The sequence below is a fragment of the Phoca vitulina genome, unplaced genomic scaffold (assembly GCF_004348235.1).
Source record: "Phoca vitulina isolate PV1807 unplaced genomic scaffold, GSC_HSeal_1.0 scaffold3, whole genome shotgun sequence".
NCBI classification, from domain to species: domain Eukaryota; kingdom Metazoa; phylum Chordata; class Mammalia; order Carnivora; family Phocidae; genus Phoca; species Phoca vitulina.
The window spans coordinates 29,172,622-29,244,710 of record NW_022589706.1 but is presented as its reverse complement, the minus strand read 5'-3'; the positions used below and the strand labels follow the sequence as shown (position 1 = coordinate 29,244,710).

The window sequence follows — 72,089 nt, the reverse complement described above, 5'->3', positions numbered from 1 at the left end:
AGGGTTACTCCACCCAACCTCCCAACCTCAAGGTAAATGTCACTCCCTCAGGTGGACAATACACACACAGATACACACATACACACACACACTGCCAAGTAAGGTTCCTCATATACTCTCTTATAGAATTCCGTATATGTCCATCCTAGCAATCACAATGATCATCAATACACATTTTTGTAATTATTTCTGTGTTAATGCTCTCCTCCAATACATCGTAAGCTCTGTGACAACAATGATCATACTTGTATTGTTTGCCACTATTCCAGCCCCAATTTATCAATTCAGTCAACATGGGCAAATCTCATTTTATTGCACTTAACAGATACTGCATTTTTTTCATAAACTGAAAGTTTCTGGCAACCCTCCCTCAAGTCTACCAGCACCATTTTTCCAATATTTGCTCACTTTCTGTCTCTGTGTCACGTTTTGGTAACTCTTGCAATATTTCCATTTTTTTCATTATTATTATTATATTCGTTATGGTGATCTTTGATCAGTGATTACAACTCACTGGAAGCTCAAATGATGGTTAGCATTATTGAGTAATAACATATTTTTTAATTAAGGTATGTACATTGGTTTTTTAGAGATAATACTACTACACACTTAGTAGACTATAGTATAAATATAACTTTTATATGCGCTAGGAAACCAAAAATTTATTTGACTCACTTATTGTGGCATTTGCTTTATTGCAACGGTCTGGAACCAAACCCACAATATCTCTGAGGTATGCCTGCATTATCAGATGTCTACCATGTGTCAGCCACCGCGTTAAGTACTTGGGATGCACGGTGAACAAAAATAAGATTCCTGCCCTGAGCAAGAATTCAAAAAATAAATGATCAACCTAATAAAGTATATGGCATGTTAAAAGTTGAAAAATGCCATGGAAAAAGCAGAAAAGGTAGAGCCAGTTTAGAAAGGGAAGCTGATTTCAGTGTTATATAGGGTGGTCAGGTTCAGCTTCAATGAGAAGGTAGGATTTGAACAAAGACTTGGAGGAGATAAGGAGATTAGCCAAACAGATACTTGGGGAAGAGTGTTCTGGGCTAAGGGAGCAGCTAGAGCAGATTTTGAGTCAGGAGAGTGCGTGGTTTGTTCGAGGAACATCAGCTGGATCAGTGTGGCTGGAGTAGGGTAGGCAAGAGAGCAGAAGATAGGTCAGAAACGCTCAATCAGTATTTGTCAAAAAAATGAATGCAAAAACAAATAGTTGTTTTTAAAATTCACTTCATTTTTTTAAAAGATCTTATTTATTTGTCAGAAAGCGCATAAGCAGAGGAAGCGGCAGGCAGAGGGAGAAGCAGGCTCCCCGCAGAGCAGGGAGCCCGATGCGGGACTTGATCCCAGCATGGCCTGAGCCAAAGGCAAACACTTAACCGACTGAGCCACCCAGGTGCCCCTAAAATTCACTTTAAAGGATTTTCACACGACTCATATATTTTCCCACAGGTGAGAAAAGAGTCTGCAGCTTCATCCAGTCCACAAACTGTAATCTCACGTGCTTTAAGTGGACACTCTAGAAGGCGTCGCATCCTTTTGTTGCCAAAAAGGAAACATCTCCCATCTGTGTCAAGAGATGGCCATGTGTTCTCGTAAAGGTAGGTCCCTGGCCCCCTCCTGGCATGGGTTCACACAGAGTCTGCATCTGAGAAGAGAAAGTTGATTCTGCGGCTCTGCTCATGAGCCGGCGGTGCTGACAGGCCACTCCACCGCCAGGCTGACGTGATGGGAACCAAAGAGCAGCAGGGGACCCAAAGGGCGTTCAAAGAGGCCAGGAAGCATTACCTCACTCAGCACATTGGGCAGATGGAGGTGGAAAGGAAAATGGGCTCTTTGTGAACAAATGGTTTGCCCTCATTGAAACTCCCCCTCCAGAAAGGTTCTGAAATCCACATACATTAGTGGTAAATATCAGTGCTTTCCAAATACCACTGCAGGATCAGCTGTGAGATGTTTGGCCAACTCTCTCAGAGCCCGTTAGGAGGTTTCTCAAAGTACGGATTCTGGGAGCCCACCTCAGAAGTGTTTGAACCAGTGGATGTAGGTGGACTTGGGAATTGGCATTTTTCATGGCTCCCCAAAAGATGCCAATGAGCAGCCGAGTGGGAGAACCACTGCTGTAGTGTTCTGATTAATGTGCTTGCATGTGACCAGGAAAAAAAAAAAAAAAGGTTTTGCTAATGGTATGGGTTTCAACTGGTGGTATTTCAGGCATCAGAGATCACAGGAAAAAGTTAGGTGGAGGTAATAGGACAGGGAAGCCTGCTAGAATTTCTGTAATCACAGGCCTGAACATCCATCTTCATAGAACAGAGGTCCTGTGAGACAGCAAGGGGAGAATTTGTCCCTCTTCCCAAGTTTCTCCTCCTTCCTACCAGCAAGTTCTTCCAACAGAGTCACCAGTTTACAAGAAGCTGGAAATTTTTGTGCATGTTGATGAAATTGTACCAAAATAAAAAGATGGGGGGAAGTCTGGGAATCTTAGAATTTCTACAAATATTCTAGTAAGGGGTGGTGAGGAAGATGGGTATGGGAGCCAGCCAACAAGATGGCTCCCAATGCCGACCTCCTGGTGTTCATGCCCTTGGGTAGTCTCCTTTCACTACGAGGATGGGTCTGTATGGTGAACAGCATACAGGAGCAGTGATGCCATGTCATTTCCATAATTAGGTTGTAAAGAAACACTGTGGTCTTCATCTTAGAATCTCTTCTCCCTCAGCTCTCCCACTCCAGGGGAAGCTAGCTGTCATTTGATAGGACACTCAGGCAGCCTATGGAAAGGGCCGTAGAATGAGAAACTGAGGACCCAGCAGCAGCTAGCAAGGAACTGAGGCCTGCCAACAAGGTGAGTGGGCTGGGAAGTGGATCCTTCAGCCCGTCAAGCTTTCAGACGACTGCAACCTCATGAGAAACTCTGAGCCTAAACTACCCAGCTAATCCCCTCCCAGATTCCTGGCCCTCAGAAACTGTGGGAGATAATATTTGTTGTGTCAAGCTACTAACTGTTGGAATAATTGGTATATAGCTGTAAATAATATAATAACAAGTTCACCAGCTCATCAAAAAATTATTCATGTAAATCCTAACCTAGACTTTCCTAAGCCACATAGCATTCAAATAAACTTTTATTGAAATATAACACATATAGAAAAGTGCACAAACCCTAAAAGAATACATTCCTCTATAGAGCACCCAGACCAGGAAATAAATATTGTCAGGATTCCTTATGCCCCTTACCAATTACATAACCACCTTCTTCCTAAAGGCAACCAGCACGGTCATGGAAGAGTTTGTCTGCTTTTGAACTTGATATAAAAGGACTTGTATAGTCATCCTTTTGTGTGTGGCTTTTTGAACTCACCATGTTGGTGAGATTCATCCATATTGCTTTGTGTATTGAAAGTATTTGTCAAATTCTCTTATTGATTTGTAGGAGTTAGTTACATATTCTGGATACCAGTCCTTTGTCAGATACTTAAACTATGAATATCTTCTCTCCTATTATGGTTTTTTAAATTTCTTAATGAGATCTTTTAATGGAGAAAGTTCTTAGTTTTAAGTAGTCCAATTTATTATTTTCTTTGTTGTTTATGTTTTTTTGTCTTGAGAAATAATTGCCTACGCCAAGGTCATGAAAATATTCTCCTTGTTTTCTTTTAGAAGCTTTGTTTTCCTATAATACACAAGAAATTGATTTTTGTGTATTGTGTGAGACAGAGGTCAGAATTCATTTTTTCCTCTGTGGATATCCAATTGATTCAGTGCTATTTATTAAAATCCATTCCTTTCCTAGCACTTTCTTGTTCCTTTGTCATAAATCTAGTTACTATATATGGTCTGTTTCTGGACTGCCTATTCTGTTCCAGTTTCTCTGCAGCATCATTGTCTTCATTATGGTAATTCTTGCTATCTAGTATGTTCTTCTTCAAGATTGCCTTGGCTAACTTGGTCCTTTGCACTTCCATATAAATTAAAATCAAAAATTTCCATACACACACAAAACTTACTGTGATTTTAGGGGGGATTACGCCAAATCTATAGATCATTTTGGGAAAACCTGACAGTATGAAGTCCATCAGTTCATGAGCATGGCATATTTCTGCATTTATTTTGGTCTTGTTTAATTTGTTTTAGTAATATTTTATAGCTTTCGGTATTTTTGTTATTTTTTTTACTTCTTATTTGAAAATAATTTTTTATTTTCAAAAGGGTTATAAAGATAGTACAGAGCTCCCACATATCTATCACTCACTCTTGCCTAATGTTAACATCATGGTACATTTATCAAAATTGAGAAAATTAACATTGGTAAATATTTGTAACTTAAACTATGGACTATATTCAGACTCCTAGCACGTACCCCACTGATGTTCTTTCTCTATTCCAGGATCCAATTCAGGCTACCACATAGCTTTAGGTGGCTAGCAATTTTTAGGAGGCAAGTTCCTGTCAGCATCTGCTTGTTGGGAGTGGCTCCACTTCTGGTCACTCCCTACACCAGTGGAGTTTCTGCTCTCCTGCAGGGCTTTCCCACATCCAGGGAGCTTGTCTAGTGGAGGGATAATAGGACAGAGAAGCAGTGACAGCGGATGATATTCTATGATGGTGAAAAAGTGTCTGCACAAAACACTCCTCTTCCAGAAAACTGCATACCTCACTTTGTCACTCCATTTGGGTGTCTGTTCAAATGTCCTTCCTCAAAGATGTCTTCCTCGACCACTCCATCGCAAAAAAGCACCTCATCACTCTCTAACACCCTTATCCTGCTTCGTTATTTCTTCCTGGGACTTAGTACCACCTGACAGGATATATATCATCTGTTCGCATGCTTATTATCTGTCCTTTCCACTGGGATGTTAAGTGCTCTCTGAGGACCAGGAAAGTTTTCTCTCTTGCTCACTATTGTATTCTCAGCATTTGGAATGTGCTTGGCAACTGATAGGCACTCAGTAATTTTCTCCTAAATTACTGAGGGAATGAATCTGCAGCTTTAATCTCACAGAGAGCCTTCAAAGGGGCTTCAGGGTCAGGGAAGGGGTGCCCAAGACTATCTGTCTTCCCTGGTACAGCTGTAGAAAGCCTTGGATTCTCCTGCAGGGGAGTGGAAAGATCATGGCACATGGAGTTAGAACTCTTTCAGTTAGGACTCTCACCTACAAGCTTTTAGGTTGGGTTTGTTTGTTTGTTTTTTTTCCTGGGCAAATTTCTTACTCTGAACTTAAATATTCTCACCTATAAGATGGATACAGGAATACCTACCCTGCAAGGTTCCTCTGAGAATTGAAGGCATAACATATGTAGACTAATGGTCACTTATGTGAGCACTCAGAAACTAGTGGTGAAGCGGTCTGTGTGCATGGCTGTGTTCTGGTAAAGTCTGGGGAGCACTCTGAGGTTAAATAGCTGAAACAAGGCCAGGGACATGCGAGCCGTGGGTTTTATATCTGCAAAGGGCTCTAATCATTTGCAGGGATGCCTCAACTTCGTAGCTCCATCCCCTTAATAGAGATAAAAAGGAAAAGAGGGAAAGAAAAATATCCAAAGACTCAATAGAAATAGGAGAGAAAATGGAGCAGAAGCAGAGAGACACTTTGGAACTGAGTGGCCATGTGACAAAATGGACACTGGACCAGGAGCCCTATAGGGTGATTTGTGGCAGGATCGGGATGGGAATCCCTGTTTTCCTCCCCTACCAGTCAATCCTCCTTCATTTCAGACAACACTTGTCTCCTTTTTATCTATGGTCTTTCCAATTAAGAAGCTGCAGCCCTGCTTGAATGTCCTTATAAACTCTTCATATCCACTGCCTATGCTTGACAAACAGAGGAGTACATGTCTGCGTGTAATCGACTGAGTGCTTCATTAAAGAAAAAATTCCATGTGTTCTTGTTGGGTCTTTTCTGCTTGCAAGTGTCAGGACCCAAATCAAACCAGCTTAAGTGAAAACAAACCAGAGAAAGTGTGTGGTGGCCCATGTGGCTGCAGAGTCCAAGAATAACAAGCTCAGCTAGATACAGAAGCTCCTACGATTAAATCAGGACCAGCTTGTCTACTTCTAAGTTCTGTTTCCTCTGTGTTAACTCCCTCCGGCTTCGAGTCTCCCCTCACCGACAAACAATGGCTGCCATAGCTCCTGGAGTGAGATACTTCCCCATTCACAGCCACAGGGAAAAAAAGCAGGAAACTCCTTCTCTGAGAACTCAAAGAACAGTCCCAAATCATATCTGATTGCCCCTAACTGGCCTAACTTGAGGTATAGATCTGTGAACTCCTGGGTAATATGTTCTGATTGCTTTAAATCTAGGTTGTACACTCTCCCCCGAATCAGAAACGCAGCCCCACCTGAGGAACGTGGACTCAGGGTTGAGGAGAGGGTTGGTCCCTAGGGGAGGCATCAGGCTCTATGCCAGAGGGTGCAAAAGGCACAAGAACAAAAACACCAGATGTCTACTGTGCCAGGACTTCAAACCCGTAGACCATGTTCTTTGTCCATAGGACCACTCTTACTTCATAAGATGAAGGCCATTATTTTTTTAGTTAACTCTATCTTATTGGCTTCACTTCTGTAAAGGCCATATCTTTTGCAGATAGATCTGTCTATCCAGGCTCACAGAAAGAATCACTTAAGCATTCTTTAAAAAAATCTGCCCAGTGGTGCAGAAAAGTCTGTAACTAAGAAGAGAAACTAAGTTATAGGGAAGAAGACAGAAAGTAGAGAGAGAACTGAGAAGTGAAAATAGATGGGGAAAAAGGGTACAACTCAGAAAGCATAGAGGAGCAAGGCCATCAGAGATTCCAGCACCTATTCAAATGTTCTCTCTCCTCCATGCTTAGGTTGGGGTCCCCGAAGCAGAGCCGAGGAAGGCTCTCAGGGAGCGAAGGAAGCAGCATAGGGCAGTGGGGCCATCCCACCTGAAGACTGATCCACAGGAGGTCCCGCCCAGAGGCACTGGGCCGGCCTTTTGCATGCGGTGGCAGCCAATCATCGGGGTGGGGGCACATCACACACACACACCCCCACCCCGAGACAGACAGCTCCTCTCCAGGCAAGGGGAATTTTCCGGAGAAAGGCAAAGCTGTGAGCTGTTATCAGCCAACACTCACAGCAAGCATCGTGGGGGGCTGGGGGTTGGCAGATAAAGGATGAGGGAGAGAGTTCCAATAGCATCCACGACACCTGCAAGCTGTTATTCACATGCACTTTGACTGTGATGTCACCTGAGCTTTAACACAAGTCCTGTTGTATGGCTAATTCTTGCATTTCCTAAACATCTTCTCCTCTACACTGACACATGGCTGCTAACGTAGCTCAGCGCCCCATTGTCTATCGCCGACCCTCTGAAAATAACCTCCTCGTTGTGTGCCCCCTAATGAACCACGCTCTCTATCTTTGTGTCTTCCCTCCTACACGGTTTTGACCAGTAAACTGCAGCAGAAATGACACTGTGCAAACCTCCAAGGGAGGCCTTCAGAAGATTCCAAGCGCCAGCTTTTGTCTTCTTGGAATGCTCTCACCACGATGTGAGAAAACATGGTCTAGACAGACACTGAGTGATGAGCAACCATGGAGAGAGACCATATGGAAAAAGAGTCCCGGTCAGGCCTCTGCTGACCCAGCACCTGAATGCAGCCACGTGAATGAGCCCAGGCGAGAATAGCAGAAGAGCCACCCAACTAATCCATAAAATCATGAGAAATAATACCTTGTCATTGCTTTAAGTCATGAAGTTTGGGGCCATTTGTACACAGTGATGGATAACTAAAACACACACTTCTTGCTTTTATCCCCCAAAATCCATCCTCCACACTTCTTCCTAGTTCTCTCCAAAGCCTGAAATTGGGCCATAGCCTCCCTGCTTAAGAAATCCCTGATGAGGGGCGCCTGGGTGGCTCAGTCGGTTAAGTGTCTGCCTTCGGCTCAGGTCATGATCCCAGGGTCCTGGGATCAAGCCCCGTGCAGGGCTCCCTGCTCAGCAGGGAGTCTGCCTCTCCCCCTGCTCATGCTCACTCTCTCTGTCTGTCTCTTTCTCTCAAATAAATAAAGTCTTAAAAAAATAAAAGAAAACCCTGACGGACTTCTACTCATAGAATCAGCTCTCAACTCCTTCACCTGGTGTATGCCATCCTTCACAACCTAGTCTTCAACCATGAAACCTGAACTCTAGCCACCATGAGCTTCTCTTTCTCTGGACGCACCATAATGTCACATGCCATCCCCTGGCCACCACTCTTCACATGGCCAACCCAACTCCAAGGGCAGATTCTCCTTCCAGCGTTCCTCAGCCCCATCAGGCAGAGTCAATCACTCCGGTCTCTGTGTACCTTCTCACCTCCATTACGGCCCTTGTGGTGTGTAGCTCGTGCCAGTCTCCTCCGACAGATAACAAGCTCCTACAGTACAGGGGCCATATTGTGTTCATTGTCGAATGCCCAGAACCCAGCTCGATGCCTGGCATGCACCTCGGCCATCAAATGATGGCTGACTGGGGTGTTGCAAACCACATGCTTCTTGAGAGCAAGCCCTGAATCTTATCCATCCTGTGGTGCTTGTGTTGGAGCCTGACACATGATCGGTACTTCCTGAATACTTAATTGAATTGGGTGATGGAAAATAGAAAGTTAAGAAATGAGAATGCAAAAGGACAGAAAAGAACAAATTAGAAATTTCTGTGAGAGAAGACTGCCAGGAGTCAGAGTCTTCAGAAAGACAGTGCTAATTAGAACGCCTCAGGGTGGAAGAATCCCTACGTTCTCCAAACCCTTTGATTTTACTTAGTTCTCCGTGTATCCCTCTATCTCTCTTTTCCCACCAAGTGCTGAGTTTTAATAGAGGAAGAGGGGCTCTGATGTGGTTTGAGGACTAGTATCACTAGCTTTCCTCAGACACCTTCCCACAGAAGCCCTGGCACAGACTCCCTGCTCGTAGATTGGGTTTGAGTGAGGTGGTGCCAAGATGGAGTCCAGGCCCGCAGGCCTAACCCTTCCCCGTCGTTTCCATACGCCGTCTTATCTGCCGAGATAAACTGGAGCCACTTCAGACAGGCCTGGAGCACACACCTTCCTTTCTTGTTGGCCCTGGGGCAAAGAGATGAGAGATTTTCCCAGGATTTTTGCCCTTGGTTCTGTTGTTCAGAAAGCTCCAAATGGCTTCCATTTTCAATCCCATTAAAATGGGGGAGGGGGGGAGCAAGGCACAGGGTGGTGTTAGAGTTCAGGTGAGTCATAAATTGTGCCCTTAGTGAAAAGGAAGATTGGGTAAGCAGGTATATGTAATAAATTCCTAGACCAGTTGTTCTCAAACTTTAGCTACATCAGAATCACCTGGGGGGCTTCTTAAACAAGATGACTGGGCCCACCTCCAGAATTTCTGATTCATTTGCATTTCTAACAAGGTTCCCAGGTGATGCTGTGGCTGCCAGCTGGAAAAACCACTTTAAGCACCATCCCCTAGACCATAAACTTCTTGTAGAGAAGGAACTGGCCTTTCATCTCTGTATGCTCAGTGCCTCCATATAGTGGGGGTTCAATGTATGCTTTTTTAAAATTCAATTGCATTAATGTTAATCATCACTGTTAGAAAAGTTATTCAAAAGGCATTCTATCATATACCCACAATAACATCTTTTTGTATTAAGGAAAAAAGCAAATCTTTATGGAGCTTAGTTCTTTCCATTTCATCTCCTCCAGCAAATTCAAATGAAGAAAGCAACTCAGTTAACACTGTATCTAGCAACAAATAGAGTCTAGAAATACAAATCATTCAAGTAAATTCCCTAAAAAGAACTTAGCCTGGAGGTGACCATTTACTGCTCTTTCTATTGTGTTTGTTTGGGTTCAAGTGACAGAAACACGTCTCGGAGCAGCTAGACGGAAAGCAGAATTTATTGTTTTGCAGACCCCAGCAGGGTTGTTGCTGGGAATGATGGGAACCAGGGTCCTAAACCCAGCCGGTGCTCCCCTTTAGATTGCTCCTCTCAGCCTCTCCCTCCCCTTTGGCACCATTATCTGTCTCTGTACTCTGGCTGTTTCCATATTACAATAAATTCGAGGAAGAGACTCGGCCAGTGAGGATGAGGGAGTGGGGACAAATAAGAAAATGGCATCTCGTACAGTGGCCACATGGGTGAGGAAGGGCACGGATCTCACAGGAGTGGGGGTTAGGGCTGTCAGCCACTGAAGCCTCCACCAACCGAGTGAAAACCTACGTAAGGTGGAGAATGCTACATATACCCTTAGTAAATATCCTTCTACATCTTTTGTACTAAACAATGTAACAACAGTGAAGCCAACGGGTCACTGGAAAGAAGCTGAAGCCTCCAACCCAGAGGAAAGACCAGCGTGGAATTTAGGATGTACTTGAGAAATACTTTACCAATAGGATGCTACAGCTTGGTGCTTCTTTAACCATGACCTCAAATGAGGGGGGTATGAAATGCAAGGCAGAAGTTCTCTATCAGACCCGACTCCCTAGCAAACGGTGTTCTCATGGACATCATCATGGCTTTTCTAGATCTTTGCGAGAGAAGGTTTTTCTGTTCCATCTTCACACTGACCCAAAGTTAGGAACCAAATATGTCCTCTGCCTTTGGCTAACTTAAACCTGAGTTTTTTATGTTGCAAAATCCTAGCATGTGAGGCGGAGTCCCAAATAAATCGACAGTCAGTGCTCTCCATTGTCTTTTTTTTTTTTTTAATTCAATGTAATACTGTATGATTAGTTTCAGAGGCAGAATTTAGTGATTCATCAGTTGCCTGCAAGACCCAGTGCTCATTACTTCAAGTGCCTTCCTTAATGCCCATCACCCAGTGACCCCATCGCCCCCACCCACCTCTGAGGGTTCCCTTGTCTTTTAGACATCTATGAAAATCTGCCCATTCTTTTTACTCTGTTGGTTCTGAATGTTTGGCATTTTAAGTACAATAATGTCAATTTCCGTTTAGACAAAAGCCCAGAGACGTAGGTTCTTCAGAAGGAAAGTTAAGCTGGAGCAAACACTATTGTGCTCCTGTTAAACAAGCCGATGAAACACAAGTTGTCCAAGTTCAAGCTTATTTTGAAAATGAGTGGTTTTTTTTTCCGAAATGCTGACTCAGCTGCTATGCTGGTGGGGGGATGCGGTCACACAATGGTTTGCCTCTGCCAAGCTCGGTCACTGATGCTAATTCTACTGGACTCTAACATTTGCAACTGGGATTGTTGAGGCAGTTTTCCTCTGCATATGGCAAGCATTCAGGTGAAGATTTCTGGGGTTTTCTGTTTTGTGTTTTTAGACTGAAATTTAATGTTTACTTTCGGTGCGCTCCATCTTCATGCTTGATTATTGTTGGAGGTGGAAAATCCAGCAAGGAGAGGAGTTCCAAATGTATTGATTTGATAAGAAATCAGGCCATGAATAAATATAAGTGGACCCCTGAAAATGTGGGGGGTGGAATGGCAACTGACAAAATACAGCATATGACAAAAGCATGAACATTTTCTTCAAATTGCACAGTTGAGAGTAGAACAAAAAATAAAAGGTGCATTAAGCCATGCTAAGCAGTTGTGAGTAACAACAGAAGTCCAAGTAGAAAGTATTTATTTAAGGAATGCTTGACCCCTGGGATGTTACTTGCAGAGCACAGATATGTATGTATCAAAGTGCATGGATTATTACCTTATTATCTATGCAACTGTTTATATTCCTCTTCTAAATTTAGACTTACCGGGGCCCCTGGGTGGCTCAGATGGTTGAGTGTCTGCCTTCAGCTCAGGTCATGATCTCAGGGTCCTGGGATCGAGTCCCGCATTTGGCTCCTTGCTTAGTGGGGAGCCTGCTTCTCCCTCTGCCTGCCACTCCCCCTGCTTGTACTCTCCCTCTCTCTTTCTCTCTGGCAAATAAATTAAAAAAAAAAAAAAAAATCTTAAATAAATAAATAAATAAATTTAGACTTACCATCATTTTGTTATTTCCAAAGAGAGTCTATCTTGTTCATTAACTTTACCAACAATTACAACTCTCCATTCTGTGCCAGCCCCTGAAATAATTGCTGAAGATACACAATAAATAAAGTCAGGCTCCTCTTCTCCCGAAGTTCTCCATCCAGGCAGGAGACAGACATGTAAATAAGTAATTTAGAATGAGAATACATTATAATTTGTCTCCTTCACGTCTGGAACAAGCACTGGATTGTTGAACTCTACCTGACCATGACTGTCAAGATTCTAGGCGCCAGAATAGGCAAAGCTCCATAAGCACCATCCTTACGGGTCACAGCTTTGGCTGGACTTCTCTCTGCATTTGTAACACATCTGATCTAACAAACGACTGTTCGAGGGGCTGTGGGACAAGAGGTGCCCATGTCTATTTCCCCATATACTCTCAACCTAAGAAAAGAGGATTTGGATGCTGGCAGGACAGAGAGAAAAGATTTATGATGACTGTGAAAGACTCTTTAAAACTCCTAACCTGGACAGGCAGATTAAATAGATTTCCTTGGGCGCCTGGGTGGCTCAGATGGTTAAGTGTCTGCCTTCGGCCCAGGTCATGATCCCAGCACCCTGGGATCGAGTCCCACATCAGGCTCCCTGCTCGCTGCAGAGCATGCTTCTCCCTCTCCTTCTACTGCTCCTCCTGCTTGTGCTCTCTCGTTCTCTCTGTCAAATAAATAAATAAAATCTTAAAATAAATAAATAAATAAATAAATAAATAAATAAATAAATAAAAGATTTCCTTGTGTAGATATAAAGATTACTGAAATAGGGGGTGGCTGGCTGGCTCAAGCAGTAAGGCATGTGAGTCTTGATCTCAGGGTCATGAGTTCAAGCCCCACATTGGGCATGGAGCATACTAAAAAAAAAAAAAAAGAAAGAAAAAAAATTACTGAAATAAATGAATTCCGATTCATTCTAATTGACTACCAGAGTCATGTTATTCTTGTCAAGCCTAAAAAGGTACTAGAAAAGAATAATCTTCTTGTGGGTTTTCTGCCCCAAGTAGAACTATATCCTGGTCAGCAGTAATCACTGAACTACCAAACTTCTTAATTAGGAGGGGGGCCAGGTGAGAGGATGGACACAACCTGCAGAACCATTCCCAAGATCCAGCCTTGGACATTCTACCAACCATGCCCCTTGGAGATGTCAAAGCTCACCCGGGCTCTCTACTTCCTCCCACGGAGGGGGATTGTCATGGAGGATTCTATTTCTTTAGTTTGGGTACATCTTAATCCCTCTCCTTCTTCTTCTGTGACTGTCTTCTCAGGGCCTTGAGCAGGTAGGTCCAGGTCCCTCACCTCGTAATTCTCAGCTTCTGGATATAGTGCCGTGTAGAAGTGTGCGTGCTCAATGACTCCACGTGTAACCATGGAGTTGAGGACAATTTGTTTTCATAACGAATGGCTACAATATCCACTAAGGGGTTAATACCCAAAATATTCAAGGCGCTCATACAACCCAATAGCAACAAAACAAATAACCCAATTTTCAAATGGGCAAAAGAGACATCTAAATAGCAGTGAAAAAAAATTTAAAAATGGGCAAAGGACATTTTCCCAAAGAAGACATACATACAAATGACCAACAGGGACATGGAGAGGTGCTCAACATCACTAATCATCAAAAAAACGCAAATCAAAACCACAATGAGATATTACCTTACGCCTGTTAAGATGTCTCTTATTAGAAAGACAAGACCTAACAAATGCTGGGGAGGATGTGGAGAGAAGGAAAATGTGTGCCCCATCACAGGAAAGCAGTATGGAGGTTTCTCAAAAATGAAACATAGAACTACCCTATGATCCAGCAATTCCACTTCGGGTATAGATCCAAAGGAAATAAAATCGGTATCTCAAAGAGTTATCTGTATTCCCATGTTTATAGCAGCATTATTGACTCTAGCCTTGGTATGGAAACCACCTAAGGGTGCCTCCACAAGTGAATGCATAGAGAAAATGTGTTATACATTTATATACAATGTACTATCATTCAGCCTTAAAAAAAGAAAGCAATCCTGTCCTTTGGGACAACATGGATAGACCTGGAGGGTGTTATGCTAAGTGAAATAAGCCAGACAAAGACAAACCACATGGTATCCCTTATGTGTGGAATAAAATAAAAAAGCTGAACTCATAGAAACAGAAGAGAAAAGTGGTTGCCAGGGTCTGTTGTGTGAGGAAAATAGGGAAAGGTTAGAAAAAACAGTACAAATTTTCAGCTGCAAGATGAATGAGGTCTAAGGATCTAATGTATAATATGGTGACTGTATTTGGTTACATTGCTGTATAATTGAAATTTGCTAAGAAAGTAGAACTTAAATTTTTCACACACAATAAAATAAAATGACTATGTGAGGTGATGGATGTGTTTAACCCAATGGGGGACTCCTTTCATAATGTATATGTATATTAAATCACTACACTGGACACTTTAAAATAGCTTATAATTTTATTTGTCAATTACACCTTAACAAAGCCGGTGGGGATAATCAGGGAAGTGAAAGGGAAAAAAAAAAAAAAGCCTACAACAACATGATTCCTCAAACTCAGAGGTGATGCCTTAAAAAACAAAATACAATAACAACATAAAAACCAAAACTGTGGATACCTAAATCTTTCCCCAGAATCAGCATCTCTAGAAGAAGGGAATTTGATTCTTTTTAAGCTCACAGGAATTTTAGTAGAACAGCCGACATTAGGGACTGGACTAGACAGTGTTTCTCAAATTTGCCTCATCCAAAGAATGAGCTAGATAGCTTGTTAAACCCACTGAGTCCCCCCTCTCTTCTGCAGATTCTTATGTAATAGGTCTGGGGTGGGGCCCCAGAATCTGAACGTTTAAGAGAGTCCCCAGTGATTTTTAGGATTGAACAAGCTTGGGAAACACTGAACTAAGCCAGATTTCCCAAACTTCTCTTGTGATAAGTATCACCTCTAGTTGGAAAGCAGATTCCTTTGCCCCCATCCAGTACAACAGAATCAGAATTTCTAGCTCGGAGATCTGGCAGTCTGTCGATTTAATAAAGACCTCCACTTGATTTTATTATCTGGGAGATGGTAATAAAGGCTCATTTATTCTCAACTTTGGCTTCTCATTAGAATCATCTGGGAACTCTCCCTCTCTCCCTCTCTGTGTATGTGTGTGTTACAAGACTCAACCATAAAGTTTACACATAAGTGTCATGTTAGTGCTATTTAGTACCTTCACGGTGTTGTGCAATAATCACTACTATCTAGTTCCAGAATAGTTCCATCATTTATCTGGGGATTTTTAAAACATCCAGATGCCTAGTCTCTACCCCAGCCAAATAAATGAGAATCCCTGGGGTGGGACCCATGCATCAGGACTCTCTAAAGCATTCCAGGTGATTCCCATTTGCAGTTAAGTTCAGAAGACTCGGGATGCTTATGCTCCAGAAAGCCTTTGTTAATGAATCCCACCAGGGTTTCTCATGCTGCTACTCTGCATTCTCTAAGTACACCAGCACTTTGCTCTTTGCCATTCTCTTTTCAAGGTGCTGCTTAATTTGATTCTTATGCCCCATCAAGGACCCTTAAATTCTTATGTCCTTCTCAGAAATGATGAGCAAGTTTCCTATTGCTTTTGTATGCCTTCCATGAGCCTAGTCATAGTTACGCTCCCAAAAGTTCTCATTTAGTTGAATGAGCTTACTTAGAGTAACCTTATAATGATATTTTAGGAAGCACTGTTTTACCTAATCCAATAAACATAGATCGAGCACCAATTATGTGCCAAGCATTGTGTTAGCATGGGCCATACTCTGATGGTGGGAATCAAGAAGGAAGACAGATAAATGACAAGATGGACTATACTGTGACATATTCTATCACACAGGATGAGAGTGGGAATACATAAAGAGAGCCATCCAAACCAGGGTCCACAAACTTTTTGTAAAGGACCAGAGAGTAGGTCTTCTTCGCTTTTGTGGGATATACACAACTGTTACACTTACTCAACTCTGCTATAGCCATTGTAGAACCAGAGCAGCCATTGACAATCCGTATGCAAATGGGCATGGCAATGTTTCAATAAAACTTTATCTACAAAAAAAATGGTGGACTGCATTTGTCTTGAGAGCTAACCTATGCCATCTCCTGATCTAAAACATACTGGAAAGGGAAGAGAGTTTCTCAGGAAAATCCTATCAAAAGAGTCTAAACACTTTTGGAAATTTACTAGCAAAAATGAGGGAGAAAGACACCAAGCAGAGAGAGAATGTCATACCAAATTTTCAGTTCATTGTGGCTAGAGCCTGGGAGTCTTGTGAAGAAGTGGGAAGGGATGAGCCTAGAGAAGGTGGGAGCCAGATCATTAGGGCTATGTGTACATTGTATACTGAAGCAATAAATAAGGTTTTCAACATTTATGAAAGGTCTCCCTGGCCAGTGGATGAGGATGGACTGGGTGGGCCAAGGTAAGGAAAGCCTATTAGTTAAAAGGTTGTGTCATTAGGAAAACTGGATATCCACATGCAAAAGAATAAATTTGGACCCTTACCTAACACCATATACAAAAATTAACTCAAAGTGCATCAAAGACCTAAAAGTAAGAGCTAAAACTCTTAGAAGAAAACATAGGGTAGGGGTGTCCAAGCGGCTCAGTTGGTTAAACGTCTGACTCTTGATTTTGGCTCAGGTCATGATCTCAGCTTCACGGGATCGAGCCCCGCATCCCGCTCTGCATATGGAGTCTGCTTGAGATTCTCTCTCCCCCTTTGCCCCACCCCCTGCTCATGTGCGCTCTCTTTCTCTCTCTCTCTCTCAAATAAATAAATAAAATCTTTAAAAAAAAAAAAGAAGAAGAAAACATAGGGGAAAAGCTTCATGACATTGGACTTGGCAATGATTTCTTGGATATGACACCAAAATGACAGATAACAAAAGAAAAATAAATAAATTGGGCAATATCAAAAAATTTTAATTTTGTATATAAAAAGACACAATCAACTGAATAAAAAAGCAATATATGCAAAGGAAGAAAGTATTTGCAAACCATATGTTTGATGAAGGGTTAATATCCAGACTATATAAAGACCTCCTACAACTCAACAACGAAAACAAACAACTTAATTTTGAAAATAGGCAAAAGACTTGAATAGCCATTTCTCCGAACAAGATATGCAAATGATGAGTAAGTACATAAAAGATGTTCAACATCACTAATCATCAGGGAAATGCAGATCAAAACCACACTGAGATACCACCTCACACCAACCAACAAACAAAACAGAAAATAACAAGGTTGTTGAGAATGGGGAGACATTAGAACACTCGTGCATTGCTGGTGGGAATAGGAAATGGTGCAGCTACATGGAAAACAGTATGGCAGTTACTAAAAAAAAAACTAAAAATAAGATTACAATATGCTACAGAAATTCTACTCCTGGGTATATACCCAAAAGAATTGACAGCAGGGTCTCGAAGAGATATTTGTACCCCCATGTTCATAGCAGCATTATTTCCAATGAAAACATGGAGGCAATTCAAGTATCCATCAATGAATGAGCAGATAAACATACATGCAGTGGAAGAGTATTCAACCTTAAAAAGGAAGGGACTTCTGACAATGTGCTACAATACAGATAAACCTTGAGGACATGATGTTAAGTAAAACAAGTCAGTCACAAAAAGACAAATACTGTGATTCCACTTATCTAAGGTACCTAGCATTCAAATCCATAGAGACAGAAAGTAGAGTGGTTTCAGGGGCTGGGGGAAGAGCAAATGGGAAGATATTATTTAATGGGTACAGAGTCTCAGTTTTGCAAGAGGAAGCGTTCTGAAGAAGGGTGGTGGTGATGATTGTCCAACATTGTACATGTACTTAATGTCACTGAGCTGTACACTTCAAAATGGTTAAGATAGTAAATTTTATGGTATGTGCGTTTTACCACAATTAAATATTTTTTCAAGGTTGTTGGTGTAATCCACGTAAGAAATGCTGAGTTTGAACTGAGGCAGCGGCCGTGGAGATGGAGGGGGAAGAGACAAATTCTGACTACATCTGGGAGGAAAGTAATTAAAGAGCAGGTATAGAGATGAGGGAGGGTCTCCAGGTTTCAGCCTTGGGAGGTAAGTGAGCTAGAAAGGACCCATGGTTTTATCCACAGCTGACAGTAAGGTGACAAAATGGAGGCCCATAAAGACCAACCATAAATCTTCCCACCTGTGGCCAGGAATTCTTTATTCTAAAATTTGCTGATTCCTTAGAAGCTGTGATGTGAGATCCTCCAAGAAAACTGATTAGGATTTTTGGTTTCCGTGAATTCTAAAATGACTAGAAGGTGGTAGAAATTTATGAAAGGAAATTCTGAACTAAACACATGTCTATTGCATCCTACAATCTTTCAAGCACTATCTGAGGCATTGGGGTAAGTGGAGGAAAGACAAGCAAAGTCCCGGGCCTCAAGAAGATTTTAATTGGGGGAAAACAGGCAACTTCCAAGACAGTACCAGTGAGTGAGAGGTATGAGCCAACTCAAAGAGGGCGATGCACCAGTGATGTTGACCCCTCTGCCAAGATGATAACTGAGTTGCTCCCTAAATAATGAGATGGAGCCTGTCTTTCAAAGATATGGAGGAAGAGTATTTGAGATAGAGGCAAACTCACTCGCAAAGGACACGAGGCAAGGGTGGTCTCAGTAGGTTTTAGGAACAGGAAAAAACTAAAAAGGCCAATATGGCTGCGCCCGTTTGGACTTGCTACGTTTGAGATCTTGATTAGCCATCTGTGTTAGAATTCCTTCTCAGAAAATGTCAGCAGGCTGTTGGAGGCACTGTATTAAAAAGTGCATCACAGGGGTGGGAGGATGAGTAGGTGGAGCACAGAGGATCTTTAGGGCAGTGAAACTACTCTGTAAGATACCGTAATGATGGGTACGGGTCATTCTCCATTTGTCCAAACCCATAGAGTGTACCACACTGAGGGAACCCCAGCGTAAACTGGCCCTTCTGGTGGTGACGATGTGACATTGTAGGTTTGTTGATTGCAACCAATGTACCACTCTGGGGGGAGGTGTTGGTGATACATGAGTGGAAGCAGCGGTAAATGGGAAATCTCTGTACTTTCCCCCTTGATTTTACTATGGACCTAGAACTGCTCTAAAAAATAAAGCCTATTTTTTTTTAAAAGCAGTTTTTTAAAAATATATGTAGACGAAAAGGGATTTAAGAGAGAGATCTTGGGAAGAAGAGAAAATTACAGCATCTAGGGATGCACTGTTGAATGATGACAAGCAAGAAAGTGACTATCGTAAGTCAGGATGAAGGTTACTTTTGCAGGGGAGGCAGGGGGTTGTGACAGAGATGGGGTGCACAGAGGACTCGGATGACTAGCAAAGTTCTGTTTCTTCACCTAGGTGGTGCTTCAAGGGTGTTTGCCTTATAATAATTCATTAAGTTGGGTGACTGTTCCATATGGTCTTTCTGTATGTGTCATCTATTATAACCAACACAAGTTAAACAATAAAGTATATTCATTCCAGTTTTTAAAAGTGCATTATAAGTACTCTCCTTCAGTCCTTATGACAGCCCTGCTAGGTAGGTATTCTCTACCTGCCTTACAATGATCAGGAGACATGTAAGCCGCTGGTCCAAGGAGATGTATATAGTTAATAAGAGAACATCGTTTAGAATCCAGGTGTTCTGAACCCAAAGTTCTTACTGACTTATGCTGCCTCTCACTGTACTTTCAGAATAGTAATAGAAGCATATTTTACAAGGAAGTCTTGAAATACGCTCCCTGAGAACCCGTGGGAGCCCTCAGGGAATTCAGCATTAGGGGCTCTCGAGGAATACTTTCTCCATTCCCAAACCTGCCTTCTACTCCCTGAGCCACATCCCAAATCCCTCAGCCCGGTAGCCCGAGTCAGAAAGCTCAATCCCTCTGCTCAGGAAAAGGAGTTTCAGGCTCTTGGTCTCTACCTGCATTTTGCAAACCTGAGCAATGCTTTGACTTCAACCAGATGTTCGTTAGGACTCTCCTCTGCTCAGTCAGCAAATAAATATTTCCCGAGCACCTGCTATAGGCTGAGGATCCTGAGGGTCCTGAGGGTCTTATTCTCAGCGTCAGCTTTGGGCTGGGGTTGGGGCTGGGGGTGCTTCCAGTCCCACAAGATGGGACCCAGATATTCTACCCAGCCTTCCCACCAGAGAGAGGGGAAGATGACTCCTCACAGGCACTTAAGAAGAGGGCACACCTCACCGTGACACAGCCGATGTGAGACGCTCTCGTCTAGGGCAAAGGGTGTTTCTCCCAATAACATGGTTTTGGCCCTTCTACCCTCCTTTAACCTTTAAAAACACACACACACACACATTTCTTGAATGTCTACTAAGCTCCAGGGAATACCAGTACAAATACAGGGCTCTGTACTCCGTGTTTTGTAGCTGGGAGTGTGCAGACAAATGGTAGAAGATTGTTAGCCCTGCCTGTTTTGGAAGAATATAGCCTCTGCTGTTACTGCACGGAGGACATTTACCCCTTTCCTGCCTGGCTGAGCCTGGCTTGCATCACTGGAGTCCCCACCCAGCTGTAGATGCTCGCTGTAACGGGCGATGTCCCCGCCATGGTAAAGGGGAGGGGCTGCCACCTCTGCTAGGATTACAGAAGTTACATGGAGAGTCATTCGAGCTCATTCCTCTGCTTACACCCCACCCACAACAAGTCCCCTCTGCCTAAGAGATAGCACCCGAATTCCTGAGCTGGGGCTCCCAAACCCTCCTAATCTGGTCCCTGCCTGTATTCCCAGCACCCTCCCCGTCCCCCAAAAGCCCTTACTCTCCCTTATGTCAACGCCATCTTCAGTTGTCTGCAAGTTTTGAACCAGAAAGGCACATTTTCCCCTGTGCCTTGGACTTCACTCTGCCTGGCACGCCACCCACTTTCCCGCTAACCATGTTTGCCTGACAATCTCCTTCTCCTCCAGGCTTAACTCAGCCCCCAGCCACCTGTGAAGCTCCACCTGCCCCTCAGTTCCCCAGCCCCAGAGTTAGAGATCTCACTTCTCCCCTCCCAAAATCCCTGGGCCGTGCCAGAGACCATATGAGCAACTGGGTCATTTCATCATTGTGCTATTGCTTATCTCTCTCCACACACCCTTCCCCCACCACCCCGCCCTGTGTCTGTGTCTGTCTGTCTGTCTCTCTCTCTCTCAGGGGATGGGACTGTGCTCTCTTATTTCTGTGCCTCCAGAACCAGAGCCATGTCCATACATGGTTTTGCTGGAGATGAGAAAGAACTAGAAAGGTAGAATCCCCATCACAACCCCAGCTGCATTACCACTGACATCTGATGGTGTGCATATTGGAGTGTGTGTGTGTGTGTGTGTGTGTGTGTGTGTGTGCCTGTGTGGAAGAAGAGGAAAAAGAAGCAGATGTTGAGAGGGAAGGTGGACAAGCCCAATACTGTGAAGTTACCAGTTTTTATATCATTCAAACCTGGTCATTATGAACCTCCTACTTGTTCTCTCTGCTCCTCTCTCATTTCCCAGCAGTCTATTTTCCACCCAGCAGTTAGAAGGATCATTTTTTTTTACAAAGATCATATCATTTTGCTTGAAACTCTGCAATGGCTTCCCATCAATCCTCTCACACAGAATACAGCCCAAGTCCTCACGATGGCCATCAAGGTTCCCTCTGACCTGCTCCCTGCCCGTGGCCTCTCTCGCTCCTGCCCTACTCACCTCCTGGCTCCAGCTCTTTGCTCTGCGGGGAATCCTCTTCCCCAGATGCCTCAGTTTGATCAGATGTCATTTTCTCAATGAGATCGATCCTGGTTGCCACATGCCCTTGCCCCATCTCCTTGCCTTGCTCTGCTGTCTGATTTTTTTCTTTTTTCCATAGCTTTCTTCACTATCATCCCAGATGCTTTACTCGCATGTTTATTATTTATTGTCTGTCTCCTGCCCATCCCCCTGCCTTGCCCGAGGGCCCAGGGTTTTATCTGTTCTGTGGTTATGTAGCTATTCCTGAAGCCGGTCCCCTTATTATTATTATTTCCCTTATTGTTTCCTTAACTCAGTGGAGAAATCTTCACATAGATCTTAGATTACTTCTAAGAATTGGAGTTACTTGATTAGATGGTGTATATTTATAAAATTTTTTAAAAGATTTTATTTATTTGAGAGAGAGGGGGAGAGAGAGAGAGAGCGCGCACGATTAGGGGGAGGGGCAGAGAGAGGGAGGAGCAGACTCCCCGCTGAGCAAGGAGCCAGATGCGGGACTCGATCCCAGGACCCCGGGATCATGACCTGAGCCGAAGGCAGATGCTTAACGACTGAGCCACCCAGGTGCTCCACAACAATTTTTTCTTAATAAGTAAAAAAAAATGCCCTAGTGGGCCAATATGTCTAAGATTTTTTATACATAACACAAAATTGATTGCCTATCACACTGTTTGAATAGTATGTACTTACTCTCTGTTTGGGGGCAATTTATAAACTTAAATTTATTATGCACCCCAGCAATTCCACTCCTAAGAGTCTACCCACGAAAATGAAAACCCATCCACACAAGTACGTGTATATGAATGGTCAAAGCAGCGTTCTTCATAATAGCCCCAAGCTGGAAACAACCTAGATGTCCATCAACTGAGGAATGGACAAATAAGACAAGGTATTTTCATACAATGGGAAACTATTCAGCAATAAAAAAGAGAACTATTGGGGCATGCTACAATGTGAATGAACTTATACTAAGTGAAAGAAGCAAGGTGCAGAAGACTATGTTTGTAAGATTCCATTTATGTGAAATATCCAGAAAAGGCAAATTTATAGAGATAGAAATCAGATCAGTGGTTACCTGAGGCTGAGAGTGGGAGCAGGGATTAACTGTAAACAGACACAAGAAATTCTTAGGGAGGGCGCCTAGGTGGCTCAGTTGGTTAGGCGACTGCCTTCGGCTCAGGTCATGATCCCAGAGTCCTGGGATCGGGCTCCCGGCTCAGCGGGGAGCCTGCTTCTCCCTCTGACCCTATCTCCTCTCATGCTGTTTCTCTCTCTCTCTTTCTCTCAAATAAATAAATAAAATCTTTAAAAAAAAAAAATTCTTAGGGATGATGGAAATGTTCTGAAACTGGATTTGTGGGGATGCATTTACAACTCTATTTACTAAAATAATTGAATTGCATACTTACAATGGGTGAATTTCATGGTATATAGATTATACTTTAATAAAGCTATTAAGGAAATGGGGAAGAAATGTAATCAGAGGGAAAGATTAGGAAGAAAATTAATATAAAATGCATTCTGTGATTTTAAAAGTTTGAGAAATGGGGCACCTGGATGGCTCAGTTGGGTAAGTGTCTGCCTTCGACTCAGGTCATGATCCCAGGGTCCTGGGATCGAGTCCTGCATCGGGCTCTGTGCTCAGCAGGGGAGTCTGCTTCTCCCTTTCCCTCCGCCCCTCCCCACCCCCCGGTTCATTCTCTCTCTCTTTCTCAAATAAATAAAATAAAAATATTCAAAAAAATAAATTAATTTAAAGTTTGAGATGTTGAGAAATAGTATAGCATAAAGCAAGAAAATAGGAAGGAAGGAAGGAAGGAAGGAAGGAAGGAAGGAAATAATATATATATTTGAGGGCCCCTTTTGTGATGGCTCGATACTATCAGAAGACACCCCAATGGTGTTCATGAAATTCATGAAATGAGTCACCTTTGCACAAATAATAATGAATTATGGCCTCTATATTGCCACCATGTGTCCTTAAAGGAGGGATGTGGGATCACAGCCTCCCGCAGAAGTAAGCAAAAGCACATGAGGTAGAAAAAAACAGGTTTGATCTCTGAGCCAATTGTTATTCTTTATTTCAAAGAAGATTTTTATGGGTTTTAAATGTTAAAATAATAATTATTATAAAGCCCTCAACTGTGGCTTCTATGTTTTCAAAAGGAATGAAAAAGGGAAACTTCCAGAGTGAAGTGGTTCTGTTGGTGGCATTTCTGAGCACAATCAGGTGGGGAAGTGGGGCGGGGTGGGGGATGCAGCTGCAGAAAACAGTCTCGGAGAGGAGAGAGAAGGAGGCGGCAGGTCATCCCAGAAGGCCTGGAATGCTTCACCGAACACAGAATGTGAATGTTCCGTACCAAGCATTTTAAGAACATTATTTTTTAAATTATATTCAAGCAGATTGGATTTATGTAACTTTCTGTAGCAATGAGTAAAATGTGTAGGTCAGATTTCAATCCGTGATGAAGGTTACGCATCATTTTTCCTGTTTATATTTCACCAACCTGGTGCCTCATGATGAAAACCATAAGCAGAGTTACGAACGTGTTTCTAAGGCAAAGTCGGGCTATGGGCTGGACCAGGGAACCGAGTCACCTTACACACTCCCAGGGAGGATAGAGAATAAGGTTCCCAAAATTTCAGCCTATTCTTCACACCCCCATACTCAGAGATGGCGGGGAGGGCAAGGAACTGAGAAAAATCAATGTGATTTCTTCCCAGTGCAGCCACAGGGGTCCGTGGTGGGGACTGTGAATGTGTGGTTTATAGCGGACAAACAGGGAAATCCAGTGACTCAGTGAGTATGTTGCATTGCCTTATTAAATTATGTGTGAGATTTTTATTGCTGCTTAACAAATTACCATGAACATAGAGACTTAAATCCACACCCATTTCATAGCACAGAGTTTGTGGGTCAGAAGTCCAGCATGACACGAGGTTGTCTTAAAGCTGAAGTTAAGGTGGGGGCTGTGTTTCTTTCTGGGGGTTCTGGGGAAGATTCTGCTTCCGAGCGCCTTCAGGTTGTTGTCCACATTCGGCTCCTTACAGTTGTAGAACTTAGATGTTCATTTCCTTGCTGACTGTCAGCTGGGGGCTCCTAAATGCTAACCACATTCCTTTGCCAGGAGACACCAAATCCTTTTTAAGGACTAGGTCAGGCCAAACAGGGATAATCTCTCTATCTTAATGCCAATTTATTTGGAACCTTAATTACAGTTGCAAAATCCCTTCAAAGCCACATCTAGATTAGTGTTTGATTGAATACCTGGGAGAAGGTTTTTATACACTAGAGGCCGGGAGTCTCGAGGGCCATTTTGGAATTCTGCCTGTGGCGAGTTACTTGGGAAAGACTCTCCAGTCTAGCTAAGTGATCCTCAGGGGTGGTGGTAACAAGCCCTAATGGATGTTTTGGAAATCCGCGGGCAATCATTTTGTTGTTGTAATGATGGAGGGTAGGTTCTGCTGGCATTTAGTATCCAGGGCCAGGTTGCAAGAAGACGGCCTCCCACAAGGAGGAATTGGGCAGCATCTTATCCAGTTTCGGGCATCCCTCCAGGTGTTCATGTCAATGACAAATCTATATCATTTTCTGAACTTCCGTATTTTATTTTGCTCAGTTTTTGTACTGAAGTTTCCAGAAATGCACTTAGTGGGTGAATCAAGAGAAATAATCTAGTTATTTTGCTGAGGACTTTACCAAGATTGTCATCAGCCATTTTGGAAAAATCACATGACCAGTAACAAGGCGGCGCCTGGAATCGAAACTGTCAATGAGCCACCCCCCGCTTCTGTCTGCGGTGGTAGCTGTCCCTGTCCCGGCAACGTTATGTTAAATGCAAGCCTCACCCTACTTTCTGTCTTCCAGTATAGTGGTAACCCCTAAGCACTTGCCTGTTGAACACACATTTTCTTTCCTTTTTCTTTCTTTATTAGAGTCTAGTTGACACACAATGTTACATGAGCTTCAGGTGTACACATAGTGATTCGACAAGTCTATGCGTTATGCTGTGATCACCGCAAGTGTAGTGGCCATCTGTCACCAACAATATTATTACAGTATCATTGACTATATTCCCTATGTGGTAACTTTTACCATATTTTCTTTGTTTAAGTTGACTTTTTACAGTGACATGTGTACATAGGTTATATTAGCTATGAACCCTCAGGATAGTGAAGGGGGCATTACAACACAGAGGTTATAATAAGGGGCCAGAAGGACTAAGAGCCAAATGTCTACAGTGTTGCGCACTTGCTGAAACTGGGAGTGGCCGAGATAATGAGTAGGGAAGCTTGTGATACATAAACTCATAGGGACAGAAGGGACTTTTGTGAATTTTGAGTCTAATTATTTTTTAAAAATGAAAAAACTAGAACCAAAAAAGGAAAAGGGAGTTGGCTAATGTCACCTAACTAGCTAATGTCAATGTTGGGACCAGACCCAGTACTCGTAATAGAAGGGTCAAATGAGTCTATATGAAACTACTTGAAAATTAAATTAACATTGTTTAACTGAAGTGTTAAGGAAAATGTTTTTCTAAAGATCTAACAATTTAATATACAATTAGCTCCACTATTTTCTAATGTTAAGATGGATTTGGAGGCAAGATTTTACTAGATGTAGAATCGGTTATATCGGGACACCCGGGTGGCTCAGTCAGTTAAGTGTCTGACTTTGGCTCAGGTCATGATCTCGGTGTCCTGGGATCGAGCCCCATGTCGGGCTCCCCACTCAGCAGGGAGTCTGCTTCTCCCTCTGCCCCTACCCCACCCCCGCTCATACTCACCCTCTCTCTCTCCTCTCTCTCCCTCAAATAAATAAATAAATAAATAATCTTTTTAAAAAAAGATCTGGTTATATCACATCGATTGTACTTCGTATAACATCTAACTCAGCATTGGCAGACAAAGTATTTGTTTAATGAACTTGTGATTTGAACTTACTACTGCTTATTTCTATTTATGATAAAATAAGTAGAACCTGGGTAAAATTATGAATAGCCTAAAGAGCAAATCAGAAGGCTGGCTTTGGCCAATCCATATCAGGACCGGTTAGTCCTGTCCAAAACACTGGGCCAAAAAAATGAAGGCCCAAGTACTATCACACTTCTCCATTTGCCCAGAAGGGCCACAGTCACCAGTAACGATTGGTTTTTCCTTCCTGACTCAATTTTGTTCAAACTTACTTAGCTACAAAATTGCCATAAGTTTTCCTATGCTGCCACCTACTGGAAATAGTAAGTATAGCTTTGAATAAAGCTTTGTCTTCTATTATTCAATGTGCTTGGATACCAAATCGAGAACTTCTTTGGTCTTAAATATCCAAATACTGAACATTTAAAGGTTGTTTCCTCTAATCACTAGAGATTCCTTAATGTCATCCAAAGCCAACACACCTATGAATCTCCATTTTCAAAACACCTCTTCTGTACTAAGTTTAAATCATGATTTCCTTCTTCAAAGTCCCTACTCTGCGAGAAGGTAAATACATTGCTATGGTTCATGTCTTGATGTAAAAGGGAACGTACCCCCTCTCACTGCAAAGAACGAGGCACTGATGGTCTAGGAGCCATGGTTTAGGATAACTTTTAGGAAAAGTTCTGGAAATCGGCCTTATGCCGGAAAATGAGGCGTGGCTTGGCAGTAAGCAGAAAAGGACACGTGCTACCTTGGGATTTAGCTTGGAGAAAAAAAGAGAGAAGGCTAGAAAGAAACTAGCTGGTGATAAAAATAAAAACAATAGTGTCTGCTATATTCCAGGCACATCCCCAAGAAGGTCACAAGTATTGTCATGGGATTCTCACAACAGCCCAGGAAGCAAAGACCGAATGCACTTCACAGAGGAGGAAGTCGGGTTTTGGAGGCCACCAGCCGGCAACGGCAGGGATGCACAAAGCTCGGCGGCCTGGAAGGTGTAGCCCCAGGAGACCACGGACCAGCAGAACTGTCGGGAGACAAAGCCAGAGCAGCTCCTCGTTCGATGCTATTGATTTTAGTTCAAAAAAAAAAAAAAATCACAGCCAAAGGAGCCTAAGGAGATATGACAGCCACATGATTTGCGGTATCCCGCATGGGATTCTGGAACAGAAAACGGGCATTAGGTGAAAACGAAACAAGTATGAATCAAGGTTGGGCTTTAGTTAAGAATTTATCAATATGGGTTCATTCACTGTGGCAAATGTATCATACTGAGTTTTTTAAGCCTGGTTTTTAGAGAATGATTAACACTATGGAAAACATCTGATTCCTAAGAATTAGGAGACACGTTAGTATAAAATTGGATTTTGAATGGTTTAAGAACACTGATGGCGGAGAACCGCGGCCACCTCTCTGACGGCGCTTGGCCAAGTCTCACCGCCACCACCATTCCCCGGGGCTGGGGGAGCTGCGACACCGCGCCCTCTGTTCACCCGCCCGCGGCCACACCGCCCTCTGCCACTGCACCTGCCAGGTCCCGCCAGCCTGGCCTGATGGCGCAGATGGGGCCAGCCCCTGCAGATGGGGCCCTGCGCCGACGAGATCCCGCAGTTCCCCGCCTGCTCCACCACTCAGAGTGACCTGTCCCTGTGTGAGGGCTCAAGGGAGGCCCTGAAGCAGTGCAAGGCCAACCACGGGCTGGGCTCCCTGCCCCGAAGGGACAGGCACAGACTCTGCAGATCCATGGGCCAGCCCCGCACCCACCTTCACCCCTTCACCGACAGCCGGACCATGACGTCAGAGTATACCCATGGAGCTGGGATTGGGAGAGAGGAGGGGGTTTCGCACCCCACAGATGACTGGAGACGCAAATGTGCTGTTAAAAGACTTTGGTTTAGGGCGCCTGGGTGGCTCAGATGGTTAAGCATCTGCCTTCGGCTCAGGTCATGATCCCAGGGTCCTAGGATCGAGTCCCACATCAGGCTCCCTGCTCAGAGGGAGCTTGCTTCTTCCTCTCCCTCTGCTGCTCCCCCTGCTTGTGCTCTTTCACTCTCTGTCAAATAAATAAATAAAATCTTAAAAAAAAGACTTCGGTTTAGACCAAAAAAAAAAAAAAAAGAATATTGATTGCCAACATAAGAAGGGAAAGGAAACCATCAAATGATTTAAATTGCTCAAATCCAGATATTTTGTATTAGAAGAAAACATCATCCATACTATTTGTTCTGCTGAGACTTCTCTACTTCTTTCTCTTTTGTTCATGAAGATTCACACACACACACACACACACACACACACACACACTCCTCAACTCTGTATTAACAGTTTATGTTACGTTAGTACAATTACTCAAAGCATGTTCTGCATGTACTGAACTCTTTGTGGCTTATCTCAGCTTGATCCTCTAAATCCTGTGGGAGCGGTCCTATCGGTCACGTTCTACAGGACTGCACGGGACAGCCTGACTATAGACAATTCACAGCGGCACATTGTAGGGCTATGCCAAACCACACCTTGTCCCTCAGCCGATGCCACATCAACACATCAAACAGGTGAACAACTTAATGCTATTGTACCAATGAGCTAAGATCACATCATTCAAGGGACAAAGAAAGTAACTCTGCCAAATTAGTATGTCAAGTCATTATTTAACAAGACAGGGTGTGTAGGAAATTGAACATGTTCCAAGTAATTTGAGGTTTAGGAAAATGATTTTAAGTTCTTTTTTTTTTTTTTTTTTTTAAATTTATTTATTTGAGAGAGAGAATGAGAGAGAGAGAGAGAGAGCACATGAGAGGGGGGAGGGTCAGAGGGAGAAGCAGACTCCCTGCCGGGCAGGGAGCCCGATGCGGGACTCGATCCAGGGACTCCAGGATCATGACCTGAGCCGAAGGCAGTCGCTTAACCAACTGAGCCACCCAGGCGCCCATGATTTTAAGTTCTAAAGTAGCCTTGTAATGGGGGTGCCTGCCTGGCTCAGTCCATAGAACATGGACTCTTGATCTCAGGGTCATGAGTTCAAGCCCCACATCAGGCATAGAGCTTACTTAGAAACAAATAAAATAAAATAGGCTTATAATAGAGCCGGCAGAAGACAAAAGACTAAGTTAATGAGTTCCACTGACTTCAATTATAAATTAAAGAAACTTGAGAGTAAGCTGGAATTAGCCAGCAGGAGCTCACTGCAGAGTTCTAAGTCTTGGGGGGGGAAACACACACTTTTTTATTATGAGTAATATGGTAATTTTGGAAAGTTTGGAAAATGAGAAAATAGTTAAAATCACTCACAATCTCCATATGTAGAGAGAGGGGCAGACCCAGGTCTTTTAAGAAATTGCACATTTCACAAGGACACACAGCCAGGGTGTTGAACGGGGTCATGGAAGTGTGGGACCCTAATGCTTAAACTTCATTCCCTTGAAGGTGGGTCCATCTATGCCCAGCAACAATCCATGTTGTCCGCTCTTAGAGCCAGTCCGCTTGGGTTTGAATCTAGGCAACATCATTTCCTACCAAATAACCTTCAGCAAGCTGCTTAAGCTTTGCTGTGCCTTAGTTTTCTATTTGCAATATGGGGATAATACCAATCTCAGATGATGACGAAGTTTAATTTAGAACATAGTTAAAAACTTAAGCTATTACGGTCTTTTCTAAACACATAACATATACACGTTTATAAAACTCACTCATTTCATGCATAAATATTTTTCCATGTTTTTGGGTCTTTCAGAAGACCAAGCATTATACTTAATGTGTAACCTAAAGATTCCTCAATTGGACATTTTGGGTGTTTAAAAAGAGAGATGCTTAGGGGCCTCTGGGTGGCTCAGTTGGTTAAGCATCTGACTCTTGATCTCAGCTCAGGTCTTGATTTCCGGGTCATGAGTTCAAGCCCTGCTTTGGGTTCCATGCTGGGCATCGTGCCTACTTTAAAAAAAGTGGGGGAGATGCTTAACATCAGGTGGCTTTGCCTGTTGAAAGCACTAGAGTCACCTTCAAGGCCAAAGGCTGGTAACATTTTAAGGAATAAGCCAAATGGACATAGATCTTTGACAAATCGAAGACATCAATTAAGAGGGCTTGTTGGGAAACAAGATGCATACTGCCTTCAGATGGAAGACAAAGTCAGTGGTACCTCTTGGAGTTGTCCATGGCTGAGGCCTCAAGAGCAGTGGGGAAGTAGTTGGTACTAGATGGAACCTTCTAGGGGCCCTTCCTGAAATCTAGGTTAACATGAAACAGTGAAGATGTGGAAGAGGGTAATTCCTTTGCCCAAAATTATTGAGAGGCAAAAGTGGAGGTCAAAGACAAGTTTGGTAAATCCTGAAGCCTGTTCATACGTCTAGCTACCTTTAGGTAGTGAGTGCAGTCTAAGCCCAGTTTCCCTTGTGAATAGCTGTGAGGCCTTGGGCATGTAACCTAACCTCCGTGCTGGCGTAAAACTGAAATATACCTCCAGGGGACCTCCAGGGGAGCGTTAGCTATTGCATAACCTTTCACGGTGTAGCATGCTAAGGCATGTTAGTTTGGGAGCATTTTAATAAATATGTTTCTCATACATGAAGTATAAAGGCTTAGAGCTACACTGAGTGGTAGAATTTGAATTTCTGAGGCCGTAAGTAATATATATATTTTTACCAGCTCCTAGAAGTGGGAAGGAGCCTAGCTTTGTTTCCTTTCCCCTAAGTCCTTCTTCAACGTGTTGTACAGAAGTCACACACCAAGTTAGAATTGAAAACACATCCCTCTGGCTTCAACTCTGAGCAATTAGAATAATCTGAATCACTGTTTTTTTACATTGAAAGAATGTCAATCGTAGTGATCATTTTCCTCCTAGGAACCAAAATATCCTTCACTTGCAAGCTGGATTCATACCCTTAGTCTAATTATGAGAAAAACACGGGACATAGCCCAGTAGACGGGCATCATGTAAAATACTTGTCCAGTACCCCTCAAAACTGTCAAGTCCTCAAAAACAAAATCTGAGAACTGATCACAGCCAAGGGAGCCTAATGAAACATGACAACTAAATATAAAATGGTGTCCTGGATGGGCTCCTGGAACAGAAAAAGGGCATTAGGTCAAAACTTGAGGGACTCTGAAGAAGCTATGGATGGGAGTTAACAGTAATATCAAGATTGGGTCATTATAACAAATGTTTTATACTAATGTAAGCTGTTACTAATGTAAGCTGTTACTAATGTAAGCTGTTAATAGGCAAAATGGAGGAATATATGGGAACTCTAAGAGCTTCTCAATCTTCTGTAAATCTAAAAATTCATCTAAAGTGGAAGTCTATTTAAAAAATTTTAAGTCTACAGGTATACACAGTAATATGAATGTATAGAACGGGGCGCCAGGCTGGCTCAGTCGGTAGAGCATGTGACTCTTGATCTCGGGGTTGTGAGTTCGAGCCCCAAGCGGGTGTGGAGATTAGTGAAAATCTTTAAGATAAATGAATGAATGAATCAATCAATCAATGAATAGAAAAAAGTCTGGAGACACTGAACCAATACTATTTTTATGGTAATTTGCCTACCCTGTGCCCTAGGAGTTGCTTCTATGGAAGACATAACCATATAGCACTGGAGGGGAAGATAAAAGAGAAAAGTGGAAACCAGTTGAGGCTCATCTCTTAATCAGCAGAAAAGTTTTATTTCTTTTAAGGACAAACAATTAAACCACATCCAAGTCCTTAACTTACAGACGCAAACCAAAGTAGTAGCCATTTAAAGCATTAGCTATTGAGGTACAATACATACATGGGGGGGGGAGGGGAATGCTTCACCATCTGAAGCTTATACCAAACTGCTCGATCGACAGCTGAGCTCTGCTAGTGCTTGGGTGTGGCCGAGGGGAAGAGCGTAACTGCAGAACCAAAGGAGAACAGCTGTGTTCCGCAAGTACTGAAGCATTCTGGACTGCATTGGTGAGGGTGGGTTTCACATATAAGGGAAAGGGGTGGGAAAAGGCTACATCCCCCCCAGGGCATTAGGCTGCCTTGCAGAGGGCCACAGCAGAAAAGCGGACCTCCCCTTGCTCACGCTCGGTGAATTCTCTGCAGACCTTGGCGGCATCCTGAAAGGAGAAAGGTCATTCATATCCAAACAGCAGCGGCTCAAAAGGAAGTTCCAACAGGAAAGTTAACGGTAAGGCGCAGAGGTCACCCTGATCAACTTCAAACCTCCCATTAAACTTGTAAACCAGGGCTGGCTTCAGACCAAAAATAAATAAATAAAAAATTAAAAAAAAAATCAGGTGTTGGGCAAGACAAGAACTCATGCACACGCTTGACTTTAGAAGCCTTGACTTCTTTATGACTTTCACCAAGTGCTCTGGGCTTCTTCCACCTTGTGCCTGGTTTTGACAAGAAAACTACATACACTAGGAATGCACTTTTCCTCAAATAGCAACAAGGTAAAAAATAGATCCTCTCTCCCATAAGGGGGCCTAAGAGAAAAGTTCCCCTAACTCAAGAAATTCCAAGTAAACACAAATTCCTTTCAAGTAAACATTTTACCGAACAGCCTTAAATGCCTGGTGTTCCAGGTGTTAATGACTTATTGATGGTGGAAGGACATGTGTTACTAGTTCTAAGACCCAGATTACAAAGATTGGTAACAGAAAATTGATCCCAAATTCTAGGGTTTAAACGCCTTAGCATAGTAAATATCAATCACTGCTTCATCTGTAAAAAATCTAGTGGAAAGATAGCTCCACAAACCATATGAAACATAAGACCTTTAAGAGGACAGAACAGTCATGACGCATCAGCTCCCAAGGTCTAAAAACCATCGACTCCATGAGCTGGCCCTTAAAAGGCATCAGCCACATCCAGTTTTGCTCCTGCTTTAGAACCAGTCTAGAGGGGATTCTAGATTGACATCTACATATTTCATTCTCCGTCAGAATTATTATACTGCTATTCCAGACCTTTCCTGTAGGACCCACAGGGATAACGACTATTAAAGGTGTGTCTATAAAGGGAATAGTCATTCATCTCCTACAGACCATGAGCAGTGACCTCAGAATTCATGGATTAAGTTTATGTCATTTCTTACCAGTTTAGCAACAATTTACTATATAGTTCAGACAACCTAATACAGCTTCAACCATATACAACCAGCCTTACTTAGGATAAGAATTTTCACTAATTAAGATGCTGGTTTATTCCATTTAAGTGAGATTCTAGTTAGTTTTTGTTTTTTTTTAAAGAGGGTTTTACCTTCCCCACACCTCATAAATTCTACTCAAGTAACAGTTTTTGGTATCCTATGTGGAGTACATTTTTGAGGTATTAGCAGTGTTCAATACGAAAGTACCTTAAAGCTTTATTAGAAGGACCAGTCTTTCCCCCAAATGGGTCATCACCAGAAGTTCTGCCTCTTACTCTCTCCCCTAAGTAAATTCTACCTTTGCAAATCCCCCTCAATCCTGCTTTTCTAGATCTATTTCTCATTCCACATTACTACTCCCATATGCCCCTCCTATATCCAAGAATTAGCTCTAACTGATCTCAGGTGTGTGGGATAGCAGGCTAGAGAAAGTGACCCTCCCTCCTTTGCGGCATAATTTGGTCCAGCAGCACCTTGAGGTCATGAGGTTTAGGACATTCCAAGGCCAGGTCTATTACCCAGGAAGGTAGTACTGAACAGTGGCTAGGATTGCCCAGATTTGAACCACGGTTTTGCCATTTAAGTCATTGACCCTGAGCATCCCTTAACCTCCTGTACCTCAGTTTCCCCACCTGTAAAATGTGGGTATAATACCCACCTCAGAGCCTCATTAAAAGCATTCTCTAAAAGCTAGAAGTCACTTAGAATAGCATCTAGCACAGGGGTCAGCAAACTGTAGCCTGCTGCCTATCTTTATGAATAAAGTTTTAATAGAATACGGCCACATATTCACTTAGACGTGGTCTCAGAATGGACTACAAGCATACCTCATTGTATCGCACTCCGTCTTACTGCACTTCTCAGAGACTGCATTTTTACAAATGCACAGTTTTTAGCAACCCTGCACCAAGCGAGTCTACCAGCACCTTTTTTCAATAGCATCTGTGTTTCTGTGTCACATTCTGGTGATTCTTGCAGTATTTCAAACTTTTTTCACTGTATTTATTATGGTGATCTGTGATTAGTGATATTTGATGTCACTATTATAATTGTTTTAGAGTGCTACAATCCACACCCATACAAGAGAGCGACCTCAATCAATAAACGTTGTGTGTGTTCTCACTGCTCCGGTGACCAGCTTTTCCCCCATGTCTCTCGCCCCTCAGGCCTCCCTGTTCCGAGATGATATTGAAATTAGGCCAATTAATAACCCTACAATGGCCTCTAATGCGTTCAAATGAAGAGTCACACATCTCTCACTTTAAATCCAAAGCTAGAAATGATTAAGCTTAGTGAGGAAGGCACGATGAAAGTTGAGATAGGCTAAAAGCTAGGACTCTTGTGCCAAACAGTTAGCAAGTTGTGAATGCAAAGGAAAAGTTCTTGAAGGAAATTAAAAGTGCTACCCCTGTGACCACATGAATGATAAGAAAGCAGAACAGCCTTATTCCTGGCATGGAGAAAGTTTGAGTGATCTGGATAGAGGATCAAACCAGCCACAACATTCCCCTAAGCCAAAGCCTAATCCAGAGAAAGGCCCTAACTCTTCAATTCTGTGAAGGCTGAGAGAGGTGAGGAAGCTGCAGAAAAGTCTGAAGCTAGCAGAGGTTGGTCCAAGTTTAAGGAAAGAAGCTGTCTCCATAACATCAAAGTGCAAGGTGAAGCAGCAACTGATGGAGAATCTGCAGCACATTATCCAGAAGATTAGCTAAGATCATTAATGAAGGTGGCTACACTGAACAACAGACTTCCCACGTGGATGACCTAGGCTTCTATTGGAAGATGATACCATGTAGGACTTTCATAGCTAGAGAGGAGAAGTCAATGGTTGGGTTCAAAATTTCAAAGGACAGGCTCTCTTATTATGGGCTAATGCAGCTGGTGATTTTAAGTTGAAGCCAATGCTCACTTACCATTCTGAAAATCCTAGGGCCCTTAAGAAGTAGGCTACATCTACTCTGCTTGTGCTCTATAAACGGAAAAACAAAGCCTGGATGACAGTACCTCTGTTTACAACATGGTTTACTGAATATTTTAAGCCCACTCTTGAGACCTCCTGCTCAGAAAAAAAGGTTTCTTTCAAAATGACTGCTCACTGACAGTGCACCCACACAGTTCTGATGGAGATGGACAAGATTTGTGCTGTTTTCACGCCTACTAAATAACATCTACTCTGCAGCCCCATGAATCAAGAAGTCATTTCAACTTGCAAATCTTTTTAAGAAACACATTTCGTAAGGCCATAGTGAGTGATTCCTCTGATGGAGCCGGGTAAACTGAAAATCTGCTGGGAAGGATTCACCATTCTAGAGGTCATTAAGAACATTCCTGATTCATGGGAAGAGATCGAATATCAACCTGAACAGGAGTTTGGAAGACATGAATTCCAACCCTCATGGGACTCTGAGAGGTTCAAGACTGAGTGAAAGAAGTACCTGCAGGTGTGGTGGAAAGAGCACGAGAACTAGAATGAGAAGCAGAGCATGAAGGTGGGACTGAATTGCTGCCATCTCATGAGAAAACCTGAATGGATGAGGTGTTGTTTCTCATGATGAGCAAAGAAAGTGGTTCCTTAAGATGGGATCTACTGGTGAAGATGCTGTGAAGGCTGCTGAAATGACAACAAAGGCTTTCGGGGCTAGAATATGACATAAACTAAGTTGATAAAGCAGCAGCAGGGTTTGAGAGGATTGACTCCAATTTTAAGAAGTTCTACTGTGGGTAAAATTCTGTATCAAAAGCATCATATGCTACAGGGAAAACATTCGTGAAAGGAAGAGTCCATGGATGCAGCAAACTTCACTGACGGCTTATTTTAAGAAATTGCCACAGCCACCCCAACCTTCAGCAACCACCACCTGATCAGTCAGCAACCATCGACATGGAGGCAAGACCTCCACCAGCAAAAACTTTACAACTCAGAAAGCTCACATGATGGTAGGCATTTTTTTTAGAAATGAAGTATTTTTAATTAATATATGCACACTGTTCTTTTAGACAGAATGCTACTGTACACTTAACAAACTACAATGGAGTATGAACAGAACTTTTATATGCACCAGGAACTAAAAATTTCATTTAATTCACTTCATTGCAATATTCGCTTTACTGCAATGGTCTGGAACTGAACCCACAACATCCCTGAGGTATGCCTGTCCTTGCAACAGAGCCAAATGCCACACAAAGCCTGAAATACTTTCTACCTGGCTCTTTACAGAAAGTTTTCCAGCCCTTCATCTGCACACTGAGCACTCAAAAAAGATTAGTTATTACTACAAATGAAGTACTTACACCTTAACAGCATTTTTTCTTATCACAATTAAGCAACTTCCCTTTATAACAGTAAATTGATTCAATTCTAGAGACTTGTTTTTAGGGGGAAGGGGCCCCAGGTAGTCTATCAGCCCTTGTCCAGAACTAAGAGGTCTCTGGAATCCTTTACAGTAGGACAGTCATCCTAGATCTTAAAGTGCTTATCGAGGCAGGTTCTGAATCTGCTCCTCTCATCCTCTAACAGTGGCCCGAGGAGAAGAAAAAACTGAAGTCGACGACCTAACTGGAGTCCCTAGTACACCAGCTGTAAGACAGACCCTAATCCAGCAGTGTGACAGGGATTAAGAAAGGCTCAGGTTGGGTCTCTTGAGTGGTTAGCTGTGATGTAATCTGACAAGAGGACAATGGTCACCTTAATCCCACAAGGAAGTAAAGCAATGACTTGCAGGCTAATTCTAACCCTGGACTAAAGTCAGCACACGATACAGATCAGTCAGGGCTGCTCTGGAGGATCCTGTTTAAGACCATTTGCTAGAAAATACGGTAGACAGAATTACTAAAATAGGGGCGCCTGGGTGGCTCAGTCGTTAAGCGTCTGCCTTCGGCTCAGGTCATGATCCCAGGGTCCTGAGATCGAGCCCGCATCGGGCTCCCTGCTCCGCAAGAAGCCTGCTTCTCCCTCTCCCTCTCCCCCTGCTTGTGTTCCCTCTCTCGCTGTCAAATAAATAAAAATTTAAAAATCTTAAAAAAAAAAAAAAGAATTACTAAAATAATCTTTAAGCCCTAAAGACTGCTATTAACCCAGACGACGGGGTGCTGGCTGCCCTGAAGAAGTACTACCACCTGAGACAATATGGCCAAAGAAAGGTGGGCCTCAGTGGAAGATGGGTTCCAAAGATTACCTGCAGCAAGGAGTCCTCTGAACTGGTGCCATGGTTTACCGGGAAAGGCATTCGTCCATCTGGAACAGAGAAGCCAGGCAGCTCAACTTTCTCTGCAGATTTTCTGGCTGCCATGCTTACCTAGCCTAAAGAGAAGTTTTCCATCTCCCAAATACCACTGCCACTCCCACAGAGGAAGGCTGGTCAGAAGCAATCGGCTGGAAAGGAAGTTCGAATGCTCCTGGATACCCACCCGGGGCAATTCTCATCCTCAAGCAACAGGACCACACAAGCCCAATGTGGTCACCCTAACAGAAAGGCTTGGGCCACATCTCCTGGGAAGGGTCCCAGAGCAAAAGGCAGACGCAGCCTCTGAGGTACCGAGGAGGTGGAGCCAAGAAGGGATCTTTCGGATCTCACTGCCCCTTAATGACTGCTTACTGGCCCCAAGTCTCCTTCGCTCTTGTCTGCTTATAGGTGGTTCTTGAGGCAACATGGCTGTAAATCTTCATTAATACAAAGGGGATGACTCTTACCAGATGGCTAATCTTTCTTGTTGGCATATACCAGCTAAGAGAAATTACCCCCCAACATGTCCAAATTCTTTCTATGCAAACAAGATCACATTGAGGCATTTATCTTTTTCCAAAAGTATTCCTTGTCAGGATGCTGCGGGAGATCCCACAGTGGTAATGCTGTAGGGGAAGGTGGGAAGAGAAAACCTGAACACGGATGCCTTGAACTGGCACGGATCTCTTTGCCGGTTTGGGACTAAAACCATTCTTTCTGCAGGTCACTGCCTGATGGGTGGTGGAAGTGCTCTGTGTGATAAAGGGGTAAGTGCCCCAGTGAGAATACCTCGTTGTTCTGGCTTTGTGAACAAAGACACACTTCATAAAGATACACTAACTGCCACAAAGTCACGCACCAATACCGTAAGAGGAATTTCATCTGGAAGAATGCCTGAAACTATGTGGGGTTCCAAAAATGGAGTGAAACCTACCAAGTTCGTAGAGATGGCCATCCACGTTGTTAAACAGAATAAAATGAAAATTCACTTTGTCATCTACCTGAGGAGAGTCAAGAAATATTTTTGAAGATGAGTTTTGATTGTACTATATACTGCATTAAAAATGTTTTCCTTCAGCTTTACTGATACATGACATAATATTGTATAAGTTCAAAATGTATAACATGTTAATTCAATACACATATTTTGCAATATGATTTTAAGAGCAGAACTTAATTTATTAAAAATAAATTCTGTCACTCTTTAAGTACAATGCGCTGGAACTTATTATTTTAAATTAGTATAGCTAACACTTATGTATTTCCTATATACTAGACAATATTATAAGACTATCATAAAACCATAATCTATTAAAATAAATATAGTAACTATCAGAAAGCTATGATTTTTTCCTGAGGAGGAAATTCAGGCTTAGGAAGGATTAAGTATTTCACCCAAGGTCAAGACTAGAAAGTGGTAGGGCCAACAGTAGTTATAAAGGCACGGATACAGACTTAAATCTAATTAACTGTTGATTGAAGGACTGTGTTCAGATTAATAATATATTTAAGCCTTCTAGAAACCGTCAGTCCTTGCTGGTAATCTTACTCTCTCCAACAGTCTGTGGGAGGAGTATGTGAAATGCTCAGTTGCCAGGAGGGGGATATTCCTCTCAGAATCATTTGGATCTAAACAAAATACTGTTTGAATTTACTCAAGACTACGTTTACTGCCAATTAGATTTCTGAAGAGCCATTTCAACGAATAGGTCCAATCAAAGCATGATTCTGGAAGAGTTTTCTGGGCTTAATTGGTCTTAATTGGCCTTGGGTGGAAAGGTCTGCTGTGTTCAGGTAAGAGGTTCCTGTATGTATTCCAGGGGAGACACAGAGCCGCCTGGGCAGCCTGGCTCTGATCTGTAATTGCATTTACCCGACATTGGCCTTCCTGTGCCACGGCATCATGGGCTGCCTGAATGGCCTGCAGACAAGAGAGAATAATGAGCACAAAACCCTCTGTAGTCATTTAAAACTGACGCTCTGGAAGTTCTTTTCCTACCTCGTTCTTTTCAAAGCATTTTGCTCGGTCTTCAGGGGACAGCTTCTCCGTTTCAGAAAGAAACTGTTTCAGGACTGACCCATCCTCTTAAAAAAAAAAAAAAAAGGCACATTAGTAAAGACAGAATAGTGCAAATGGGTGCACATTTACAGCACACTTAGGCTGTTACACAGCCAGCCACATTCGGTGACTGGTCTTTACTATGGCCCTGGAGGGGTAGATGAGCTGTCCCTTCTCCCTCAGCCTCTTTCCAACCAGTCCCTTCTCTCTGCATTCAAGCCGATGAACTCTCCGCTCCTCCAGAGGGCGCCAAGCCCTCTCCTGCAGCTCTTCCCAGCCATCCGGACGCTTTTCCCCTCCCACCTCACACTCAACCTCTCAAATCCCCATCACCTTCCTTACGGTGCTTATGCATTTGGAACATGTATTTGTGAGATCTGTCTTGCTATAAAGGCAGGGACTGTCTTATCTATTGCTAGTTGGATTTTTTTTTTTGGTTTATGTCAAGATTTATTTAAGTAATCTCCATGCCCAACCGGGGACTCGAACTCACGAGCCAGAGATCAGGAGTCGCACGCTCTACAGACTGAGCCAGCCTGGCGCCCTTCTAATCGCTATTATCTATAGCAACTGGCTACACACAACCCTACGTGGTACAACAACATTCTAGTCTAATAATAGGTTCTCAAACCAAGATTTTTTACTTCAGGGTAGAAAACGCAATCTTAGTAGTACAGATATCCAGAAAGACATTAACTTAAGGATCTTAAGAAGAAATGTAAAGTGCCTAGTAGTCTGGCCCAGAGACAAATGACCAGCTGACAGTTTGGTATAAGCATTTTGTCACTGCTCAATGTGGCTAAATCTAGGAGACGCTGAAGACATGTCTAGAGCAAGATCGATTTGTATTTCAAAGACCACATTCCAACTTCCAGCTTTAAACTCAAACAAATTAGTTAAGTAAAGACCACTTAAAATTTGGAAGGAATCCTCTTCATTTTACGGGGAGGGCTAGGTCTCCGATTACTTTCCTGTGGCACGATCATGACCACGGCTACAAGAGTTCTCATAGCTTCTGCTGACCTCCCAAACACAGGACTCTGAAGTGAGACTTACTGCAGAAGAAATAGAGGATCAATCTACACCTCCTTAACGTGCCAAGTCAATATTTGATAAATTGAGTTCTAGAAGATTTGGATCTTTATGGCCAGACAAGCACCCCCCCCCCTTTTTTTTTAAAGATTTTTATTTATTTGACAGAGAGAGAGAGAGAGAGACAGCGAGAGAGGGAACACAAGCAGGGGCAGTGGGAGAGGGAGAAGCAGGCTTCCCGCCGAGCAGGGAGCCCGATGCGGGGCTCGATCCCAGGACCCTGGGATCATGACCTGAGCTGAAGGCAGACGCTTAACGACTGAGCCACCCAGGCACACCACCCCCCGCCTTTTTTTTTTTTTTAATTTCGGAAGTATACCAGCAGCAGTCTTGGCCACACTTACCTTGCTTAAAAAAACAAAACAAAACAAAACAAAAACCCATATCTGACCTGCTCCAAGCAACACCGTGGACTATATTAGCTGAAATTATTCCATTCTTAGCCACCCCCATCCATTGTCTAAATCAGGAGTTGGCAAACTACTGTGCCTATTTTTGTATTATTGGAACACAGCCACATCCACTGGTTTACATCTTGCCTGGGGCTGCTTTTCAACTGCAAAGACAGAGACCCACCGGCCCTCAAAACCCTAAAAGATTTACTCTCACCTTTCAAGAAAGTTTGTTGACCCTTGGCCTCTTAGCACGCATTATGCCATGTATTTTAACATATTTTCGTGCCGTTCATTGTGCTTCTGACAAGCCTGAGGGCTGAGACTCCTTTCTGGAAGTGAGCTCAGACCCCAGACCCTTGTTCGCAGCTGGATCCTTTCAAGGTCTCAAGGTGCTATGTTTCCCCGCAGGAACCTCCACGGTATCCTCGTCTGGCTGCTCTAGGCTACTGTGCTTCTCCTGTTGCTTAAGAGACCCAGAACCATTAGAGACAGGTCCTAAGTGGTGATCTTTTATGGTTTAACATCATCTCTAATTCTTCTGGAGTGTCGAGCCTTGAACAAGGGCACATGAGAACCACGCATATGCAGGGAAGTAGTACAGAACTACCTCTCTCTCCCTCTTCCTTCCAGGTGGAAGAAGCTAGACCGTGTTTCTTGGAAAAGGAGTTTCCTTTCCTCGAAAGAAAATCCATCATGAATTTGCCTACTGATTACATCCAGATCAGTAGGTTTCAAAAAAGTCAGGCGACCACTTCGCTGAACAGACCCCTGGGGGTGTGGGGATGACAAGCTCTGGTTAACCAGAGGTCAGCCGGAGGACTGCCCTCCAAACCCACTTACCGAACTGCAGTTTGTCCTGGTTATTGGCCACGGCATGGATCAGCCCGACGGTGCCACACGAGTTGCCGATGGTCTGCTTCATGAAGTACACCTTGGGGCTGACCTCTTGTCCCTTCAGCTCCTCAATCTGCTTTTTCCTGAAGTTCTCATGCTGTGAATAGAAAACATTTTTTTAGACCTCATGAAAATGCAAAGCCCTAACAGACGGCAGCACAGCGAGTTCTACCACCTAAATGGAAACACAAGTGGGACGTGTGACCAGGAGCCTCGGTCCTAGGTGCTGGCCAGCACCCAGAGGATCGCCTGTCTGCCTCCCACACCCACGCCAGCCCGGAGGGTGCTGAGAGGTTCCGAGACTCCACCCTGATGCTGCAGTGCAGTCGTGGCTTGGATGTTGCCCAAGGATTTGTCTAGACACCACTGCAGCCTTTTAGCTTGAAAATGTGTGGTGTCCTGAAGTCAGAAAGACAGGCACGTTCATTTTTTTTTGTCCTTAAACCACCACCACCACCGAGATTTCACACAGGACCCCAATCAAGCTTTGGTCAATTTAACATCCTAATAAACACCAGCCAGTCTATATCCCAGTATTCTTTAAAGTTCTACTTCTACTGTGTCCAAGTGTACTTCTTTTCAATAACAAATACAAAACAAGACTTAGCTGCTGAAAGGAACAATTTTAAGAAATTATTCCCTCACTTTTTTTTTTGGAAGGAAAGACAACTGACCTAGGGTTCTGGGCTGTGATTCCACAAAATCTTCTCACCCTACGAGAGAAGATGTGACACTTGCCTGTCCTTGTCAACAATACATTTTGAGGACAGATTAACAATGGGGGGAGGAATCAGTAAATGAATGAGACTAGAGATAGTTTTCCTCAAAGAATCCATCTGCTCTTTGTACAGTAATTTAGTGGGCTTGTCTGGACCTTTCACTAATGAATTTTAGACCTTAAAGGTAGGACTTCTCAGTTAAAGCACGGTACTGATGCCATAGAAACACTAATGTGTCATAACTAGTATAATCGGACAGAACATCGGAAGTACGTTTCCTTTGTTTTTGTTGTTGCTGTTTTTTTTTTTTTTTTTAATATTTTAAGTAATCTACACCCAATGTGGGGCTCTAACTTACAACCCTGAGATCAAGAGTTGCACACTTCACCCAATGAGCCAGCCAGGTGCCCCTAGAAGTATATTTGTAATTCCAGTAGCCTTGCATTACTATACACATAACTGACTTAGTTTAAGCCTGGTCTGTGACGCCATCAGATGAGTAAGATCTCCTACCCCACAAGACCAACTAATTGGAAGTTCTAACATCAAAGATCTACCACATCTTTGAAATGAGTTACTATTCATGGGCTGTTAAGGATTTTCACTTTTCTGGGTTGGTTTTTTTAATGGGATAGCACCATTCTTTTGTTGTTTGAGCTCTTGCATGGAGATACTTCTGCAAATATTTCATTATCACTTAAAATGTTTCAGAACTGGTTAGTGGGCAGCTGGGTGGCTCAGTCGGTTAAGCGTCTGCCTTCTGCTGGGATCTCAGGGTCCTGGCATGGAGCCCCAAGAATCAGGCTCCTTGCTCAGCAGGGAGTCTCCCTCTGCCCCTCCCTGCTGCTTGTGCCCGCACTCCCGCTCGCTCTATGTTCTCCCTCACTCTCAAATAATAAAATCTTTAAAAAAAAAAAAAAAAAAAAAACTGGTCCAGTTAAGATTTCATAACACTTAGACAAAATCAGATGCTTTCTAAATTAACATCAACTTATTTGGAAGTCAACATATAATCCTCAACTTTTCTTTGAATTTGCTTCAGGGTTTAGCCTAATTGGTGTTTTGCGTCACAGACTAGGTGCTCAACAAATCTGACTGCCCCAGCTAGAGCTAAAGGACTAAGCATCCAGATCACTCAAATCAGAACGTTCTTTAACAAGCGCAGCTTGATCCACTGAAAAGCAAGCAGTGGGCTTTTGAAAGACAAACGCGATGCACCACTGCCTCCCAGAGGCCTTGCCTGGGAGTGCTGCTCAAAACCTCCGAGTCATCATGGATCCTCTAATAAGAGCGCTCCGGCAGAGGCTCAAAGGAGAGAGGAGATTGTGTTTGATTCTGTCAACAGGGAAGCTAATTTGACTTGCAATTATTCGGCAGCTCCGGTTTACCTAACCAAAGGCTTTGGCAATAAAAAAACATGTCAGTGGGATTATCCTAATAGCTTTAATAAGGGTTTTTAACTCACAATATCAAGCCCATTTCCTAGGAGGAATGCCTGCAACTTCCCATAGAGCTTAATAATTTATGCTGAGGATGCTTCTAGAACACCCAGCCCTAGCATGGTGCTTCGGTTAAAGCTTCCACTGTTTGGAATGATGCCCCAAAGGCTACTGCCCCAGGTTTTGTTAATGCAGATTTCACCACTCCCAAATCGGGGGTCAAGTGACAGCAATAGGAGATAAGACAATGCCATGCCAGTTAGTGGGATTTCATACATCGCAAGACAACAATTACCCCAGCTACCTTTTTATATCTGATGCTCAGTCTTTGAGGTACATACATCCATGCACACTTGTAGGAGGAAGACCATCTAAAGGGAAATGAAAAGGTGTTTCTAAAACTGCTTTAATGCCCACCTATTTCACTTAGCTACAAGGTCAGAGAGGAAAGACAAGCGAGGTGTAAGGAGGTCCCCACACACAAATGATTAAGCTTTTTTTAAAAAAGCACATCGGAGAGCCTAAAAACCAAGTGTGCATGTTGTAGGGAGTGGAGGGTGGGAAGAGACCCAAATCCACCAAAGACGCAGGAGTGGAGATGGAGCATTAGAGAACCTATTGTTTTGCTGTGGCTTAGGCAAGCCCGTCCCCCCCCCCCCCCCCCCCCCCCCCCCCCCCCCGTCCCCATTTTACTGCAAAGTGGGAGTCTGAGAACCAAACAATAAACTGGCAGGTCACAGCCCTTAAAGGGAAACAACCAGCCATCCCCATCCCTTGGAGTGGAAGCCTCTGAAAAGCGTAGGTTGAGGCCAACTCATGAATAGGATGAATTCCTTCTCTGGATAATGGAGATGATGGAACAGAGATGCTGCTGCTTCTCCTTGAAATTCACGGCAATGCTGGATGGACGAGCGAGGAGCCAGTAAATTCTCTAACCACCCATGAGTAGGTGCCATGAAAGGGCGGGCTTCTCACCCCATCCCCCGCAGGAAGGCGGCAGTTTTGCAGGTATGGGCGCCCGGTCCGGGAGGGGAGCGGAAGGGAGGGAAGCCGGGAGTCCACACGGTCCTCCGCGCCTCACTCGGCTCTGGAAGCGGCGCGCACCACCCCGGGCCCACGCACCCCGGGCCCCACGCCCTACCTGGGCCGTGAGGGGAAACAGCAGCAGCAGCGCGCAGGCAGGCGCGGGCACCGAGCCCAGAGCCTCCTCCTCCAGCCCCAGCACGTCCGCGAAGCGCCACTGGCCGGCCACCCCCAGCCGGGCCAGCACCTGCGGAGAGGAAAGACGGCGGCCAGGCGCGCCGAGACCCCGCCAGTGGCGGGCGCCTGCCGGAGGGCGGGCCCGGCCCGGCGCCCTCGGTGCCCCCACCCCAGCCTGGGAGGAGTCGCGGCCTGCCCCGCCCCCATCCCCCGCCGGCGCAATGACACAGCACAAAGCGCGGCCCCCACGTGGCTCCCGCGAAGCCCGCGCCACGCCCTCGGGAGCTGGGCCCGCACCCTCCCCCCTCCCACCTCCGACGGTTCCGCAGAGTCACCCCCCGACCCCGAGGCCGCGGCACAAGGAGGGCGCCCGGGACGCCGCTGGGTCCCTGCGAGACAGCCGGAGCTGATGCGCGCCTCCGCCTCGGCGCTCCCGGGGGAAGGGGACAGAGGCAGTGCGAGACGCCACTCACTTTGTTCAGCATCTGAAAGGCAAATGCAAAAAAAAATACAAAAATAAAGCCGGTCATCGAGGCAGCTACCTGGCGAGCGCTGACCCTCAGCTCTGCGCTCCCCGGGCAACGGTGCACCCGACGCTTACCTCGGGGTTAATCTCCATCGGTTTGAGCTGCATCTTCGCGGAGCGCAGGAGGACCCACTATGAAGAGAAGAGGAAAAACAGCAAAAGGAGCCGCCCAGGCTGCCGCTATAAAGCGCCGGCCTGACGCACTTTAGGTGCCTGCGCAGGGGGAGCAGGGGCAAAACCAAGCGACGGGGAAACGGTCAGTCGCAGCCAAATGGGCACGAACCCCCCCATGCGCCGCGCGTAATGGTACGGCCGGGCCCCCAAACCTTGCAGTCTCACTTGCTGGTGAGATAATCTGGTGGTTGTGGGGGTGGGTTTTGTTGGTGGGTGTTCCTTGAGCGTATGGAGCAGTCGTTTAGATGGAGTCTAATTTTTTGAGAACTTTCCGGAAACCTACCATTCTTACCATCCCAATTATCGGAGAGCTCAGGGTTTCTGAAGCTTTGAGAAAAAGCCCAAATTCAACAGGTATATATTTAGTATGAATATAATTATCTGTCTCCCAAATCTTGCAGCAGTTTGCATTTGACCTTAAGACAATTCATCCTCCATGCTAAATCAGATCAGTACCGAGGTTCGTTTTTAATTGACTGCCTAGAATAAACGGTATTGCATTAGTAATGCTGATGTAATGTGACTCCCGGGGAAGAATTGGTTGGTCATGGGGAAGCTATAGGAACCTTGCGGATGTGACCATAATTTAAGACAGAGAGGAGGCAGGCGGTCGGAGACTTTAGGACACAGATCCAAGGAAAAGAAAGGTACGATTTCGAGACGAGAGGGTGTAAAAGAAAACACATTTTTAAAAGAACGGGAGGCTTTGAAAAATAAAATTCTGAGTTCACAGTGGAATATTCACAGTGAAGGAGAAAGAGAATGGCAACCAAAGGAACGACCGTTCTCTAATGAGCTCAGGTGGGGCTTGTATTTCCTACTAGCATATGCAAAAGATGGAGAGAAAAAGCATATGCGGAAGAATGAATAAAAAGAGGGACAAAAATCTGTAAGAATAGTGTCAGGAGAGCTAAACCTGAGAATGAATGGGGCTTGCAGAAACGCTAAGGAATCAAGAAGGTTGTTGTTTTAATATGCTCATAACAAAATAATGATAATGGTGAAAGAATAGACCTACTGTTTAGGGGGTCCCAGGTTCATAGATGGCAGAGAGAAGAGAGGGAATCTACATTTTTTTGGAATTATTACCTCTACAGTGGTTCAGTGGACAGATCTTTTGCATGTCATCTCCGTAATCCGTAGAGGATCCAATGAAAAAACTCTTACTAGTTCAACTTCACAGATTAGAATTCCTGGTTTAGAGAAGTTAATTTGCTTATGATCACAAAGAAAAATGAAACAGAAGTAAAGCCTAGTAAGTTGGGCACTAAGATCCCATTCTCTCTCCAAGTTAACATTCCATTCCACTTCTATCTTCTCCCATTTTTACCATTAGAAAAATGACCTTCACCCAGAAAAAATGAGAGAGAAACATTAGGAAGAAGAATCTAATGGATGAATTTTATCATCTCTAAACTATGCCTCAACAAGTTGTTTTTTAAAAAGAAAAAGAAGAAGAAGAAGACGACTTGAAAGCCAAGACAGGTGAATAGTTCACCTGGCTGTGCTGAATGAATTCTTGCCTTTAGACAGAGACGAATTACATCCCAGTTAACTTTATTTATTCAACAAATCCTGATTAAGTATCTACTACGTGATGGGCACTGAGCTTAGAATTGGAATATAAAGGTAAACACGGTAGTAAATAAACACGAAACTTCCCTCGTGGAGATTTTAATCAGTAATAAGAGTGATGTGAAGGCAAGTAGAGCTTAGGAGCACCTTATCTCGTGTGAAGAATCAGGAAGGCTTCCTGTAGGAAGTGACATTTAAGATAAGGGCTGATGGGCAGGGAGAAGTTAGCATGTGACAGTTATTACCAAAATAAATAGTAAAAATGGTCATGAAAACACTAGAGAAATCTCTGTGAAAGGCATTTATTCACTCACACAATAAATATATATATCCAGGGCCTACTGTGTGCCAGGAAGCATCAGAGCAATGAATAAACTCCCTGCTCACAAGGAGATGCCAGAGACTGGACAAAAACAAACCTTACTGATCTTTAGAAAGCGGGGGAGGGGTGTATTGCTGAAACTGCAGGCCCGGAGATTTGATGTCAGTCTTTAGCAAAATTCTAGGAGCCTTAGGAAAATAGAATGGCTGCATTTAGAACAAGTTATGCCAGCCAGCACTTCTCTCCTTTTCCTTTGGAGTCACCGGCTAGAAGAACAGGCAAAACATTCCCCATTGTATTCTTCATGCTGCCTGGGTTGGCATCAATTGATATCATAGTTGGGGTGGTTTTATAACTTACTTAGTTATTCTACCTTAAAAAAAAAGTGCTGCTGAATGGAGTCATTTCAACCTGCAGCCACCTGGCAAGTGTTTTAACCTTTGTTTGTGCGGTTTTATTGGAGCAGAAATGGAGTGCATGCATGCAAGCAAGAATAAGTAATCTGAAAGGCAGAATTATGAGATTTAGAAAAATGAATTAAAAATAAAAATGAAATTTAATAGAGATTTTGGTGATGATTGTACACTCCTATGAATATACCAAAAAACTTTAATTTTTTTTTTTTAAGATTTTTTAAATTTATTTGACAGAGAGACAGTGAGAGAGGGAACACAAGCAGGGGGAGTGGGACAGGGAGAAGCAGGCTCTCTGCCAAGCAGGGAGACCTACGCGGGGCTCGATCCCAGGACCCTGGGATCATGACCTGAGCCGAAGGCAGACGCTCAACGACTGAGCCACCCAGGCGTCGCTGAACATACCAAAAAACTTTAAATGGGTGAATGTATCTCAATAAAGGTGTCAAAAACTCAGTAGGGATATGTGTGAAGCTCTACATGCCAATTATCGTAGTACAATTGATCTTTATATTCATTTTTTCCTTTTTTTATTTTCCAGAGTCTATGGTTACAATAGTATGTAACCATACAAAAAAGCATTTTAAAAAAATCAGTTAAACACATAGGATAAACATGGAGTAGAACTGTTAGAGGGGGAGAAACAAAATCAATGAATGAATAAATCGTCCTTCATAAAGATGCCATTTCTGATTCACCAGCAGCAGGATTTTTTTTTATCATAAGTGTTATTTTTCTAGCAATAATGAAGATTTGGGATGGACCCTTTAAAAACTACCTTCTGATAATTCTGATGACTAATAAAACAGAAACTCAATTATCCTTGGCAGGTCAGTTCTGCAGTGTTATGGGAGTCAATCCTGAAGGCTCAGCCCCAAGTTTAGTCCTCCAACACTTGCAGTGGTTTTGTAAGCACCGAATTCCCTGTATTAAATCCCTTTCTATTTATTTATTTATTTATTTATTTATTTTCCCTTTCTATTTAAAATGCCTAGAGTAGAGGCACCTGGGTGGCTCAGTCGGTTAAACATCTGCCTTCAGCTCAGGTCATGATCCCAGGGTCCTGGGATCAAGCCCCATGTCGGGCTCCCTGCTCAGTGGGGAGTCTGCTTCTCCCTTGCCCTCTGACCCTACCCCCTACTTGTGCTCTCTCTCTCTCTCAAATGAATAAATAAAAAATCCTTTAAAAAAAATAAAATAAAATACCTAGAGTAGTTTGGGACTCCTGTATTAGCATACTGCATGTGAATCACAAAAATGTAGTAGTTATTTGTTTTAATACCCATCAGAGAAATTGTATGTTCTTGTATGTGTATATAATTAGAATATCGTGTTTGTGATTTTACCCATGTTAAACCTTTGGGCAAGTCTAACATATACTAAGCAAATGGTATCATTGGTCTATAAGATACAGCAAAAATCACAGGAGTCATTCACAAATCTCAATCATAGAAAAACTCTTCTCTAAGGACATAAGAGTTTTGCTAGTTGAAGGGGTAGAGTATACAATGTATTTATGAAGGCAGGATATCAAGCACTGAAGCAATACTTCCCAAATATTCTGAGGTGTGGGTATTCCTATAGAAGTTACCCAAGGAGGGAGATGAGGAAGGAAGGAAAACTAGCCTTTTTTGTTACGCAAAGGACATTGTATTTGTTATCCTCATTGACTCCTCATACCAATTCTCCAATATCCATATGTCTATGTTGATTTTACAGATAAGTAAACTGAGGCCTCAAGAGAAGCTGTTTAACCTGCTAAAGTTCACGTAGCTACTAAGTGTCTGAGTCTGGGTTTCAACCCAACTTCATTTGATTTCAAAACTTGTGCATGTTCAACTCTTCTGCCTGCTTCCATCTATGTCCCAGCCCTAGGACCTTAGTCATTACCACTAGAAATAAGGATGAAGCTCAGCCACTGAGAAGAGCTGAAATGATTTCTGCAATGTCCAGGGCCAGAGCAGGTCACCCAACCCTCTGATAAGCATTGCTCACTTTGAGGTCTAAGAGTCTAGTTTGAATTTATAATTAGCATGACATTAATAATTAACAGAGTACATCTCAACATTTTTAAACTTACTTGACAGGGCGCCTGGGTGGCTCAGTTGGTTAAGCGACTGCCTTCGGCTCAGGTCATGATCCTGGAGTCCCTGGATCGAGTCCCGCATCGGGCTCCCTGCTCGGCAGGGAGTCTGCTTCTCCCTCTGACCCTCCCTCCTCTCATGTGCTCTCTCTCATTCTCTCTCAAATAAATAAATAAAATCTTTAAAAAAAAAAAAAATAATAAAATAAACTTACTTGACAATTCCTTTGTCAATAATATGTCCCCAGAAGTAAGTTCTGACATCCAGAGATTTTTAAGTTAAAAATAACACCAAAAAAGATGACACGTAATGCAAAGAAACTACCCCACTTAGTTCCCGTGGCGAAGTCAATTTCCCTCCTGTTTTCCTAAAAGCAGTTCATTTACTGGGTTGTCACAAGTATATCGGAAGGAAGAAAGATAAATGTGAAGGAGGAGAATACATGTTCTCCTTGACTTATACCTTACATGTATTCATATATTCACTCAACAAATGTTTTTTGAGTGTGTACTATGTGCCGGACACTATACTAGGCTTGCCTGGGTTGGGAGTGGGGTTGGCAGATGACAGACACAAGGCATAAACCGTGTTTCCTAACTTTTTAAGATAAATCATCAGTTTAAAGCTGCTTTTCAAGAGGGTAGGAGGGGGACCCAGTGCACCACATGTATTTATCAATTGTAAGGCATTTTCCTTTAAAAAATGTTTAAACATGAAAAACACGTGCATCTTAGAAACAGGGAAATGGTCTTTTGTATCAAGCTCTTCACATTAAATTACCGGTCAGTTTGTACTCAGAGAAATGAGGATTTCATGAACTCTAAGATTTCTCTTAGTCCAGCATACTAAGGACCTTGAGCAGCAGAAAATAAAAGATACATAGACCAAATCATATAAAAGTTTGGGTTAAGTCTCCTTTCATCTCTAGTTCCTTTGCCATTAGGCCTTTTTAATGTCACTAGGATACAATAAACAAGATTGATCAGTTAAAATCAGCTTCTGAAGTGTCCTTCAGACCCATTTGTTATCTATTTCCTTTTACCAGGAGATTAGTATATGAAGAATATGATAAGCAGAAAAAATTTAAGTCTATAAATATACCAGGAAGAAATGTTTTCTTGAGAACACTGCTGAGTCTTAACCTAACCAAGCATTTTTTTTTTTTCAGAATCCTTAGAGTGAACAAATCAATATATAGATGTCTAGTGTCTTGGTCTTACCTGGACATTTAGCTTCAATGGCCTAAGGATATGAAGCAATAAAAAGAGAACATCTGAACAAGTCAAATTGGAAAAATAACCAAAAACCCTCAACCCCAAACCGTAAGAGACTCTTAATCATAGGAAACAAACTGAAGGTTGCTGGAGGGGAGGGAGGTGGGGGGATGGGGTAACTGGGTAATGGACATTAAGGAGGGCACGTGATATAATGAGCACTGGGTATTATATAAGACTGATGAATCATAGAACTGTACTTCTGAAACCAATAATACATTATATGTTAATTAATTGAATTTTTTTTAAAAAGTTAAAAAAAAAAACCCTCACCCCATAAATCTACCACCTTAAGAAATTTATAGTTTCATTTCTCCACATACTCCTCCCAGTACTTGGCCATTTATGTGGCCAACTCTGCTGGGTTCCCAACCAGAATTTATTCTCTTCCTCCTTCCTAACTGGCTGCTCACTGTTCTAACCCCAGCTCCACTATGCTTTCTCAGACCCCAGCTCAAATCTATTTTCTTTTGTGGGGGAGTGATGGGAGAGGAGAAGAAAGGAGGACTGTCCTTGAAGATCTTTGTTGACTCTTGGGAGACCAGCAGTATATCAGAAAGTGTGTCCTATGCAGTGTGTTAGTAGACCTTCAGTGGAAGAGCCCCTCAGAGCAGGAGGTCAGCCGTAATGCCAGAAGCAGATACCCTGTTTGTTTCTTTTTCTCAGCTGTGAAACTTTCCCCAACAGCCCTTACTCCTTGAAAACTGCTCTTGTGAAAACTGACCAGAACTGAGCCTCATGCCTACCTCAGTAAGGGGACTCTGATCACCTAAGGAGAGTGGGAAGCACATTATAGGTCAAGAAGGAAAAAAATCCACATTGTATCTCAAAAAGGACAAATCATGGGGTGCCTGGGTGGCTCAGTCTGTTAAGTATCTGATCTTGATTTTGACTCAGGTCATGATCTCAGGGTCGTGAGATCCAGTTCAGCATCCGGCTCCGGCAAGGTGTGGAGACTGCTTAGGATTCTCTCTCTCCCTCTGCAGCTTGCCCCTCCCCCCCACCCCATCCCTGTAGCACGCTCTCTCTCTCTTGCTCTCTCAAAAAGAGGGACAAATTGAAGAAACACATTTATCTCTAAAAGAAAAAAGAGAGGTGCGCCTGGGTGGCTCAGTTGGTTAAGCGACTGCCTTCGGCTCAGGTCATGATCCCAGGGTCCTGGGATCGAGCCTCGCATCGGGCTCCCTGCTCGGCGGGAAGCCTGCTTCTCCCTCTCCCATTCCCCCTGCTTGTGTTCCCTCTCTTGTTGTCTCTCTCTGTCAATTAAATAAATAAATAAAATCTTTAAAAAAAAATAAAAAGTAAATAAATAGAAGAAAAAAGAGAAAGAAATCCATGCTTAAATATAGGCAATGAAACTACAGAAAACCACGAACAAGGAAAGAGTTTAGAATCATAAATGAAGATGACACCATTCTCCTCCACAGAACCAAGGAAGTCAAAAGACAATGTGGAATAATATACCTTCAAAATGTTGAGAGAAAATAACCATCATCCTTGAATTTCTTTTCAGCAAAACTATTTTTTCAAAACAAAGGTGAAAAAAATTATATACAAACAGAAGCTGAGTTGACTACCTAGATAACTATATAAAAGAAACTTCTAAAAGATACAATTTAAAAAATAATGATCCAGTAGATGGTCTGAGAAAAATGATTAAAATAATATTCAGGGGAGGTATGTATGTAAACCCAAATAAATAGATTTGTGTATAATAATATCTAGTGTATAGTATTAATAAAAAAATAGCAGTAAAATACTGTTCAACATAATAATACATATGATGGGAGAAAGTGCAATGAGAGTAAAAGTATTCCAAGGTCCTTTTATTATTCTGGCCAAAGTTAAGAAATTAACTTTAGACTTTGTTAAGTGAAATAGTCATGATAACATCTCAAGGGAAATCAATAAAGAAAAGAAAAATAGATAAATCCAAACAATTAGAGAGAAATAGAATAAAGAAAAAAATACATAATCAAATCCCCAAAAACGCAAGATAAGAGAAAACCCAGAAAATCCAGGACAAATAGGATTAACAAGGTAAGATAGGAAAAAGTCCAAATAAGTCATACTAAATATAAATGACTAAACTTAGATGTTTTATCAAATTAGATTTTAAAAATCTAGATAATGTGCTATTTTTTTTAAAGATTTTATTTCTTTACTAGAGAGAGAGAGAGAGAAGAGAGCATGAGTAGGGGGGCGGGTTGTGGGAAGGGCAGAGGGAGAAGCAGACTCCCCACTGAGCAGGGAGCCTGACATGGGGCTCGATCCCAGGACCCTGGTATCTTGACCTGAGCTGAAGGCAGACACTTAACCCACTGAGCCACCCAGGTGCCCCTAGATGTGTCCTATTTTTGAGAGATGTGCCTAAAGTATAAGGATATGGCAAGATTGAAAGTAAAAGGAAGGGGAAAAGTTTTCCAGGAAAAATATTAACCAAAGAAACCTAGTATAACTATATTAATATCAGCATCAGCATAACACATTGTTAAGCAAAGGCATTATTAAAGATAGAGGCCATTGTTTTTTTTTTAAGATTTTATTTTTTAATTTATTTTTTAAAGGTTTTATTTATTCATTTGACAGAGAGAGAGAGAGAGAGCACAAGTAGACAGAGTAGCAGGCAGAGGGAGAGGGAGAAGCAGGCTCCCCGCTGAGCAAGGAGCTGGATATGGGACTCGATCCCAGGACCCCGGGATCATGACCTGAGCTGAAGGCAGACGCTTAACCAACTAAGCCACCCAGGTGCCCCAATAGAGGCCATTGTTATGATTATTTAATTCACCAGGATGGTATAATGAGTCCAAAATTGTACACTTCTAATAAAGCAGCCTCAAATGTGTAAAACAAAAATTGATAGGATTACAGGGAAAATGGATAAATCCACTATCACCATGAACCAACCTTTCTCAATTATTAATGGGTCAAGCGGACAATATGGTAAGGAGTATGGTTCTGAGTTAAAACATTTGTGCGATTTCTCAGGCCTGACCTTAGGCAATTACAGCGGTGTTATGTGGCAGGCCTCCTGGGGGCAGCTTCCCATCCCACACCGGACACCAAGCACTGCAGCCCTTGAGAAGAGCTGAAGTCAAGGACTTACCCCTCTCTGGCCAATCATGCTCTTTCACATATTTGCATCCCTAGTGCCAGAGTCTTTATTTCTAGGTGTCTTTTTCCGAGCCTGGGGCACAGGTCTTCCAGGTACCCCTTCGGAGGCCTCCTTCTAGGGAGCAGAGGGGGAAACCCTGAGGGCACTTCTACCCAGGCTGACTCAGAATTTTTCCACTCCTAGCCCTTCCCCCTTGTCCTCACTGGGACCACCCAGTTGATAAAACTATTAGACTCTTGTTCTGGGGCTCCCTCAATGGTGGGGTGACCCCCACATCTGCACTGATCCACCTGACTTTGATCAGTGTGCTGTTCCCTGTGGGAAAATGCAACAGGGGGAGTCTGCATTCTCTCCACTTTAGCCTCTTGCTTGTACCATAGCATTAAGTGAATAAAGGCTCAGCTCTTTCATTCTTGGCATGTTGCTTTAATCAGCTACTCTGAAACCTAGCAGCTTGCTTGCTCTCTCTCTCTCTCTCCCCCATCTCAGCTGGCAGAGCTCCTGGCATATAAAAGATTAAACAAAGTCTTTTTGAACACTACAACTAACAGTCTTAATCTAACGGACATACATAAAACTCTGTACCCGACCATTTTAAAATGTGCATTGTTCTCAAGCGTTCATGGAGCATTTACAAAGGTCGATTAAATGCCTCGTCATAAAGCATGACTCAACAAATTCTCATAGAATCAGTAATATGCAGACAGTGTTTTCTAAATGCAATGCAATTAATTCAGATACCAACAATAAAATGACAAATGAGACCTATAAAATTAACTTTGGATATTAAAACGTAAATTTTTTGGTAAATCATTGTTCAAAGTAAAAGTCATTAATTGAAATTTGACAATATTTAAAACTGAACAATATTAAAAGTTGAAATATCAAAATTTATGAGATGCAATGAGAGTAATATTTGAGGGAAATTCATAACATTAGATGCTTATATTAGAAAAGAAGCAATGTGGAAAATTAGTGAGCTCAGGATCCAACGGAAGAAGTTAGAAAAATAAACTCAAGGCAAGTAGAAAAAAGTAGATAATAATGAGCAGAAATAGATGATACAGTAAAACACAATAGAGATGATCAACAAAAGTTGGTTTTTAAAAAAAGATTAATAAGGGAGGGAAACAAAAAAATAAAAAATAAAAAAGATTAATAAACTAGACAATCACCAGGCAGGATTTGTGGGGAAAAAAGAGATTATTACACAAATAGAAAATATTAAGAATATAAAGTGGGAACACAGTCACATACACATTACAGATTTAAAAGACAGTAAGAGAATACCATGAACAATTTTATGTCAATCAATTTGAAAACTCAGAGAAAAAAATGTAAATACCTAGAAAAGATAGAAAGCCTGCTTGTATAATAAAGTAATTAAAACTCTTTCAATAAAAAAGTACTCAGCCTTATATGCTTACGAGACATCCAAGGAACAGATCATTCCGTTCCTACATCAACTATTCCTGAGAAGCTGAAGAAGGGAAATGTTGGCTGACATCAGGGAAAATGGCAGTATAAGGTCTTTTAAAAATGTCCCCCTGTGTGAAAGCATTTCTCTACACATCCTCCATCAACACTTGTTATTTTCCTTTGGTTCTAGCCATCCTCGTGGGTGTGAGATGGTATCTCATGGTCATTTTGATGTGTCTTTCCCTGATGGCTAATGATGCTGAGCTTCTTTTCATCTGTTTATTGGCCATTTTATATCTGTGGAGAAATTTCTCTTTAACCTTTTGAATCCACTCCAATAATAGTTTTGCTCAAGCACTCCACCCAAATCTTCCTTGATATAGCCACATTTTACTTCAAGAATACTTTCTTGTCCTCCTTTTCCTAGGATGACCTGCAGCATTCTGTCCCATAAACACTTTCCTTCCTCAGCATCCAGGACAGACAACTCTTCTGGGATTTCCTCCCTCCTCACTGACTCTCCTTTTCTGTCACCCTTGTCATCTCTAGACATTAGGTGGTCCCCATCACTCAGTGGTTGAATTTCTTCTGTTCTCTGTACTCATGCCCTTGAAGACCTCATGCAGCTCATGGTCTTAAATCCTGTCTTTATGCTGGGAACTCCCAAATTTATATCTCCAGTCAGACCTCCCCTCTGATCTCCTGTCCAGTGCCTACTCCATATGTCCATTTTGATGTTTAGCACCTAACTTGTCCCCAAATGAATTCTTCATCCTCTCTTCAGACCTGCCCTTCCACACTCTTCCCCATCCAGACAAAGTCAACTTTATTGAACTTCTAATTGCTCAGGCAAAAAATTTCAGCATCACCCCTGGGTCCTCTCTTTCATACCCCAAAGTCCATCAGCAAATCCTGGCAGCTCTATCTTCAAAACATATCCCAAATTCTTGAGAAAATTCTCCAGAAAACTGAGAAAATTATAGGGCAGTCATTAAAAATAACATGCAGACATTTTATGATTAAAACATAGAGTGGAAAGGTGGCATGCAAGTCCTATGTGCGACGTGATTCCAACAATGTAAAATATGCTTTGAATAAAGATTTGAAAGTCACAGAACTAATATCCTAAAAAAGAGATATTTTCATATTGTCCCATATTTTTCTTTGAAAATATTTATCCAGCTATAAAACTGCTGGGAAGATTTCAGTGTTTATAATATTGACAGAGGGATGCCTAGGTGGCTCTGCCTTCGGCTCAGGTCATGATCCCAGGTCCTGGGATTGAGTCCCACATCAGGCTCCCTGCTCAGCAGGGAGTCTGCTTTCCCCTCTCCCATTGCCCCTCCCCCTGCTTATGCTCTCTCTCTCTTTCTCAAATAAATAAATAAAATCTTAAAAAAAAAATAAAGAGGACAATCACCCAAGGGGTATCAAAAGACAGCTTCTAAAGAGGTAGATTTCTCTTTTCTGACAAGTTGAAAGAAACTGGGTTGAAGGAAGCTTTGTCAGAACATACCACATTGGATCTTCTCTCCAAGGCCACCATCAAAGTCAAGTTCATGGCTGGGACTTTGTGGTCTTAGTGAAATCTAGGGGCACCTGGGTGGCTCAGTCAATTAAGTGTCTACCTTCGGCTCAGGTCATGATCCCAAGGTCCTGGGATCCAGTCCCACATCGGCCTCCCTGCTCAGCGGGGAGTCGGCTTCTCCCTCTCCCTTTGCCCTTCCCTGCTTATGCTCTGTCTCATTCTCTCTCTCTCTCAAATAAATAAATAAAATCTTTAAAAAATATATAATATTGACAGATGTTTGTAGAGTACAGTAGCATTTTAAATAGTTCTGTGACATAGGTAAGAAAAGGCACTCATTTTTGGAGACTTACTTGTACCATATACTTTGCAAATTGTTTTGCGATATACTGTCTCATTTAATTCTCTGACTCTTCTACTTTAAAAAAAGATTTCTTTATTTTGAGAGAGCGAGGAGAGGAGCAGAGAGAGAGGAAGAGAGAGGATCCCAAGCACGGAGCCCAACATGGGGCTCAATCCCACAACACTGAGATCATGACCTGAGCCGAAACCAAGAGTCAGACTCCCAACCGACTGAGCCACCCAGGCACCCTTCTGACCCTTTTAAAAAACACAGCTTTAGTAAGGTATAATTGACATACAATAAATGTTTAAAATGTCTAATATGTAATTTGATGAGATTGACATATGTATATATCTGTGAAATCATTACCAGATCAAGGTTGTGGGCATATCCACCACCTCAAAAGTTTCCTTGAACACCTTTGTAATTCTTTCCTCCTGTCTCTCCCTGCTTCTTGGCTCCCCCAGCAACGACTGATCTAATTTCTGTCACTATAGATTAGTTTGCATTTTTTAGAGTTTTATATGGAATTATAACATTATGTACTCTTGTCTGGCCTTTTCCAAACAATCTTTTTAGGTCTTATTCACATCTTATGGTTGAAGAAATAGATTCATAGAAGTTATGAAACTTTCCTAAAATCATGCAGTAATAAGAGATGGCCCTGGACTTCCCATCCATTTCTGCCTGTCACCTCAATGTGCTGAAAGTAAAGCCCCACATCGTTCAATTAATTGTCAAAAATTACAATACCAGTAAGTGGCCAAGGTAGGACAGAAACCCACTATGCCACATGTTTCTCGGTTATTTATGTGGCTATTGGAAGGAGCATTATGATAACATTTAGATTTCTTTTTTTTTAAAGATTTTATTTATTTATCCTGAGAGTGAGAGAGAGAGAGCGAACACAAGTAGGCAGAGTGGTAGAGAGAGGGAGGGAGAAGCAGACTCCTGGCTGAGCAGAGAGCCCGATGGGGGCTCCATCCCAGGACCCTGGGATCATGACCTGAGCCAAAGGCAGATGCCCAACCATCTGAGCCACCCAGGCGCCCTGAGATTTCTTTTTTTTTTAGATTATTTATTTATTTATTTATTTATTTATTTATTTATTTGTCAGAGAGAGACAGCGAGCAAGCACAAGCAGGGGGAGTGGCAGGCCGAGAGAGAAGCAGGCTCCTCGCTGAGCAAGGAGCCCGTTGTGGGACTGGATCCCAGGACCCTGAGATCATGACTTGAGGTGAAGGCAGACACTTACCGTCTGAGCCACCCAGGTGCCCCTAGATTTCACTAAGACCACAAAGTCCCAGCCATGAACTTGACTTTGATGGTGGCCTTGGAGAGAAGATCCAATGTGGTATGTTCTGACAAAGCTTCCTTCAACCCAGTTTCTTTCAACTTGTCAGAAGCTGCCTTTTGATACCCCTTGGGTGATTGTCCTCTTTATTTTTTTTTTTAAGATTTTATTTATTTATTTGAGAAAGAGAGAGAGAGACATCGAAAGAGAGAGAGAAAGAGAGCACGAATGGGGTGAGAGGCAGAAGGAGAAGCAGACTCCCTGCCGAGCAGGGAGCCTGATGTGGGGCTCAATCCTAGGACTCCTGGGACTCCTGGGACTCCTGGGACTCCAGGATCATGACCTGAGCTGAAGGCAGACACTTAACCGACAGCCACCCAGGCGTCCCTGATTGTCCTTTTTAGCAAAACGCCTGAACTGTGGTTAAGGAGAACTGCTGGTTTTTAGGGTTCCTTCTGTTCTTCCATTCTCTGCTCCTTCTCCTCTCTCTCCCTTCCTTCATTCCTTTCCTTTTTCCCCTTCAGTTTTCTCTTTTAAAGATTCATTTGCAATTTATCCTCATTGTCACTTTTGTTACCACTGCTTTATGATCTAGGTGGCCTAGACTGCCAGAATAATGCACGGCATCAGAGCAAAATGCTTGGTTTGTGATTTCCAAAACCGCCACGTTGTTATAGCTTGATTTGCAATTAATACATTTACGAGGCTTATATGATGCCTTTCTATCTCAGAGATCATCTAAGTTTTACCTTGAACACCTTTTCAGTAATTGCAAAGTGTAATTACTGCCTTTGGAGTTGTTTACATATTGAAAACAAGTTTATAAAGACAGAAGCAGTTTACAAGCAGTAAGATGACACCCTGAAAAAAGTATTAAAATTATTGAATGCTTGTCAGAAAGGTGGGGAAAAGACCTTTATAGTCTTTTAAATCATCTGTTTAAAAAATGATTTTAATTGTGTGCAACTATTGTATTTTAAGTTAAATGTCAGAAACCATATGTTTCAACAAAATTTCTGAAGATCTCAGCTAGCTAACCTATGAAAAATAATGTTCCATATCCACTGGGGCAAAGTTTTTAAGGAAATACAAGGAGCTGTGGCAGCAACTCCCGTATCACAAATGCAAGCTGGAATACTCCGGGGACCACATGTCAATATGAACGTTAATTGGTACATGAGACTGACTTCTAAAACAGCAAGCCGGAAAGGAATCAAAATCATCTTTAGAGACTGGCTACACATATCCTTGGATTTAATGCCCAGCAGCTCAGCAGAGTAGGAAGACAGTATGAAACAATTCTTTAAATGATGCTATTGATAAGGGAGGGACAAGTTAACCTCCATCCTTTCTCCTAAACAATTCCAGGTTAGGGGCACCTGGATGGCTCAGTCGGTTAAGTGTCTGCCTTCGGCTTAGGTCATGATCCCGGGGTCCTGGGATCGAGCCCCACATCGGGCTTCCTACACAGTGGGGAGTCTGTTCCTCCCTCTTTCTCTGCCCCTCTCCCCGCTTGTTCTCTCTCTCTTTCTCAAAATAAATAAATAAAATCTTAAAAAAAAAAAATTCCAGGTTGTAGATTTGAGTTTGTACTTATGAGACCCTGAAATAGCATTAAGTCCGTTTTTTAAGAGGCAGACCAACTGTATACATGAAACCTGGCAAAATTTTAATAAAGAAATAAACAAAATATTTCTTCTATGAAGAAATTCTTCATGACTTCTATGCTTGTGGAACCTGATTGTTCTCATCTCTGATATTTTCAAACTTATCTTCTATTCATTTTTATGTAGCAGGCCAGGCCTAAGAGGTTGTACATAGGGCAAAATTGATGTCGGTGATGAGAGAGAACTAAATATAGCATGGTAAAGCAGTCAAAGTTTTCAGTTTAAAATATCCAATTGAAAACATGAAATCCAGAGGACAAAAAAGTATAAAATGAACATTAGGGTAAAAGGTGGGAAATGAAATGTTCTAATTCAGGCCAGATTCCAACTCTTTTGACTTCAGCGGTGTTTTATTCTAGGGATACCTGGATCTCTCTATTTTTATATGTCCTACATTCTATGAGCAAAAAGAGTGGAGAAGACACAGAATGTGCCAAGATGAGGATACCCACATATTTTCCAATTACCTTGGCAGAGTTACGTCACCTCTCTGAACTTCTCCCGTATGTAAAATGAGTCTGCTCACAGCGCCCTGGGGATTGCGTTCATGTATTAAGTGCTTAGCAAATAGAAAGCCCTCAGACATGCTAGTTATTATCAGGGGAAGGACTAAAAACATAAAATGGTGTCATGGACGTCCGAGTTCTTGCCTTTTCTTGCATTGGTCTACAGGATGGAGCCGGTTTTTGTCTCTCGTTCCAAGTAGCCAACGCTGTCTGCCACTGCTCATCAAACTTCACTCAAATACCCCTTACAGCAGAAGAACCTTGAACTCTGGGAGCCCTTAGTTGCCTGCCTCAGGAGAGATGTGCCTTTTGAGATGATACGTTTCAGCTAAAAAGTGGTTTTTGTCCATTTTGTACTTTCCTTCATAAGAGAGGTGCATTTGTTCTAATACAAAATATTTCTCTGGGGCGCCTGGGTGGCTCAGTTGGTTAAGTGTCCCACTCTTGGTTTCGGCTCAAGTCATGATCACAAGGCTGTGAGATCGAACCCAGGGTCAGGCTCCATGCTCAGCGCTGAGTCTGCTTAAGATTCACTCCCCCTCTCTCCCTCCTCCTCTGCTCCTCCACCTGCTTGTGCTCACTCTCTCTCTCTCAAATATAATATAATATAATATAATATAATATAATATAATATAATATATATAATAAATATAATATAATACAATATAATATAATAAATATAATACAGTATAATATGATAAAATATTTCCCCCATGTTTTCTAGCACACTGTCACTCCAGAAGTATTTCTAAGTATTCCTGAAATGTGGTTGCATGTTCCCAGGGTGTGAAAAACCCAGTTTGAGAAACAGACTTGCTCCCAGCCCTTAGGATCTCTTTAGTTCGGAAGAATCAGTGAAAGCAGATCCTTTGCCCAAGCAGGTAATTGTCCTCTCTGAGGACCTGTAACTAGCATGATTTTCACTTTTCTGGAGCTGCCTCCTCTCTCATGGGTATTCCCTTATTGCTGGTTGTCTCCAGTTTTAAAGAAGCGGAGCCAGAGAGAAGAATTCAGTGCACTGTGATTTATTGATGGTAAAGCCTTATATCCAGGAAAAGCCTTAAAGGGAGGGAAGGAAGCAAAATAAAGGAGGGGAAAGAGCCAAGCGGGGTTGTGGTCTCAGGTCAAGTCTGACCTTGGCCTGATCCACCGGGGAAAAGCATGAACCTCCCTACAGAATTGTCCTTCCTTTGAGACAAGGCAGCAGCCCCTCTACCCAAGAGTCTGTCACTTGTGCTGTCTTGGTGGCCTGTTTGAACGCTCCATCAGGCTAGCGGCTTCCAGGTGGGGTGGTTGGAGACCCAATCAGTGGATCCCTCGCTCTTGAGCTCATCCCACATCTCCTTGGCTGTAAAGTGGGTCTCCTTGCTTTGTGTGCTCCCCTGGCAGGAGGACTCCAACGCGAAGTCCTCGGATAGTAAAGCAGGATGAAGCCCTGTAGACAGGAGAGGCTAAGGCACGCCAGTGATACGTGGCTGTTTCTATGAAGATGAGCTGCTGGTGCTCTCAGGATGGAAGAGATGCAGTATAGTCACTGCAAGGGATCAATGGGAGGTTCTGTAGGACGTCCAGAAAGTGCAGAGCTCTTAACACTGCATTAGGATGGAATGTGAGAAAGGAAACCCAGCTCTGAGGCAAGACCATAAATGTATGCTGCTGCCAATTCCATGGGAGAACAAAGTGTTTCTGCCCTTCCTTTTGGATTGGAAATGGAAAAGTATCAAATCAGTGGCTGCATGCCATGTAACAGAGGCCACATTAATCTGCTCTAACAAGGACCCCACTCCTGACAGGTAGATATGGTAAAGCTACTGCTTGTGGTCTGTTGTCCTCTTCCAGGATCCATCCGGCCTCTCTTGAGAGCAACCCCTGGTACCACTACCATGCATCGCCACAGGCTGTTGCAGGACCCTTATTCCTAGGGACTTGGTCAATGAGTCTGGGACTGAAAACTGAATCACGTCCTGAACCAGGCGAGGAATTATAACTTCTCATTGGGGTAACCTCTCTTAGTCTCATGGTCTTTCATCCTTGATTTCTTCTATTCGAAAGTGGTATCCTCATCAATTGCCCATCTATTTTGCCCCTGGGGACATCATGTTCTACTATCTCAATACACCTCTGCAAGTCAGGCTGCCTATTCATTGCCAACCTGACCTTGTTGATTATTATAATTGCAACCCTTGGCTATATACATAGGAGTAGAATTGCTGGATTAAATGGTAATTCTATGTTTAACTTTTTGATAAACTGCCAGACTGTTTTCCAAAGTGGCTGCATCATTTTGCATTCCCACCAGCAGGGGATGAGGATTCCAATTTTTCCACGTCCTCCCCAGCCCTTGTTTTTCTCCTTTTGATTCTAGCCATCCTAGTGGGTATCTAATTGTGGTTTTGATTTGCATTTCCCTAAAGGCTAATGATGTTACTTATCCTTCAAGTGTGATTTGGCCATTTGTAGATCTTCTGGGAAGATACATCTATTTGGATCTTTTTGCCCATTTTTAAAATTGAGTTACTTGTCTTTTTATTATTGGGTTGTGAGAGTTCTTTGCATAGGGCGCCTGGGTGGCTCAGTTGGTTAAGCGACTGCCTTCGACTCAGGTCATGATCCTGGAGTCCCAGGATCGAGTCCTACATTGGGCTCCCTGCTCAGCAGGGAGTCTGCTTCTCCCTCTGACCCTCCCCCCTCTCATGTGCTCTCTCTCTCTCTCTCATTCTCTCTCTCAAATAAATAAATAAAATCTTTAAAAAAAAAAAAAAGAGTTCTTTGCATATTCTAGATACAAGTCCGTCATCAGATGTATGATTTACAAATACTTTCTATCATTCTGGGGGTTATCTTTCCATGAGGTCATCTAGCAGGACCCTCACTTCAACATCTGCTTACCGGGTACCTGGTAGATGACTGATAACACTCTAGATGTCAGGAATTTGCAGATCAGTAAGGCATGTTTTCCACCTGCAGGAAAGGTGAAGCAGCACAGACTTGAGACACCCGGATCAGCTCCTGGTTTTCCTCAGTCCTCTGGCCACTCCTCATCTCTCCAACCTTTTCAGTTGCCCCAGAGCTCAGTCCTGAACTCTTCTCTTTTCTAATTATTCTCATTCTCCTAATGATCTTATCCATCGGTAAACAAATGGTCCCCAAATGCGTATCTCTATCTCAGGATCCCTCCCCTGCTTGCCAGACTCGTCTATACAATTGCCCAGTTGATGTATTCCCCTGTATATCTAATAGACATCACAAAGTTAAGGGACTAAATCTGAACTTCCGTTATTACTCTCAAAATTGTTCTACCCCTAGCCATCTGTGTCATTAAATGGCAATCCTGTTCTTCATCATTCAAGTCAAGAACCTTACAGTCATCTTTGACTCCTCTTTTTCTCTCACACCCAACATTCTGCTTGACAGCAAATTCTAATATCTCTACATTCAAAATATATCCAGATTATTTTTTTTTCTTTTTCTCCCCCCCCCCTTTTTAAAAAGATCTTACCTCTTTATTTGACAAAGAGAGAGAGAGCACAAGCTGGGAGAGCAGGAGATGGAGAAGCAGGCTCCCCCCCAAGCAGGGAGCCTGACGTGGGGCTTGATCCCAGGCCCCGGGACCATGACCCAAGCTGAAAGTAGATGCCCAACCAACTGAGTCACCCTGGTGCCCCAAAATATATCCAGATTCTAACAACTTGTCACCACCTGACTCAGTGCTAACAGCTGGGTTTGAGTCAATAGCATCTCTCATCTGGATTATTGCATTGGCCTTTAATTCATCTTCCTACTTCTGCCCTTATCTGCCTCCTACAGTCTATTCTTAACATAGCAGCATGAGTGAATTCATTTAAAATGTCAGATCATGTCACTCTGCTTATAACCCTCCCATGGCTTTCTATCTTAAGCAGAGAAAAAGCTGAAGCTCCTGTAGTATTCTATGAGGCCATACACCACCTTGTCTCTCTCCCCTTACCTCTGTATCTCATCTCCTCCTAGTCTCCCCTTCACTAACACCGCTCAGCTACACTACTTCCTCAGTCATGTTCATGCCCAGGGCCTTTGCACTTGCTGTTCTCTTTGCTTGGAATACTCTTCTTGAGGTAGCCTTATGACCACCCCCTTACCTTTCTCAGGCCCTGGCTTAAATACCTTTGTATTTATCAGGGTTCAGTCAGGGAAGCAGAGCCACTGTGAGTGTTGTGGGACAAGGATTTATTATAGGAATTAGATCATACGTAGCTGTGGGACCAACTGGGGACATAAAAGTCTGGAATGGTGACATTCACTAGCCAATTCTCCTGAAGCACTGATGCAAGACAGAGCTTGCTGGGAAATCTGAGAAGCCAGGAACATTCAGCCGCTAAAGTAGACCACGAAGGGGGGAGTTTATGGAGAGATCTATGGAAATCTGTTTCTTCTGTGTAGTTATAGCCTCTGTGAGTTAGCAGCCAAGTATCTGGTGGTGGGCCTGGGGTCACTCTTGGCTGCTCTTCTAAACATATTTAATTTTCAAATAAAGACAAGAGCAAAAACATGCTTCTACTTAACATGATGCAACTATTTCTCAAGTAGCTTATAATGCAAAATTCTACTTTTTCAATAATAGAGTTATGGATACATTCATTTTGTAGCTGAGTTAAGCCCTTCTTTGATATTCTGTAATATAAATCCTAAAATTTAAGGTTGACTGCTATTAACACATTATGTTAGATAGTAGGAAAATGGAACAGAGAAAAAGAAAATATATACACAAATACATTCCTATCAAAGGAAGAAAGAAATGTTCATAACCACTATAGTCCTTGTTTCTGCAACTGATCATTTGATCATCATTCATATTTATGACTTCCTTCTTCTATTCCCATAGGCCTTCTTGGCTGTCAGCATGGATTGAGATGAGAGAAGGCACCGTAGCAAGAGTGGAAGTCATAGGGGTGAGTCACTTGCTCACATGACTTACTTATGCCTTCAGGATCTGCCAGAGGCCCGTCTTGACCACTTCCACTTAAAGATGGAGTGCTGCTGGGCACATCCAGCTCTATGGCTTGATGGGTCAGCCAATACCCACATTATAGGAGCTTTAGTGTGAATAGTTCAGTCTTTGCTAGGGCCCAACAGCAGCTAGAAGCTGTTTCTCAAAAAGGAGGATAGTTCTATTCACAGGGTGGCATAGCTTTGCTCAAAATCCAACAGTCTGAACTGAGGAGCCAGCGAATGGCTCCATACGGCATCCCTATCAGTCACAGACACTTTGATCACCAGGAGATTTATGGGGCCAGACAGCCCAGATGGCCATGCAGCTTTCATGGCAGCCCGGACCCATTGGAGAGTCATCTCTTTCTCTGTACTCCAACCAAAATGGGGAATCCTTTGGGTTGTTGGGTAAATGGGTCAAATCAGCAGTCCTAAATATGTCTATTGCTTCCCAAACACCCTAACAACATAAGGTATTCTACTTTTTCCTATTGATAAGGGGACCATATGCAGCAACTTGTCCTTACCCTTGGAAGGGATATTTTGATGTGGCCCATGCTCTGGACTCCTAGAAATTTCATTGAGGTGGTAGGTTCCCAAATTTTTGTGTTTTATATCCCACCCTACGGCCCTGTGTGTCTGTCTGAGGTGTCCAGGGTGGTTGCTATTTCTCTGCTTGCCCACAGATTCACTCCATGTGAAATCACACTCACACCCTTTCAGTGCAGATTAGTCAAGTCCACACCTTCTTCACTTTCTGCACCCTCCCCCACAAAACCCTAAGTTCCAGGAACACTGAACTTCTTATCGTTCTCTAAAAATGCAGTGCCCTTGCAGGTCTCTGGATATTGATTGTACTCTCAATACTGGATGGCTATTTCCTCTCTCCTCTTAGTAAATTTCTGCTTCTTCCTTTAAGATAGAAATAAAATATCTCCTCTGTGAAGCCTATCCCTCATTCCTCTCCACTGTGCTCCTATAACCCTCTTTTATTCCTTGATTATGCATCTATCGTGTCATATGAGAATTACCTGCTTCTAGGTAAAGACTCCACAGCACAGTCTGCCCTACTTCTTTTCCTATCCTCTGATCTTGGCATGCTTCACTGCATCAGTTAGAGCTCAGTAAATGTGCACTGAATTAATTAAGCTTCCTTTCTAGCCGACTGTCTTCAAAGTGGCTGTGATCAGCACAGTGCTGAGCTATCTTTACTATTCGTTATTTTGAATAATTAATATGCTAATTTTTCTTCTCATATGCTAATTTTATAATTGCATTTATTACATGTTTTATAGATGATACATGGGAATGAGACCCCCACATTCCTATTCCCATAAAAATTTGGAAATAAAAATTTACCCGATAGTTAAACAAGGAAAAAAAATCCACATACAGTGGATGTAATTCATCTTATGTTGGAAGAAGGCCAAGATATTTTCTGTAAATGTGTGACTGAGGAATGGGTTTGTCCAAAACTTCAGTATAGGCCTCCAACAGGTCAAATGAAGGAGACAGGATTGGAATTTGATTATGATCAATATGATCCTAGTGTCCTAAATAATGGGTGTGAGAAACTACTGTCTAGCACTGACACGGAAGCCCCAAGAGCCAGAGGCTGGCAGGATCCTTTCCAGCCCTGCCCAGGAGTACAGCCCGACCCCTAAATGGGAGTCCTCCAGTGCAGCCACCATTACATGGGTGCGGCAGGCTGTCAGAACCTCAGATCATTCTGCTTTTGGTGTCATACCATTCTCACCCTTAGTCTGATTCCACTGGATCCAGCAAATGCCCTTCTGTTTGCAATTTGGCTTCTATCACAGCATACAGGATGTGATAGTTGTAGTTCTTACTATAAGTTAATAAGGAAGCTGTGAGTGTGGTGAATGTGAGGTATTCTGACCAAATCAAGTCTCTGGGACTAGAAGCTGAGACTCTGACCCAGTTTTGGCAGCCAGTCTCCCTTTACCCCAGTACCTGACCTCCTTCTGTACTTTCTCTCAAACCCACAGGTGTGACCACCTCCTAAGCATTCATATCTGCTTCTTAGTGGGCTCTCTTAGGACTCATACAGGACCCTACTATGTTACTTTCTTTTAAAAAATAACAATCTTGAGGGCGCCTGGGTGGCTCAATTTGTTAAGCACCTGACTCTTGATTTCCGTTCAGGTCATGATCTCAGGGTCATGAGATCAAGCCCTTTGTGTCGGGCTGTGTGCTTGAGATTCTCTCCCTTTCCTCTCCCTCTGCTCCTCCCCCTGCTCTTGCATCCACGTGTGCTCTCTCTCTCTCAAATAAATAAATAAATAAGTATTAAAAAATAAAAATAAAAATATCCATCTTTGTCTCTACTTTAGATCAGTGTTCTTCAAACATTTTTGGTTAGCATGGACCACAAACAATGTACCCGCCTCACACATTTTTTAATTGACATACAAAAATTTTTATCATAAGCTTAAATCAGTGCAAAGCTTAAATCTGGTGCATTAGACATATTGATAAAGTTTTACTCTTTTAAATGTATCCAGTGGCTGGGGCGCCTGGGTGGCTCAGTTGTTGAGCGTCTGCCTTCGGCTCAGGTCATGATCCCAGGGTTCTGGGATCCGGCCCCGCATCGGGCTCCCTGCTCTGCGGGAAGCCTGCTTCTCCCTCTCCCACTCCCCCTACGTATGTTCCTGCTCTTGCTGTCTCTCTATCAAATAAATAAATAAAACATCTTTAAAATAAATAAATAAATAAATAAATAAATAAATCCAGTGGAAATAAATACCATAACAATTTGATACTCACTATCATGTATTTTAAAATACTTAGACCAGCTGTTCATTAACATTTTACGTTGTTTCTTTTTGCTCTTTATCTCATATTTCTTTTTTTTTTTTAAGATTTTATTTATTTATTTGAGAGAGAGAGAAAGAGAGAATGAGGGAGAGAGAGCACAAGAGGGGGTAGGGTCAGAGGGAGAAGCAGACTCCCCACTGAGTGGGGAGCCTGACTGGGGACTCAATCCCAGGACCCCAGGATCATGACCTGAGCTGAAGGCAATTGCCCAACCAACTGAGCCACCCAGGCTCATATTTCAATTCCATTTCTCCCAGAAAATTTCATCCTAATATAATATATTTTAATGCCTAAAAGTCTTTTATTTATCATTCTAGCATAATTCTCTGCACCATAGAAATTCAATTTTATTCTTATTTCTTGTGATCTAAGTCTTTAAATTTAAAAGTACCTTCTAGTTTGAGTTTCTATTATTATCAGCACATTATTAATCAAACTATCATAAATATGTCACAAATTTTATGGATAATTATTAAACTCAAAAAGCAAATTTTTTGGAAGTGCATATCTTAAGATGAATAAGGCTTCATTTAAGAAAATGAGTTTATCTATTTGTGGATGAATAAAGGCACTCCTACTGCTAGAAGGTTTATAATGATAATAATAATAATAATAGTAAACTTTCTTTTCCTACTGTTGAGACAGGGCTTAATATCAATTTCGTTTCTATATTCAATGTTATAGATATAGCTCTGAGAAAGCTTGTTCACATCAAAAAAAAAATAGATGGGAATAGAAAGAATTTCATTGTAGCTCTGTCCATACATTTTTTTGCACTCCATCTAAGTTATATGCCCAAAATCATACAAATATTAGGTTCCGTCATCTATTAGCTGACAACTTCATTCCTTCTGCCTCCAATTTTGTTAATTGCCAAGAATTGGAATGAGTGGACTTGCAAAACAATCCAGTTTCCATAGTCTTTAGCTGCCTCAGCGCCATGGGGAGCATGTTGAATTGTCCTTTTGCTTGATTTTACAGCCGAGGCAATGCACCAGTTAGAATCAGTTTGCCGAGATGTGCCTTCCTTCTGTAAAGAGGCTGAGGAGCGAATGTGAAAGGGAAGATGGGGAGGGAAGACCAGCCTGATGCACACAAGCTCGGGGCAGTCTTTTAGGAAAGAGTTTTCCCTTACAGAAACGGCTGTGAGGACTCGAGAGTCCAAGCCTCTCTGTTCATCATAGAGTTCCCACTTTGATGTCCGGAGCCTGGTTAAAAGATTTTACCCACTTGAATTCTTTTCTTTCTTTTTTCCAATATTTTATTTATTTATTTATTTGTTTGTTTGTTTATTTATTTATTTATTTATCAGAGAGAGAGAGCTGGAGCGAGAGCGAGCGGGAGCATGCTAGGCTGGGGGAGTGGCAGGCTCCCCGCCTTGCAAGGAGCCTGATGCGGGACTCGATCCCAGGATCCTGGGATCATGACCTGAGCTGAAGGAAGACGCTTAACCGACTGAGCCACCCAAGCGTCCTTTTTTTTTCTTTTTGAATTAATTTCTTCTAATTTCTGTCGTGTTTTCTCCAGTCTAAGAGAATTGGACAGATCTGTCGGTCACTGTCACCAAATAGCGAGACGTTTAGTAGCTCGAGGGTGTAGAGGCTGTTTTCTACATGTTTAGCAAATGCAATTTGTGTGTGTCGTCAATGTATCACCACAGAAAAGGACAGTAACATTTTGCAAGTTCTTTTCAGACTTTGTCTTTGATACCTTTGACAGTCTCTAAAGTTTTGAAATAGTACTTTATGGTAGTAAAATTTTTCCTGTACAATGTTTATCTATACATAAAGGTGTTTATTTGGAGTGGATGGGTGTGTTGGTTTCCTAGGGCCAAGGTAATAAAATACTACAAACTGGTAGAAACAGAAATTTATTCCCTCAAGATTCTGGGGGCTGAAAATCCAAATTCAAGGTGTCAACAGAGTTGATTCTTCCTGAGGGCTTGCAGGAGACTCTGTTCTATGTCTCTTTCCTAGCTTCTGCTGACAGACAGAATTCTTGGGGTTTTGGGCTCCTAGATGCATCTGTCCCATCTTCACCTCCAGCTGCATGTGGCATTCTCCCCACGTCTCTGCGTTTTTACACGGCTGTCTTCTTAGAAGGACATCAACCATCATGGTTTAGGGGCCTACCTACACCAATACAACCTCATCTTAACTAATTCCATCTATAATGACCTATTTCCAAATAAGGTTGCATTCTGAGGTACTGGGTTAGGATTTCAACTTACGTTTTTGGGGAGGGGGCACAATTCAACCCATA

At 42.7% G+C, this 72,089-nt stretch overlaps 1 protein-coding gene and 1 long non-coding RNA gene across 2 annotated transcripts; one reads left to right on the top strand and one right to left on the bottom strand.

Moving 5' to 3' along the window:
- Positions 1–32,266: 32,266 nt before the first annotated feature.
- On the bottom strand, positions 32,267–46,482 carry UCHL1 (ubiquitin C-terminal hydrolase L1). Its single transcript, XM_032400256.1, has 9 exons — positions 46,383–46,482; positions 46,255–46,266; positions 45,723–45,851; positions 42,370–42,520; positions 39,983–40,068; positions 39,857–39,904; positions 38,918–38,984; positions 37,936–37,994; positions 32,267–32,723 (listed from the first exon to the last, which is right to left on the bottom strand). Exons 1-9 carry the CDS (start codon positions 46,413–46,415, stop codon positions 32,637–32,639), a joined length of 672 nt encoding a protein of 223 aa, XP_032256147.1. The 5' UTR covers positions 46,416–46,482; the 3' UTR covers positions 32,267–32,636.
- A 5,571-nt stretch (positions 46,483–52,053) lies between these two features.
- On the top strand, positions 52,054–71,178 carry LOC116629933. The gene is made up of 3 exons (XR_004298846.1): positions 52,054–52,197; positions 66,883–66,949; positions 71,140–71,178. It is a non-coding gene; the product is annotated as an uncharacterized LOC116629933 (long non-coding RNA).
- Positions 71,179–72,089: the final 911 nt, after the last annotated feature.

Bases quoted from the DNA above. Each gene is read 5' to 3' on its own strand.
- UCHL1 (XM_032400256.1), bottom strand. From the start codon at position 46,415: ATGCAGCTCAAACCGATGGAGATTAACCCCGAG. The intron at 40,069-42,369 runs GTAAGTGGGTTT...TTTTTTTTTAAG, and splicing joins CCAGGACAAACTGCAGTTCG to AGGATGGGTCAGTCCTGAAA. The intron at 32,724-37,935 runs GTAATCTTTGGA...TTCTCCTTTCAG, and splicing joins CAGAGGACTCCTTGCTGCAG to GATGCCGCCAAGGTCTGCAG.